Source organism: Castor canadensis, chromosome 13 (genome assembly GCF_047511655.1).
Source record: "Castor canadensis chromosome 13, mCasCan1.hap1v2, whole genome shotgun sequence".
Classification (NCBI taxonomy): domain Eukaryota; kingdom Metazoa; phylum Chordata; class Mammalia; order Rodentia; family Castoridae; genus Castor; species Castor canadensis.
Window position 1 is genome coordinate 113,909,021 of NC_133398.1, and position 72,089 is coordinate 113,981,109.

Consider the following 72,089-nt stretch of genomic DNA (forward strand, 5'->3'; position numbering starts at 1 on the left):
CTGCCTTCCAGGTCACATGCAAATTTCTCTTTTTGTCATTTACAATTCAAGACATATTTAGAAAGGGATTCTGTCTCTCATATTCTCCTCAGTTTTGCCAAGTTTACCAGTATTATATCATTTTATAGCTAAGTCTATTTGTGTGATTCTTATATTTTTTAATCATATTGAATTTACAAAGAAAATAGAAAAATCACTGCAGCTCACTAATATGAAGCACCTGTCAAAAGGCTCAGCTGTTACTCTATTTGTACAGGAGCACATTAAATGTAGTGTAACTAGTTATTTTGGTAATGTGTGATGTGGAGATGATTTTAATTATGCATATATTGTGAAAGTGGAACCAAGGGAATGGCTGAAGTTTTTAAAACTAAACAACAAAACAATACAGAGAGTGGTTATTATTTAAGATGGGTTGGAAAATAGAAATTCAATTGCAAGTATATTATAACTGGGATGAATATCACATGCTCATGTTGCCATGTGAAGTGTGTGAGTGAATTTGGCCCTGAAGTCGCTAGAGTTTAGATAGTCTTTCAAACAGATTTGATGGGCTTACTCAGAGAGTGACAGTAGAGAGAGAACAGAGCAAAATGATTTACACTACAGGACTTCAAATTTAATAGGTAGAGGACGTAAGCTGAAACTAACAAGAGATATGGTTAAAACTCTTGCAATGATATAAGAAAATAGAAGAGTAAAATAATATAGAACACAAATAAAAGGTTTTATTTTTTTTACAAAATACAAGGAATGAGCAACTTAGCAAATGCTGACATATCAATAAATATAGGATCAAAATCTTGGCCACTGTGTGTACCAGTGTGAGGATATTTAACCACTGCAAAAAAGCAACTGAGGTACAGGATGTGGCTGACACATCTAATGGACTGGGATTAATACAGAATGGAATTGGAGGAATCCTGGCTGAATATGTATACTGCCCTTTTCAAAGGTATTTCTATAGATGAACAGTGACACAGAAGGAAGAAGATGGATAACAGCACTGGGAGGTTGAGTGAAAATCAATCTTTTTGGAAGAAAGGCAGTCTGGGAGATTTCCCTGGGCTGGTGACTCAAGCCAGGGCACAAGTGGCCTTGCCAAGCCCAGAAAGGCTATAAGGATTACATTCCACATTCTTTGTATGGACCGGTTCTCAGTTTGATTTGATTAGTTCAATAAGCATAAAACCATTACCTCAAATGCAAACAGTGTCAGATACTTAGTAATTGCACAATAAATGTTTCTTAAAGAAAATAACAGAAATAAGATGCAGGGTTAGCACATCAACAGGGTGCTGGGAATGGGTGAGGACTCATATTCCTGGAAAATGTCTTTCCAGAACCTCTGTGTCATCAGGGAAGCAGGAACCCAGGAGCCACTGAACAGCAGAACTGTAGGAGGCATTGCAAAGTGTCAGGAGAGACAAGTTAGAAAAGTAAATACATATGTGTGTGTGTGTGTGTAGATAGATAGATAGTTAGATATATTTCCTCCATAAAATATTCACCATGTTCTATTGTCAAGCAGGAAAAAAATAAAACATATTGAATAAATTGACAATGAAAATTTCATTTTATTTAATTAAAGATAATTATTTTTGTTTATAAATAGAATACAGCTGTTGTTAGGGTTCTTAAAGTAGATACACTTTTTAAAAATTAACTATAACAATTATATATGATTTGAGTTTTGCCTTTAACATTCATGAAATTATAAATTACATTTTTTAAAATGTCAATATCTTTATAATACAAATAGCAAAATTCTAGTATATTGTAGATGTGGTCAACATTTTCACACTTCATCCTCAAAGTACTTTCTGTTCTGAAAATGGGCTCTGAGGCTTGAGGTGCTACAATAATTTTCTAATTATGGACTACTAAACAGAAAAATTTAAACCTAAGCATATCAGGGAACAGTAAACTTCCCGATAGTTGACTTTGAAAACAATATTAACATTCTTCAGTAACTGTAAATAAATTACGAAGTTCAAATATATGTTGAACTTATGTCATGTAATTGTATAACTAAATATAATTTGAAAAAGTATATTCAAAACTTAGGTATGGACCCCAGCATTTTTGTCTGCCAATACCAAAGCCCATCTCAGGAATTTAGCTGAGAAAATTTCCATTATTATGCTCAGTTTTCAGTTTATGTTTGTTTTATCTAACAATTGACACTAAATTGCAATATCTGATTAGGTATATTTTTCTGATGCATAGGATTTACAAGCTCAAAGTTAAAACTACACTATTGGGTGTAGGTTAGAGAAAGAAAAAAACAAAACATCAGATTAAGAGTTTAAAAGTATATTGCATGCATTATTCAGAAATACAAAATACTAAATATTCAATAATATTCAGAACATTTTCTCAACAACAAATTGTGAAATTTCACATTTTTTCACTAGATGATTAGATTGTCCACCTGTTATCATCAAAATTACATTCATGTATGTGTTTTAGGGTCCTGGCTTTCTTTCATTGTCTTGTATTTCTTAATTGTAAAGTACTTAGATATAGTAGACTTCTAAAGCAGTTGGGATTACCAATTACCATTATGAAGCATGCTATTTCATGCACTCATCAAAATTAATTGTGGTTTAGCTAAGATTCAGCTGGTCATTTAACATGTGCAAAGCCCTTTTCCAGTAATGTGGAATTCTTGAAAGCGAATATGTTTTATAATCAAAGAAATTATGAAAGTTTTTTTTAATGAGATTCAGGTACATTGTGGCATTTATTCTTACAATGTATCAAATATATCACAATTGAAATCACCCCCTCTACCATTCCCTTAATCCCCCTTCCCACCACTTCGAGGGAAGACACTGATAATAACTTCTCCAGAACCCTCAAAGAACAGGGACTGAAATAATGAAAAACCAGGCCCCACTTGAGTACTGTAACACACTTGTGACTGGTACTCTTTAATTACTTATACTTTTGATCCCTGCCCTGATTCTTTGTCTATTTATAACTAAAGCTCATGTCTTTATACCAGACATGATCAAAGACAGTCTGAAGTGTTGATTTTGCCTCTGCCCCTGGCATTTCCATTAACATTTTAATAAGCCTACTTTCTCTGTCCTTTACCACAGCTCTTTATTTGACACATAGGGGTGAGTGGCCAGATATGGCATGTGGAGTGCCAGGAGTTTGGGCCTGAGTCAAAAATTTCAGTTTTCTTCCTAGCCAAGGAGACCAGAACACCCTTCATGTTTTGATCTCCAAACTCCAAATGGCTCTCTTCAGCAGCTAAGTGAACAATGGCCCATAGAATCATTGTGGACTCAGGAAACTAGCTGCAGTACAGACTCAGATTCACAGATTCAGTTCTACTTAGGTGGGAATTGTGAGCTGCACCACAGAGTGTACATCAAGTGTTAGTCATCAGGGCAGCCAGTGAAAGGGGAGAGAGCAGACCTGTGTGAAATGAGAGAGGTTAGTGCTAGGACAGAGAAATATGAGGCCAAGGGGTACAGAATCAGTCATAGCCCTGTGCCTTGCCCATCAGTGCATTCTGCTTGGCTTGACAGCTTTGTGAACTCTCAGAGTATCAAAGAGACATTTCAGGAATTTCCCATGCTACCCCTCCAGGCAGAAGCAATTCATCCTGGGGATATTAGGAGCAGTTTGGAGTTGTGTCCTGCACTGTTATCATCAGTGAGCCTTTATGTGGCAAAATATAATGGGATTTCAGCTCAGAGAAAGCTAGAACAGAGCACAGTCTCCAAACAGCCCTTCTGATCTAAGCTTTTTGAAATTCAGAGACAAAAACAGCTGTTCCTCCCCCCATTCCAAGTGACAAGCCTGAGGACAAAAGTCAATTGCCTTCCTTAGCAAGGAAGAAATTTTGACCTGTTTGTTACTTTCTTTCAATTTTGTCTGTTTTATCTATCTCTGTACTTATTTTCTTAGTTTTTCCTCACTATTATGTCCTATAACTTCTTCCCATACACTTGTCTTCTATTGCTGTCCTGCTTCTTCTCTTTTTCCTTTCCCTCCACTATTTCATTAATTATTAATACCTTTAGCTTTAATAATTTTTTATCTCCTAGTTAATCCCAGAAGTATCAAAATTTCTTTCTTTCCCACTCTTAAGGCAGGTGTAGTTGATATTTCCCACTGTTTTTTTTTTTTGGTACATTTAAGTGTTAGTTTATTTTCAGTTTGCTTTTGTAACTGTTGACTGATTTCTCTTCTCTGAATAGTAATAGGATTCATATCTCTAAGATTATAACCTCAACAGAAGACTGCAAACTGAGAATACCCCATAAAATATAAATAAATAAATTTAAGGAAATATCCTTCACCTCAGATGTACAAATTACAATGTAGAAATACAGTAATCATGGAAAATCAAGGCAATTTGATTCCTTAAAAAAGCCATATACTGAATTGGTTGAAATGCCAAATAATTCAAAATCTAGGTTAAAAATGATCAATGATCTTGAAGAGAATTCAAACAAACAGATGAATAAGGTAAGAAGGTCAATCCTACTCCTGGAAGAGAAGTGAGCAATGGAGATGATAAATTGAGCCAGGAAACCAAGACCCTGAGAACATAAAAAATTGCAAACAAAACACTTCTCTCCAGGACTAAATGCCTTCACTGCTATCGAACTTGTATAGAGGTACTTATGCCAATTCTTCTCAAGTTGTTCAAAAAATTGAAATGAAGAAACATTTCCAAATTGATTATTGGAGGCCATTATTATCCTCATACCAAAAGCAGATAAGGACATAAGAACAACAAAGATAAGAAAACTATGATTCAATATTCTTGATAAACATGGATGTAAAAATTCTCAATGAAAGATTAGCAAATCAAATCAAATGACACATCATGAAGATTACCCACTATGGTCAAGTAGGATTTATCCCAGGGTGAAAGCATGATTCAAAATATACAAATAAGTAAATATAATATAACAACAGAATGAAGACTATTTTTCATATGATCATCTTAATGGATTCAGGAGAAGCATTTGGTAAAATTCAACATCGCTTTATCATGAAACCCTGAAAGAGAAATTAGCTAATAAAGATAATCCATGAAGATAATGAAGGCTTTATGTAAAATACCGCAGCACATATCATTCCAAATGAGGAAAAAATGAGGGCATTTTCTCTAAGATCTGGAGCAAGGCAAGATTGTCCACTCTCATCACTCTTATTCCATGTAGTACTGAAAGTTTTAGCCAAAGCTAATAGGCAAGGGAAAGCACTAAAGCATATTCAAATAAGTAAGGAGTAAATCAAATTTTCCCTGTTTACAAATGATATAATACTTTATATACAAAAGCCTACAGACTCCACCCAACACCTATATTAACTTAAAAATGAATTCAGCAATATTTCTGGCTACAAAACCAGCACACAAAAACCAGTACCATTTTTTATACAGCAATTATGAGTGACTACAAAAGAAATCATGCAAGCAGTTTAATTCACTAAAGCTACAAAAATCCATAGTGATAAATTTATCTAAGAAATTCACAAATTTACACAATGAAAATGGCAAAACACTGATGAAAGAAATTGAGAAAGACACAAAAATATTGGAAAGACCTCTTAGGTTCATGGATTGGAAGAATTAATATTGTGATAGTGTCCATACTACCTGAGGCAAATTATAGATTCAGTGCAGCCTCCATGTAAATATCATGACACAGTTTACAAACCTAGAAAAAATAATTCTGCAATTGATATAAAAGCAAAAAAGACCCCAAATAATCAGAGCAAACATAAAGAAAATAACAAACTTAGTGACATCACACTGACTGATTTCAAGACATACGTCAGAACCATCACAACAAAAATAAAGCACAGTGCCAGCAGAAAAAGACACACAAACCTGTGGAACAAAACAGAGTCCTGAGAAATAAACACCCATCTACATCCAACTGAGTTTCAACAAAGGCACTACAAGTACACGTTGGTGCAAAGACAGCCTCTTCAATAAACAGTGCTGGGAAAACCAGATGTCCACATTCAGAAGACTGAAATATGACATATATGTTTCTCACCATGTTCAGAAATCAACTCAAAATAGATTAAAGAGCTGATGTACAAGTTGATACTATGAAACTACTAGAAAACGTGAGAGAAATTTCAAGATACCAGTAAGGGCAATGAAATTTTGGATATGACCCCAAAAGTGCAAGAAACAAAAGAAAATAAAGAAAATGGATTACATCAAATTAGAAAGGCTTTTTATTGTTTTTTGGTGGTACTGGAGTTTGAACTTAAGACCTCGTGCTTGCTAGGCAAGCATTCTACCACTTGAGTCTCTCCAGCAGCCCCTAAAGTAGAAAATTTTTATGTCAAAGGAGACTATCAAGAAGAAACAGTCTACAGAATGGGAGAACATATTTTCTAGGTAATCATTTGAAAAAGGATTAATATTCACACTACAGATCGAACTCAAAACCCTTAGCATTAAAACAGTAAATCATCTGATTTAAAATGGGCACATGATCTGAAAAGGTATTCTTTTGAAATAACATTTACAAATGACAACTGATGATAGGTGAAACCATGTCCATATCATTAGATGTCAGAGAAATGCTACTTGCAACCACAATAAGATATAATATCCTACCACCCAAAATGGCTGATACCAGAAAGACAAAATCAACACATGCTGGCAAGGACATGAACCAAAAGGTATTCTCAGACACTTTTTATGTGAGTGTAAATTGCTAGTAGTCATATAGAAAAGTTTGGGTTTGTCATAGTGCTTCACTCCTGGAGCACAGGAGGACTATAATTCATGGTGAACACTGGCAAAACCTTAGCAAGTCCCCTTCTCAGTCAATAAGCCAATCCTAGATAAAGAAATAACAACAAAAATGAAATTAGTTGAGAGTCTACATCCTCAATATATGAAGTTCAGTGCACACACATTTTGGAAAGCCAGTATTTTCAGCTTGAAAATTGTTTTTCTAGGTGTTTTTCAGACCTTTAAGCATTAATTAGAAATTTTTCATTTCCTTTGTATAAAAACAGCAAAACATAAAGTAAATGTATATAGAATATTGTTTGAATCCAGGAACAGAATTTTTTTGATGGGATTGGGGTTTGAACTCAGGGATTCACATTTAAAAAGCACATGCAGTAACACTTGAGCCACGCCTCCAGGCCATTTTGCTCTGGTTAAGTTGTAGGTAGGGTTTCCTGAATTACTTGCACAGCCTGGCCTAGAACTGTGATCTTACCTGTCTCACCCTCCCAAGTATCTAGGATTATAGGCCTGAGCCACTGGCACCGTGCGAGGAACAGAATTTTGAAATAAACTCTACCATGAGCAACCTAAAGCATTGTCTGTTTTAAAAAGTTGTATGCTTTTTTGTACAATTATCTATCACAAATTACTGGTATAAAATAGATATATTTTAAATGGCTATATCTCTAGATTTCCCAATATCTATAAACAATGTAAACGTTCACTCTTTTGCAATTCACTTTAAAATTTAGAATGAGAATTACATAGTAACATTTCCCCTCCAAAGTGCATTAAACAATGATAGGTTTTTTGTTTTGCATAATAAAATATTTAAGCAGCCTCATAATCAATTCTCAGAACTACTCATTAGAAGAAAATATGAAAAATCCATGTTTCTAAATTGCTTCTTAAAAATGGTTGCAATTATTTTATTTACGGTATCAGTCTATCCTACTAACAGGAGTGTAGTAAAATAAACTGTCAGAAAATTATTTTCCACTCTTGTAAAATTAAGTATGAAATGTAATTCTGGTATCTGTAAATGCTTTGAAAGCCAGCCTAATAAATATAATATGTACAAAGGAAATATCAAAATAATTCTGTTAACATAGTTTGTTAAATATCTGACAAATGAAATAACATCTGAGGGAAGCAGTGGATGACAAGTTATAATTTATCACAGCAAATTTCAAAACAAAACTTAATTTTATTAAAGCATGAAATAATGCTTTACTAATGAAGTTTAAATATTAAAATAAAACTTTAAAAACAATCCTCTTCTGCCTAGGAAGCTGGTGCAATACAAATAATAAAACTTGATCTCTCACAATATTTATTCGTATTGAAACTTCAAGATGGTGTTCGAACTGAAAAATTGCAAATATTAAATCCATGAACATGCATTTTTCTACTTGTCTTCATTGAATAGTTTTCAGTGTGTGTTAAGTAGCCAAAGAGTTTCAGGTCCTGTTAATTTGAAAATTATTGACCATTTATGTTTTCAGTATGACTTCAACTCTTGGTGGATAAGCAAATATTCTGTCATTTGTCATTGCTTGGGCAACAAAATAATGAGAGAATAAGAAGATAAAAGGAGAAGGTGAAAAACCAAAAATAAAAGAAACTGTATAAACAGTATAATGTTTTATTAAAGGAAATTTGCAGATTAAAGAAGTTATTGTAAGAATCTTCATTAACTTTTTAAATTTTTGATCTGTTTCCTTTTTCTTTTTTAATTATTACAGGGAAGATAATAGCATTTAGTTTGATGAAGTGAAAATGACTGGAACTCTCAACTACAAAGAACATATTTTTCTTTTTTCTTGGTAACAAACATTTAAATGAGCACCAAATGATGCTCAAAGAATAGCCACTTTTTTTTTAACACAGCAAGTGAACTTTTCCTGGCATTTGCTTACTTATCATCAGTTCTCTTCAATCCCTACCTTTTTATTTTATTACTCATATGTGCATACAAGGCTTGGGTCATTTTTTCCCCCTGCCCCCACTCCCTCCCTTACCACCCACTCTTCCCCCTCCCTCTCCCCCCAACCCCCTCAATACCCAGCAGAAACCACTTTGCCCTTATCTTAACATTGTTTTAGAAAGAGTATAAGCAAAAATAGGAAGAGACAAGGGATTTTGCTGGTTGAGATAAGGATAGCTATACAAGGACTTGACTCACATTAATTTCCTGTGCATGTGTGTTACTTTCTAGGTTAATTCTTTTTGATCTAACCTTTTCTCTAGTTCCTGGTCCCCTTTTCCTATTGGCCTCAGTTGCTTTTAAGGTATCTGCTTTAGTTTCTCTGCGTTAAGGGCAACAAATGCTAGCTAATTTTTTAGGTGTCTTACCTATCCTCACCCCTCCCTTGTATACTCCCCTTTATATCATGAGCTCAAAGTCCAATCCCCTTGTTATGTTTGCACTTGATCTAATGTCCACATATGACAGAGAACATACGATTTTTGGTCTTTTAGGCCAGGCTAACCTCACTCAGAATGATGTTCTCCAATGCCATCTATTTACCAGTGAATGATAACATTTCGTTCTTCTTCATGGCTGCATAAAATTCCATTGTGTATAGATAACACATTTTCTTGATCCATTCATCAGTAGTAGTGGGGCATCTTGGCTGCTTCCATAACTTGGCTATTGTGAATAGTGCTGCAATAAACATGAGTGTGCAGGTGCCTTTGTAGTAACCTGTGTCACATTCTTTTGGGTATATCCCCAAGAGTAGTATTGCTGGAACAATGTTAGATCAATGTTTAGCTTTTTAAGTAGCCTCCATATTTTTTTCCAGAGTGGTTGTACTAGTTTACATTCCCACTAGCAGTGTAAGAGGGTTCCTTTTTCCCTGCACCCTCGCCAACACCTGTTGGTGGTGGTGTTGATAATGATGGCTATTCTAACAGGGGTGAGGTGGAATCTTACTGTGGTTTTAATTTGCATTTCCTTTATTGCTGGAGATGGTGAGCATTTTTTCATGTGTTTTGTGGCCATTTGAATTTCTTCTTTTGAGAAAGTTCTGTTTAGTTCACTTGCCCATTTCTTTATTGGTTCATTAGTTTTGGGAGAATTTAGTTTTTTAAGTTCTCTATATATTCTGGTTATCAGTCCTAGGTCTGATGTGTAGCTGGCAAATATTTTCTCCCACTTTGTGGGTGTTCTCTTCAGTTTAGAGACCACTTCTTTTGATGAACAGAAGGTTTTTAGCTTTATGAGGTCCCATTTTTCTATGCTATCTCTTAGTTGCTGTGCTGCTGAAGTTTCGTTGAGAAAGTTCTTACCTATACCTACTAACTGCAGAGTATTTTCTACTCTTTCCTGTACCAACTTTTAGAGTTTGGGGTCTGATATTAAGATCCTTGATCCATTTTGAGTTAATATTGGCATAGTGTGATATACACGGACCTAGTTTCAGTTTTTTGCAGACTGCTAACCAGTTTTCCCAGCAGTTTTTGTTGAAGAGGCTGCTATTTCTCCATTGTAAATTTTTAGCTCCTTTGTCAAAGACAAGTTGGTTATAGTTGTGTGGTTTCATATCCTGGTCCTCTATTCTGTTCCACTGGTCTTCCTGTCTGTTTTTGTGCCAGTACCATGCTGTTTTTATTGTTATTGCTTTGTAATATAGTTTGAAGTCAAGTGTCGTGATACCTCCAGCATTGTTCTTTTGACTGAGTATTGCCTTGTTTATTCGGACCTCTTGTGTTTCCATGTAAATTTCATGGTAGATTTTTCAAACTCTTTAGTGAATGTCATTGAAATTTTGATGGGAATTGCCTCAAACATGTAGATTACTTTTTGGAGTATAGACATTTTTATTATGTTGATTCTACCAATCCATGAGCATGGGAGATCTCTCCACTTTCTATAGTCCTCCTCAATCTCTTTCTTCAGAAGTGTATAGTTTTCCTTGTAGAGGTCTTTCACATCTTTTGTTAGGTTTACACATAGGTATTTGATTTTTTTTTGAGGCTATTGTAAATGGAATTGTTTTCATACATTCTTTTTCAATTTGCTCATTGTTGGTGTATAGAAATGCTAATGATTTTTCTATGCTGATTTTATATCCTGCTACCTTGCTATAGCTATTGATGATGTCTAGAAGCTTCTGAGTAGAGTTTTTTGGGTCTTTAAGGTATAGGATTATGTCACCTGCAAATAGGGATATTTTGACAGTTTCTTTACCTATTTTTATTCCTTTTATTCCTTCTTCTTGCCTAATTGCTCTGGCTAGGAATTCCAGTACTATGTTAAATAGGAGTGGAGATAGTGGGCATCTCTGTCTGGTTCCTGATTTTAGAGGGAATGGTTTCAGTTTTTCTCCTTTAAGTATAATGCTGGCTGTAGGTTTGTCATATATAGCTTTTATAATGTTGAAGTACTTTCCTACTAATCCTAGTTTTCTTAGAGCTTTTATCATGAAATGGTGTTGGATCTTATCAAAGGCTTTTTCTGCGTCTATTGAGATGATCAAGTGGTTTTTGTCTTTGCTTCTGTTAATGTGGTTTATTACGTTTATTGATTTTCGTATGTTGAACCACCCCTGCATCCCTTGGATGGAGCCTACTTGGTTGCAGTGAATAATGTTTTTGATGTGTTGTTGAATTCAGTTTGCCATTGTTTTGTTCAGGATTTTTGCATCAATGCTCATTAAGGAGATTGGCCTATAGTTCTCCTTTTTGGAGTGTCTTTGCTTGGTTTTGGGATAAGTGTAATACTGGTTTCAAAAAATGTGTTTGGCAGTTTTCCTTCCCTTTCTATTTCATGGAACAGTTTAAGGAGGGTTGGTATCAGTTCTTCTTTAAAAGTCTGATAGAATTCAGCAGAGAATCCATCAGGTCCTGGACTTTTCGTTTTGGGGAGACTCTGATTGTTGCTTGAATTTCAGTTTTTGTTATAGATCTATTCAGGTGATTAATTTCCTCTTGGTTTAGTATTGGATGATCCTATGTATCTAGAAATCTGTCCATTTCATTAAGATTTTCAAATTTATTTGAATATAGGTTCTCAAAGTAGTCTCTGATGATTTCCTGGACTTTCATGGTGTTTGTTGTTATCTCCTCTTTTGCATTCCTGATTCTACTAATTTGGGTTTTTTCTCTGCTCATTTTTGTCAGGTTTGCCAGGGATCTATCGATCTTGTTTATTTTTTCAAAGAACCAACTTTTTGTTTCATTAATTCTTTGTATGTTTTTTTTTTGGTTTCTATTTCATTGATTTCAGCTCTTATTTTTATTATTTCTCTCCTTCTATTTGTTTTGGGATTTGCTTGTTCTTGTTTTTCTAGAAGATTGAGATCTATCATTAGGTCATTGATTTGGGATCTTTCAGTCTTTTTAATATATGAATTCATGGCTATAAACTTTCCTATCAGCACTGCCTTAGCTGTGTCCCATAGGTTCCGGTAGGTTGTGTTTTCATTTCCATTGACTTCCAGGAACTTTTTAATTTCCTCTTTTATTTCATTGATGATCCATTGTTCATTAAGTAATGAGTTATTTAGTTTCCAGTTTGCATGTTTTTTTCTTTACTTTTATTGTTGAGTTCTACTTTTACTGCATTGTGATCAGATAGTATGAACGGTATAATTTCTATTTTCTTATATTTGCTGAGGCTTGCTTTGTGCCCTAGAATATGATCTATTTTGGAGAACGTTCCATGAGCTGCTGAGAAGAATGTATATTGTGTAGAAGTTGGTTGAAATGTTCTGTAGACATCAAGGAAGTCCATTTGAACTATTGTATATTTTAGATCTTGGATTTCTTTATTGATTTTTGTGTTTGGATGACCTATCTTTTGATGATAATTGGGTGATAAAGTCTGTCACAACTACTGTGTTGGCATTAATATATGCTTTTAGGTCTTTCAGGGTATGTTTGATGAAATTGGGTGTGTTGACATTGGGTGCATACAGGTTGATGATTATTATTTCCTTTTGGTGTATTTCCCCTTTTATTAGTATGGAATGTCCTTCTTTATCTCATTTGATCAATGTAGGTTTGATGTCTACTTTGTCAGAGATAAGTATTGCTACCCCTGCCTGTTTATCTTCTTCCAGTCTTTCAACCTAAGCCTATGCTTATTGATGTCAGTGAGATGGGTCTCCTGCAAGCCACAAATTGTTGGATCTTCCTTTTAAATCCATTTCATCAAATGGTGCCTTTTGATGGGTGAATTAAGTCCATTAACATTAAGTGTTAGTTCTGATAGGTATGTGATGATTCCTGTCATTTAGTTGTCTTAGTTTTTTGAGGGTTTGATTGTGTGTACCTAAGTTGAGGTTACTCTCTACTGTCTTGCTTTTTCTTTTCCTGTGGTTTGTTGCTGCCTGTCTTTTCATTGTTAAGTTGGGTTTCACTTTCCGTGTGCAGAATCCCTTGCAGAATCTTTTGTAGTTCTGGCTTTGTGGTCACATATTGTTTTAGTTTCTGCTTATCATGGAACGCTTTTATTGCTCCATCTATTTTGAATGATAGTATTTTGAATGATAGTTTTGCTGGGTAGAGTATCCTGGAGTTGAAGTTATTTTCATTCAGTGCCCGGAAGATCTCACCCCATGCTCTTCTTGCTTTTAATGTTTCTGTTGAGAAGTCTGCTGTGATTTTAATGCATTTACCTTTGTATGTTTCTTGTTTTTTCTTTCTTACAGCCTTCAATATTCTTTCCCTAGTTTCTGAACTTGTTGTTTTAATGATGATATGTAGTGGGGTAGTTCTATTTTGATCTGGTCTGTTTGGTGTCCTGGAGGCCTCTTGCATCTGTATGGGAATATCTTTCTCTAGAGTTGGGAAATTTTCTGTTGTTTTTTTTGAATATATTACGCATTCTTTGCTTACACCTCTTCCCCTTCTTCGATGCCCATGATTTTCATGTTTGCTTTTTTGATGGAGTCAGTGAGTTCTTGCATTTTCTTTTCACAGGTCTTGAGTTGTTTAATTAATAGTTCTTCAGTTTTTCCTTTAATTACCATTTTATCTTCAAGTTCTGAGATTCTGTCTTCTGTTTGTTCTATTCTGCTGGATTGGCCTTCCGTTTTGTTTTGCAATTCTGTTTCGGTCTTTTTTCTGATGTTTTCCATATCCTGGGTGGTTTCCTCTTTAATGTTATCTATTTTTGTCCTGAGTTCATTTATCTGTTTATTCATCGTGTTCTCTGTTTCACTTTGGTGTTTATACAGTGCTTCTATGGTTTCCTTTATTTCTTTTTTTGCTTTTTCAAATTCTCTATTTTTGTTTTCTTGGAATTTCTTGAGTGTCTCCTCTACATTTTGGTTTACCCTATCCAGTATCATCTCTATAAAATTCTCAAATGTAATAGAGTTTCAGTAAGTTTTTCAGCATGCAGGTGTAATTCAGTTTTTCTCTCATCAATGGTAGGGAGAAAAAGAAAAAAAAAGAGTCAGAAGACAGTTCTGTGAATGGTATCTGTGGCTGTGGCTTTCCTGCCCACTGCTGGCAGCTTGCTGTTGCTGGAGGTGTTACTTATGCAGATCTCTGGGGTGAGCTAGCACTCACCTGGCCCTGCAGGCTTTGTTTACTCAGAGTTTTCCTGTGTGCCTCTGCTACAATCTTTCCCCTTTCCAAGCACGCTGGGGAAGGTGACACTGCACCCCCTTTCTCTGGCCTGCATGTTTATTTACAGTTCATGTGGGAAGTGGGTCTTCCTTCCTCTCCTGTGCAGTTTTCCTCCCACTGCCACTTTTACAAGCTTTCCTACTCCTGATTTCTGGGCGGTGCTGCTGCTCCTGCCAGCTGCCATGTTTGTTGACAGCTCATGTGGGAAGTGGGTCTTCCCCTCTATCTTGTGGTGTTTTCTTCCCTCTGCCACTCTCACAAGCTTTCCCAATCCTGGTGGCTGGGCACACACCCCCGCTCCAGTCAGAGCCTCTCTAGCCTGCCCAGCTTGTTTATTTAGAGTTCCAGGAAGGATTCCCTTCCCTCAATCTCTTGGCACTCAGTGTGCCCCACCCTCTTTCCTGCGTGTCTTTATTGTTCTTATTGCTTATTAGTCAGTTTCTCTTTTTTCCCTGAGTGGAGGTCAGTCTGTCCAGGGGGCTATGCTGCTCTGGCCCAAGGTTGTCTGTGGGAGTACCGCGGTACTGCTAAGCTCACCTTGTCCGCATCTTCCCAAGGCATCTGGGCACAGGAGACTGGCAGCCTGGGGTCCCTCCTTGTTTCTCCGTTTAATGTGAAGTGGAGATTCTCTCTGCTGGCTGGAGGTGTGGAGGGGGTCAAAGCTTTGCCTCTTCTCAGTGGTTTTGCTTGCAAAGTGTGTCTCCAGCATCTCTCAAAGATTTCACTATAGGAGGCTTGCTTTCTGCTTCCTCCCTCTAGCTGCCATCTTAGAATCTTCTTATCCCTACCTTAATGGCTATATTTGAAATACTAAAGTGTTTTTAAAATCATCATTTATGTCCAAATCTCCCTGGCATAACAACTGACTCATAACTGCCAACCATGTTAAAGTTTAATCTTGTTGACTTAAAGTATGTGGAAACAGTGGTCATCTCCTGTTCCTGTCTATTTTACTAGTGGGGTCCTTCTGAAAACTAGATGAGTGCCAGTAAATAAAAGTGCTTCCTATAGCAATTCACAGGTCCTAAACCCACCTTACCTACTAGGCATCTTAAGGCTCTAAAGGGATGTCCTGACCTTTCTCATAAGACTCTCCACACATTCATTTGCTGACAGAAAATCTGCCAGCCTTGCAAAGCCAAATGAGCTCAAAGAAGGCAAAGGTGAAGCAGTAAACCCAGGCTGTGGTATCTGGTGCTGTGCCAATGTCACTGTGTAACATGTCAGAAATTAGAGCACTGAAGGCATCTATGGTAATGAAAACTAGAAAAAGAAAGAAAGAAGGAAAGAAAGAAACAAAGTGGAGACCAGGAAAAGTGGGGATACTGCAGCTCTGCTCCTGGGCTACAGCCAGGAGAGTCAGCAGTGCCTATTCAGCTCTGAACTCCATCTGGTCCACAACTTAGGTGAAGGCCCCTGACCACTCCAGGGTAGTGCACCGCACTTTTAGGCCAAGCCCACTCCAAGTTCACAGTCCCTGAAGGAAGAGGGAGTTCCCAGAGTGCAACAGAGCTTGCCTGCAGTCTGCACCTGCTGAGATGATCTTCCCCAGCTGCAAGTGCAGGACACCATACCTCAAGCAGCAGTCTCTAGTCCCAGTGCACGCCACAGCCCCTCTCAGTCCCAGCTCCACTGGGAGTAACAAATTAGCAACAATAGCAATTCACAATGGGATCAACTAAGCAAAGCAAACCTCTACATCTGAGACATAGAGACCAGCACCTGGTGAAGCTCTGTCAACCATATGGGAAAATTGTCCCCATAAAGGCAATTTTCAGTAAGACAACAAACAAATGTAAAAGTTATTCTGCAGAAACTTAGAAAGCTTTGTCATACCTGAAGGCCAGTGGAGTTCAACCTTAAATCGCAAACAACCATAACAAGATCCTATGAACCTATATATTTCTAATTTGGCACCATTCATGGATGAGCAAGAACTTGAAAATATGCTTAAAGCCTTTTGACAAGTTATTTCTACAAAGATACTGCATGATTCCAGTGAAACAATCATGGTGTTGGCTTTGCCAGTATGGAATGAACTGAAAAATTGGTAGCTGTAATTGGTCTTTTTAATGGAAAATTGGTTAAGACCAGCAGGAGTTTCTTCTCCTACAGAATCTTTATTGTGCATGTTTGCAGATGGAGGACAGAAGAGACAGAATCCAAGCACATATGCCCTAATGGAAGACCATGGTATAGAGGAGAGCCTGAATTGACATTTATGATACATTCTGCTGTACAGAACAGATTTTATCCTTATCATAAAGAATTGCTAAAAATCAAATGGTCACTCAAACCTCTCTTACATTCCATATTGCATCTCCTGTATCTGCCTATCATGTGCAAAGTCCTTCCTGGATGCAACATCAGCTGTATATCCTTCAGCACTCTGGTTCCCTGTTAATTCCTTCAGTGGAACACACCATGTCACTACAGCCTACATCTATAGTAGCCCCTTGGCCCAGCAGATGAGTCATCTTTCACTGGGCAGCAAGGGAACATACATGACTACACCAGTGACACAGGATGCCTACTTGCCACAGTACACACATGCAGACAACAGCAGTTCCTGTTGAGAAAGCAAGTGGTCAGCAGCAGGTGGTTATAAAAAAGTCTAATGACCATTCTCCATATACCTTTCAAACCAATAAGTAACTGTGAAGTGTACAGAAGGGTGTTTTTACATGAAGAAGGGTGTGAAGACTGAACAATCATGGATTGTGCTTTAGGAATTTATTGACAGTTTTGCACAGTCTCTTTAAAAGGTTATTTATAATGAAATCAACTAAAACTATTTTTGCTGTAAGTTCTATAAGGTTCATAAAACCTTTAATTCATCTAGTAGTTGTTCCTTTGAACAGGTTTATTTTAGTAAAAAAAATAAACAAAAACGACAAATATTTTCATCAAATGTTATAATGAAAAAAAGAAAAAAAAAGAAAATTTCAATTTTCTGGGTATGCACAAAGACCACAGAGACTTATCCAAGTGCATGACCAGATTTTTGTGGTGGTATTCATTTTGTGTTAAAAATGATTGGCTGCTAGCTCTCTCTCTCTCTCTCTCTCTCTCTCTCTCTCTCTCAAGTAAATTTGAAAAATAAAAATAACTCTGCAGTTTTAATGGTAACTTCATCAAAGACTGAAAAGCCAGTTACCAGTAGCTACACCTAGTCTCAGCAACTTATCTTCTGTGCCCTTTATTTTTGACAGATCAGTATGCAGTTAGGAGAATGTGCCTTTTTTGTAACTTTGCATTTAGGTTTTATTATTTTAATTGATGTATGGACACACACAGATAAACAAAAAGGCATGAAGGAAAATTTGGATCCAAGCAAGGCCACACTTTTACATCATCACTACAAGTGTTCAAGTTTAAAGAAAATCTGCTTTGAAATTATGAAATTTCTGATTCATAAATACAGTTATTTCTGCTTTAGTTGTTATGAGATAATTTGCTGTATGCAGAAAAAGACATAACTTGAGACAAAGAAACATAGACTTTAATTCAGTGGGATATGATTTAGCTTTTTATTCTGGGGCCTAAAATAATAAGCAACTAAAAGATTGGGATCTGAGATAAGTGATATGCAAAATGTTAACGTTGTGGTTGTGTGTCACTGCCCAAGAGAGAATATCTACTATGGGAGAAAAGCAAAGGGACTGAAAAGACAGAGAATTCTGGATGTCATGAAGTCTTGTTACTAGCCTATCTATTTTGACACAATCGGTGGATAAACAGAGCAGCAATGGTGGCAGGAAAGCGAGTAAGAGATTTTGGTCTGGCTTTCTGCTGTGATGAATGTCCATTATGTCAGCAACACAGACCATCAACACTTACTCCAATGCATATTTGTCCTTTGCATACACAAACTATGGACATGTTGACAAATTGAATATATTGAAATCTTTCCTTGCCATTGTGTACAAAGATTAATCCTATTTATTATCAGCATATGTCCCAAGAGTGGGTTTTCTTTTCCTATTTTTAGTAGCTCAGTTGCAACAACTATCTGAAGACATACAAAAGGCAGGATACACACCAGGAGGTGAGGAAGGGAGTTGCATTCCTGAAGAAGATGATTGACTTTCATCAGGGCTGGGGTCACAGGAGGCAGTAGAAAAATATTTTCAGGTGGTCTATTGGGCATTTTTAGTGCTGTTCTGCCTATGATTTTGAGTAGCCAGCAAGAACTACTGTGAATAGGGCTGCGGTATGGGTCTGTTAACCTTCCACTTGTATTTTTTTCCATAGCAGGGTCTGACCAATATGGCTGTAATGTTCCTTTCAACTTGTGTAAACTTTAGATAAAATACAAAAATGACTCATGTCAAACCTATTCCAAGAATGAGGGTAGGGAGGAGAAAAGAGAAAGGTAGAGGGGATGAATTTAGGTGTAATATATTTGACATACTTTAAGAACCTGTGTAAATGACACAATATACCCCATCCAGCACAACAAAAGAATGTTAAAAAATGTTTGCTGAGAAAATGCTGAAGGAAAAAATTATGTAAATAAATGCAGAATCATTATAAATTTCAAAGAAGGGAATATTGTCATATCCTTTTTAGAGTTTTAATTCATATAGAAGAAAATTATTTAATTGTCATTAAATTATTCCATTACATTGTCATCTCAAATGTTTTGTAAACTTGGGCTTTCAGAAATTTATCCCTGGATTAAGAGATATGTAAGATAGAAGAACAAATCAAACTTCTGAGACATCTTTTTCTAACAGTTCTCAAAACTTATTGCTACATGAAAGTAATCTGGATTATTTCAGCTACAGTGACTCTCACTTGGTCTTTTCACACAAACTCAAATAGAATTACCTGTCTGCACTATGTAGCTTTTTTGGATAATGCAATTCTTCCTTGTCTTTTTAATGTTGAGAGAATATTAAATACTTGTGAACATAATGTCTACTATAGGAAAGTAAACATTTGGAGTAGATTCTTTCACTCCTCTCACATATTCTTTTTTCATGGTTATTCTTTAACAGTTATTTTTCAATTATTCATGAAACCATAATATTTCTACTTGTTTTGAGATACATACAGTACAATTCCTTTTGGTGGTGATTGAATTCAAGCCATGCTATTATGTGTGCTAAGCTATTGTTCTACAATTGTGTTAAACACCATGTCAAAAATGTTTTGATATCTATTAAATTGGGGCAATAATATTCACTATATCATTTTCCTGGATCTTTTGAATGCACAATCAACTTGTTTAATCTTTTACATTACTTTTCTAAATTTCTTTAGTAAATGATTAGCTTTCAGGTCACAACCCAAAGTATGTTGAGCAATATTTAAGTAACAACTACTTTAAAAATATTCCTTTGTTATCATTTCTTGGAATAATGTATTCATTTAATGTACATTCTATTAAAGTTGATATTCATAATTTACTGCAATTCCAATCAGTAAATTAGGCTAAAGTCTCATTATATTGATTTTTTAAAAAAACTCTAGACCTTTTGCACATTATTTTTTACATTCAATTAAGAAGATTATTGCTATGCATTATTTCATGTTTCCTTTGCCCCTTGCTTATGATCTACTTTGTTTCTCTTTTAATAGCACATAATAAATGTACTAAGTGAGAGTGAAGTCATTGTGATATTTCCATACATACATATAATATATTTTGGTCAAATTCATGCATGCTATTAATTTTTTAGTAAACATCCTTCAAAAATTTTAATACACTTTATATTTTTAGACATATATAATATTTTCAATACCCACCAACAACCTATCCATTCTGAACTCTGTTTCCAACTTCTTCCCTCTCTCAAAACAATCCCTGTTTTACATTCTGCTGAAACTTTTGAGAGGGAAGGAAAAGTAAGTTTTCCATACCAACCTAAAAAATGTTAATATGATTAAAAAGACTGAATAATAAGAATAACATAAGCTAGATACAACTAAGGCTAAAGGAAGCTTACCTTGAGAAAAGAATCTTGAGAATTTGTGACCTAACAATGAAAAACAATCAAGATGGGCATGTTTCTAGTGCCAGAATGAGCCTAGTCAAGAATATAAAGATTAAGAGACTGATACAAATTTATAAAACATGACAAACCCACAAATACAAACAACATTTAAACATTAGGAAAAAAATACCTTGGAAAGGTTTAAAAATATATAATTCAGAGGAGCAATTTAAGAAGTGACATATGTATATATATATATATATATATATATATATATATATATATATGTATGACTGCTAATGGAATACCTACACATGTTCTAATGAACCATCTAAAATCATGCATACATGTAAAGATTTATACACATGATGGATATCAATTTAAAGATAATATTAAACAAAAGTCATTTAAAATTTAGTATAAAACATAAGGAAATTACTTGAAGATAAAGTAATGAAAAATTAACCAGGATACATGAAAGTGTACTGAAAAATAAACCATTAAAACTGTATTGATGAAAAGCAGAAGAAATTGCAGAGAAAGAAATGAAACCAAATCATATAACAAAATGAACAAAAATGAATGATGAAAATAAATAGATATAATATATTGAACCCTTCAAAATCGAGGAAAAATTAAAATCTAACAAAAATAGAGAGTAGAAAAATATGTATTACCTTAAAAAGGTGGGGAATAGTCACAAAAATCTAATTTGGTTCTTAAGCAGTGTGTAGAGGAAATCTTTCTGCAAAATATATAATTTTAAGGAAGATAACGGAGCTCACAGGGAAAAATCCAATTAATATAATCACATGTTCTTAGTGCTAACATGGACCAGACTGTGGTATTAAAGGACACAAGTTTGGATACATACACAAGAAGAAAAGACTATACAAATATTATAATCCAAAACATATTGTAATTAAAGAAATAAAAATGCTTTCAAAAGAGAATAGATAGAAAAGTATTAATGAGAAACTGATGGAAAAGCATCAATAAAATTAAAGTATTTAGAGAAAAATAACAGAACATATAAATTAAGTAAACATGATGGTGCATATCACTGTAATCATAAAATTGAAACAACACACAGGTATTAGTTAATATACATTCAAAAGTCAAGATTGAATTTAGAATCAGAGAAACATCTGAAACTCTATAAATAGCAATATTTGGAAAGGCTGAGTCAGGAGAGAGGCCTCCGCTAACTGTTATGTATTGTAATATACATGAATATGAATTGAAAAATGAGATTTTTGAGAGAGGTTCTAACCTGAAAATTAAAAATTGAACCAAGGTGGCAAACATATTTCCAGTTACAACTTTAGTCTTGTCTAAATAAAAGAGATTCACAGTTATCACATATCAATTGAAAGACAAGTTCATAGAAAAAATGACATTCAGATTTAAAGTTTCACTAAGAAACAAGAAATGAATTATGTGGAAAAAGAAATAATAGAAATCAAAGTGTGCATGGAAGAATGATGAACAAAACATGTATCTGATTAGAACATGAACTCAATTTTCAACGAGGTATCTATGACTTCTCCAAGTTGCTCAAATTCTATTATGTTCTATTCTCATGCACACTTCTCAATATACATTCTCTCCATCCTTATAACATTTTATATTCTCCTTAAATGCATGGGAATATATAACAGTATCTGAAAATATTTTTATTTCAGTCGTGTCTCGACATTTCTAATAGCACTTGGGTGAAATTCTCATGTTTTATTGTAGTCCTAATATCATGTTTGGAACATGTACTCAATTTCTTGTGAGATTTCAATTGGAGGGCTCCAAGTTACTCAAATTCTAATATTCTCTGGTCATTTTCATGTAAAATGGGCTAAGAAGCAAGTTTATGATGATATGACATTTCACCTTTTCCATTCTGTTTCTGTTTTAAAGATGCTCGTTGCATTTTACATAAATCTACCTGCTACAAAAATTTGATTATTATGTGTAAATATTGCTATCTTATTTAATAAATATCCAGACTGTGGGCTTTCCTTCTTTGTTGGTTTAGTCCTTCTGAATTTTTTCTTTCCTTTCTGGAATGCCATGGCAATGATCTGTTTTCTGACAGTCTATGATAAGTACTTTTCTACCTCTTATGTGTTTTTGAATTATTCATTCCTTACCATTCTTATGCCAATATATTTTCTTTCCCTGTTTTTAATGAATTTCTAATTCTGAATATCTTATATCCCAGGCTTGGCCTATTCTGTCATTTGTAACATTGACACTTTTCTAAACTTTTTTATTCTAAAATATGACCCTTCCTTTATATTCCAATATTCTAGATAGACTGTCTGGATACAGAGATGATTTCACACCTCCCTGGGAAAATACTATTTCACATTTAAGAATTTTTATAGGTTTAAATTATTTATGTTCCTTATGGAAATAACAGTATAGCTTATGTAGGTTGTGCTATTTTTGTGTTTTGTTGTTTTTGGTACATGTTGTATTAAGAAGTGTGAGTCTCCATGGAAGTGCAGGAAATCATCAGTGACTACTTCAAGAACCTATATCCTAATAAATATGAAAACCATGAAGAAATGGATAGATTTCTAGATATTTACAATCATCCAAAACTGAACTAAGAGGACACTAATCACCTGAATAGATCATTAACACAAAATGAAATTGTAGCAGCAATAAACAGTCTCACAAAAAAGAAAAGTCCAGGACCTGATGGATGCTCTGATGAATTCTATCAGACATTTAAAGAAGAACTAATACCAACCCTCCTTAAACTGTTCCATGAAATAAACAGGAAAGGAAAACTCTCTAATACATTTTATGAAGCCAGCATTACAATCATCACAAAACCAGGCAAAGACACCTCCAAAAAGGAGAACTAGTGGCCAATCTCCTTAATGAACATTTATGCAAAAATACTCAATAAAATAATGGCAAGTTATATTCAACAACATATCAAAAAGATCACTCACCACCACTAAGTTTGCTTCATCCCAGGAATGCAGGGGTGGTTAAACATATGAAAATCAATACATGTAATGCAGCACATTAACAGAAACAAAGACAAAAACACTTGATCATCTCAATATATGGAGAAAAAGCCTTTGATAAGATCCAACATTATTTCCTGAAAAAAGGTCTAAGAAAAGTAAGACTCGAAGGAATGTACCTCAACATTATAAAAGCTATATATGAAAAAATGATAGACAACATAATACTTAATGGGAAAAAACTGAAATGATTCCCTCTAAAATCAGGAAAGAGACAAGAATGACCACTATCCCCACTCCTATTCAACATAGTACTGGAATTCCTAGCCAGAGCAATAAGGCAAGAAGAAGAAATAAAAGGAATAGAAACAGGTAAAGAAACTGTCAAAATATCCCTATTTGCAGATGATATGATCCTATACTTTAAAGACCGAAAAACTCTACCCAAAAAGTCCTAGACACCATCAACAGCTATAGCAAGGTGGCAGGATATAAAATCAACTTACAAAAATCATTAGCTTTTCTATACAATAATAATGAGCAAAATGAGAAAGAACATATGGAAAGAATTCCATTTACAATAGCTTCAAAATAATCAAGTACCTAGGAATAAACTTAACAAAAGATGTAAATGACCTCTACAAGGAAAAGTATAAACCCCTGAACAATGACATTGAGTAAGACTATAGAATGTGGAGAGATCTCACAATTTCATAGATAGTTACAATCAACATAGTAAAAATGGCCATACTAACAAAACAATCTACATGTTGAATGCAATTCCCATCAAAATCCCAATGATATTCCTGAAAAAGATTGAAAAATATACCCTAAAATTCATTTGTAAACACAAGAGACCACAAATAGCCAAGGCAATACTCAGCAAAAAGAACAATGCTCTAGGTATCACAATATACAACTTCAAACAATGAAAACATCATGGTACTGATACAAAAACGGAAATGAAGACTAGGGGAACAGAATAGAGGACCCGGAAACAAATCCACACAACCACACCCAACTTAATTTTGACAAAGGTGCTAAAAATATATGATGAGGAAAAGAAAGCCTCTTCAACAAAAATTGTTGGGAAAACTGGTTAGCATTCTGCAAAAACTAAATTTTGATCTTTGTTCATCCTTCTGTACTAGTGTTAGTTTAAAATGGATGTTAGATGAGTGTTTAATATTAAGGTGGAAAATACATTGGTTAGATTGTGCTAAGAAATAACTAATTTTAAAAATGAGGTAATGAAAGAGAAAGTTATTTTTAGTGACTGTGGGTACAGATATTTTCACCTATGTTCTAGAAATAAGGAAAAAATTTAGTAGGATAAATTTTTTAAAACTCCATGGGCCTGTGTTAATATATTATAAAAAATGACCATAAAACTTAGATTTAATATTTTCAAATTTTCATGAATAAATCATATAATTAAAATAAAATCAGCATCTTCAAATGACAAAAGTCAGTGGAAAGGACAAATTATTAGGTTATCATAACCTGATTTCCTTTATAAGTATACATGAAAATGACCTGGATATGTTAAAATTGGAAGAATTCGAGGAACTCACAAGTTAATTGGCTCAAGAAGGTGATGACATTTTATGTGCATTGAGAAGAGCCAGTCTATATACATTAAATAATCATTTTAATGTTCATAGATGTAAACAGAAAAATCAATGAAACATACCTTCTAATAGAAAACAATAAATTATAATGTGATAAAAGAATTAAGGAAACAGTAATGTGGTGTTGAAAAATATACTCAGATATGTACATTAAAGAACTGAAAACTAAAATTTCATAGACTGAAAAATATCAGAAGACAAATGTTTACAAGCTACCCTTCATATACCTGGGTAATATTGAACAAAGTCCACACCTAAATTCAGGTGTAATGCCTGGGCATTTTAGGAAACCTGTATCATAAATGTCAAAATACACTATAAATTTTGACAGTAATTTATATGGATACAATGCTATTGTCATACAAATTTGTAAATAGAGCCTTCAATCTGCTCAAAATAATGGGTCAATTGTTACTTTCTGAATTCATACATGCATACTCTAATAAAACCAAGTTGCAGTAAGATATAAATTTCAAAGCAGAAACTAATGTGCACAATTAGTGGAAATTTTAGACAGAAGGAATTAAATCATTTAGTAAAGATTTTTATTTACTTTCAAATTTTTCAGTATTGGAAATCATCTATTTTACTTTGTCCAGATATAGCCAGAGACAAGAAAATTTTGGTTTTTCATGATGGGCTCTGGGAGTAAGAATAAAATATGTTCACAAGCAAAGACATATGTGCAAATATCTGATTCTTTTCAGATAATTTAAAACCTTTTAGTCTGACAATTAAAATAACTTGTATATATTCAAAATTTAAATGTATAGGAGGCATTTTTACTACTATATAAAGTAATTTTATGTCATTGAGAATAAAATTTCATATCAATTTATATAGCTGTTTATCTACACAAATACTCTTCTGTTTAGATATTTCTATACATTGTTTACAACTAAATGATGAATTTGGTATCACTGAGGTAATGTGCAGTATTTCAAAACATCCTAAAGTAAATCCGATATATTTTCTTTACTTTCTAGTATAATTTTTTTGACATCATGAAATGTTTAAATTATTATGTTTACATATTTGAATATCATTATCATTATATTTGATGAGCTTCTTTGATACATGGTAATCTTTAATCTTTCTATTCAATTTATTTGATTATGATTAAATTCACCATACCATACCCACGTTTTAAAATTTTTCAATTACATTTTCAAATTATATTTATTAGTTGAGTAGAATGAATCAAATCATGCTAACATATTGGTTGTATTTAAAATTTTATTACAAATGGTTGTTCAAAAGCATGGAAAAATTGACCTCACAGCTATCAAATTTGGAGAGCCAGGGAGTTTTTGATAGAATTTTATTTGGCTTTTCAATATTATGTAGAAACACAAGCAATTATTGGCCCTCATTCACTGTGGTGAGATAAATCCTTAGTACTCTGTTAAAATTTTAATCTATTGAAATGATTGATGAGAATTGAATAATTGTGTGAATGCATACTTTATGTACAGAGAGAAGGTCATGACATTAATTTAAAAGATTTAATATTACTATGATCCATAATTATATATGATATGTTAGGGGGTGACAGAGATTAGAAATGTGAACAATTTTGAGGGAAAATTTTATTTACCAGAAGAAAAATAATGACCAAAGAAAAATTCATCTGCCCCATATTGAAAAGCCATTGTGAAGCAAGACACATGTGGTGTTCTATGGGTAAATTGTGAGACTGGCCTGAGATGACTGTTATTTTGCCATAAAAGAAACACAGAAGTTTTCGGGCTTTGAAATAATGGAGAAAAAGGCAACTACACAGACCAGATGCTGACAGTACTAGGCTTGTCCTAGGCAAAGGCAGTCATATACATACAACAAATTAACATAAATTCTTAATAATACCCAACTTCAAAGTATATTACAAAGCAATAGCAATAAAAACAGCATGGTACTGGTACAAAAATAGATGTGAAGGCCACTGGAATAGAATAGAGGACCAAGATATTAATCCACACTGCTATAACGTCATTTTTGACAAAGGTGCCGAACATATATCATAGAAAAAGACAGCCACTTTAACAAATATTACTGGGAAAAATCATTATCCATCTGCAAGAAACTGAAACTAGGTCAATGTCTATCACCGTGTACTAGTATCAACTCAACATGGATAAAGGACCTTAATATCAGATCTGAAACTCTGAAATTAGTACAGGAAGGATCAGTAAACACTCTGGATCTAATAGGTATAGCAAAGACAGCCTCATAGAACCCCAGCGACTCAGTAACTAAGAAAAAGGATGGATAAATGGGACTTTTTAAAATTAAGAAATGTCTGCACAACAAAAGAAATGGTCTCTAAACTACTACCCACAGGGTGGGAGAAAATATTTGCCAGCTATACATCAGACAAAGGACTGATAACCAGAATATACAGGGAACTCAAAAACTAAACTCTTCCAAAATTAATAAACCAATAAAATATGGGCAACTGAACTAAACAGAAATTTCCCATAGAAGAAATTCAAATGGCCAAAAACACATGAAAACATGTTCACCATCTCTAGTCATAAAGGAAAGCAAATCAAAACCACACTAAGATTCCACCTCACCCTTGGTTAGAATAGCTATTATTAAAAACACCGCCACCAATATGTGTTGGCAAGGATGTGGGGAAAAAGGAACCCTTGTACACTGCTGAAGGGAATGCAAGGTGGTGCAGCAACTTTGGAAAAAAATGTGGAGGCTTCTTAAAAATCTAAACATAGACCTGCCATATGATCCAGCAATCCCACTCTTGGGGATATTCCTAAAGGAATGCAACACATGTTACTCCAGAGGCACTTGCACCCCCAAGTTTATTGCAGCACTATTCATGATTGCCAAGTTATGGGAACAACCAAGATGCCCCACTATTAATGATTGGATCAGGAAAATGTGGTATTTGTACACAGTGGAATTTCATTTAGTCATGAAGAAGAATGAAATCTTATCACTCTCAAATAAATGGATGGAACTGGAGAACATCATTCTGAGCAAAGTTAGTCTCAGAAGAGCAAAAATCATATGTTCTCCCCCATATGTGGACTTTAGATCTAGGGCATGTACAGCTATGTTGTTGGACTTGAGTCACAAGGCAAAGGGAGAGCACATAAGGGAGATATGAGAATAGGTAGAAAACCCAAAACATGAAAGCCTTTGATGTCCCCACTCCAGAGGAACTAATACAGAAACCTTAAAGCGAAAGAGGTAAACATGAGAAGGGTACCAGGAAACAATGTAAAGTTCAGTTAGAGATAAATTCACTTGAGTTGTAACACATTTGTACATGAAAGCAATGCTAGCAATCTCTTTGTATAGCCATCCTTAAGTGAACTAGCAAAAATGCTTTGTCTTCCTTATTATGCTTATGTCTTCTCTTCAACAAAATTAGAGATAAGGACCAAACAGGTTCTGCCTGGAAGCAATGGGTCTGGACAGGAGCATGGGGGAAATGGACAGCATGGAGAAATGACCCTAACAATACATACACATGTGAATAAATTATTATAACAAAAGAGGAAGAAATACATTATCATATAAAACAAATGAAGTCTGATTATAGAAACAAAATAAATAATTTACCTATAATAATAAGAAAATTGAAAAGTATATATGGTAATATATACTTAAACATTCATTGCCATTAGTATAAAAGAACAAAAACAATTTCAGAATTGAATATTTAAATTAAAATATGACATACACATATTATGAATAGATACAAACCATGGCTTGGAAATATCTGTTAAAGTTTTACAAAGTCACAGATAAAGTATATCCCCAAAGTCACAGGAAAGAAAATAGTATTCTAAGATGGTACCTCAACTCTGCACACAAAAAGTTTTCCAACACAACTGAAATTCTTAATGAAAGTCTCACTTCAGAAGGAGAAAGACAACCAAGGTGATTACATATTCCTACTCTCAGGTTAGGACTGAATTAGCGTAATAATGATGGACATTATAAAGAAAGGAATGAATAATCATATCTGTATAGAAAATATATTGTGATTAATGAGATAAGAAAATAATTTCATACAGTCAATGTGAAGTGATAAGTACATATAAGAGACTACTGAAAGTAGCTAACTAAATTACAATTTTAAAGAAAAGAATCTAGAAGACAAATCAAATAATTATTCCACCACAAGTAAATATGCCCAAATAATTATGAAAATAGGGTGCCAATACCTAGATATAATCTACTGGGACCAGTGAAAGTCAGGGATTCATTTAAAATCTATAAAACATAATCAAAGAGAGAAACATGTAATCTGGACAAGGTGCATTTTTAAACTGACCTAAACTCCTGTTTGACAATTTGACTCTTACCAGGACAAAACACAAGTTTGTGGAAGTTTCTACATGTGTAATAATAAAATGAATTAAGGTGGACATGTATTCTGCAAAAAGATTTGACTAGGATAAGAAATAAAAGATTTACAGAAGTTAACAACAGATATGAATAAATATATATATGTGTATATTTTTTCAGATATTAAAGTAAAATATATTGTGAATACAAAGTTAAACCATGATTAGTTGACAGGAACAATGAAAGGCTAACATAATACATGAGAGAAAGAGTGGTAAGCAGATAGTACCAGCAAACAATGATTAAGCAATCAACTCATCATATAACCAAATCATCATAAAGAAAATGCCAATCTAGAAAAAATATCTACTGCAACTTTCAAAGTTCAAGAAAAAGTTACTTTGTACCAGGAATCCAGGAAATGCTTTTTAAAAATAGGATACCTTTAAAGGGAAGCTATCATTCTTGCCCCAAGCTGGATCTTATTGAGCCTGCATGAAGTTTATCCTAACAACAGAATTGTGAGAGTTTCTCACAATGAAAGCAAAACAATATGGCCTCATAATCCCAGTGATGGAATGGGCGTAATCCAGGGTATAAAGTTAATTTTTTGGCATAATTTTAAGGCAAATAAATTTAAAGCACATAAAACATTGCATTTTGATATTAGAATATAAACATTCTGAGGAAAGGGTTGAGAAATAATTTAGATGATCAAATGTAGTCATAAGTATGTATGTGAGAATGCTGTAAAATGGATATAACACTTAAACTGAAAAGAGTCCAGAAGACAATAATGAAAAGCTTAGCTCACTGTGTATTAGGACACTAATGAAGGAACAAATAACAAATAGATATATTCTAATTAAACTTCCAAAAGTCATTTATAGGTCTAAATTTGCATAAATATTTAGAAATGATAGAAACTATCTTATCAGCAGAGCATTAATTACCAAACACCTTTAAGAATAATCCTAAGCAATGGATAGTTAGATTTCACCAGAACAATGTTAGAAAAGTGGACTGCAAATTTTTATCCCCAAATGAGAAAGCAAAACAACTAGGGCACATTTTCACAGTCCCTGGATAGGCCTAAATTAAGATATTAAAGATTTTCATTAATAATAGTTATAAATTTGAAGATAAATTCAAACAAAAAGAGATTTATATACTACAGAATGAAATATGTTAAGATTGAAAAACATTATTATGAAGAAGTAAAAAATACTAATAAGAAATATGAGAGATTGAGAAAAAGGAATCATTAAAATTGTATGAAAAATCAAAGAAATTCCAGAAGACAGATATCAATAACTTCATTCATCATATATGAGAATGATCAAAAATACATGATAAAATTAAGTAGTTATAATAAACCATATTTATCAAAATTCAGGGATAAATTTAAATTCAACAATAATAGAGAAAAAGCAAAATATATTACCTAGTCACACAGGCCTAATATGGTTTTTAATGCATGGGTAGATGAAAGCTAATAGGAAAATGTGTAATTTCAGTAAGATTTGAACATGCAGTGTGTAATTAAACAAAGATGTCTTCATGTACTCACCATCAGCATGAGCCTAGGATGTGATATAAAAGACTTACTAAAGATGTAAACCGCTGAAAGCAAGCAAAATAAGGTACACATATGTAACAGCACAAACTAATTTATAAAACATAAAAATGAATATTTTGAAAGAAATAATATACAATAAGGATTGTAGAAAAACTACTCAAAATAGATTATTAAAATGAAAATTTATAAAGGTGGGAAAATTCCAGATGACATAAATAATGTAATCAATCCAGTATTTATGACAATATTCATAAAATTAATAGAAACATGTAGGTGTTAGACAACATAACATTCCAAAGCCATGAAAGGACTTTTACTTTCTTTAATCTCACTTTATATAGTTAAATATTGGAAGGTATTCAAAAAAGAGTTGGCTCTGAAATTTATGTCTCCGTTTGATCAAGTGTTAGTTTGGTACATTGGTAATTCATGATAGATAACTTGTGACCAAATATCATATTTGGACCTTTTGTATTATTGTGGTACTGAGGTTACACTGTGAAATTTACCAAAGGTCTTACAATACAGTACAAGACATCATAGCTGAATTCACCCCCTCCATCATTCACCTTTATCTCACCTTCTTCCATTCATTGAACAGTTTTAACATTTCACATATGAGTGCATATTATTTCCACCATAATCACCCTCCTTCATCCTTTCCTTACATCTTCGCTGTCAAAGTGCAAAGACCCAGACAGCACCAGTTTTACCTTACTGTTCTATGTTTAGAAAAAAAAGACATTTTCACTTGTATAATGTAGCTACACAGGAAGCTTCATTGTGATATTTCCACATATATATGTGGAAATACTACTTCAGTCTCGTTCTTATGTTGATTTTAACAGGTTTAAATATTCTATATTCATTCTTACATAGAGAGTATATCAATTATACGCACCTTCCTAACATCTTTTTCCTTCCATCTCCCATTAGTGATTTCGCCTTGTTGTGACGTGTTTTTCTTAATATTGCTTATATTGGTATTGGGCCTATCTTCTGCATAGGAGAGAAACATGGGACCTTTGGTTTGTGAACCTTGTTAACTTCACATAAGATTAGGTTTTCCAGTTCCATCTATTTACCTACAAATGACAAAAGTTTATTTTTCTTATGGCTAAAAAAATTCCATTGTAAATGAATTCCACATTTTCTTAATCCCTTCATCAGTAGGTCATTTTGTCTGGATCCATAGCTTAGCTACTGTGAGTAAACAGCAATAATTATGGTTGTGCAGGTGTCTTTTTTGTAACCTGAGTTACATTCCTTCAGGTAGCTAATTGTCATTTGATGTGTGAAATGACAAAAACTCTATATTGCCTTGGTAACTTTCATGTACAAGCTTTTAGCAGCCAGGTGAAACAACAGCATTTTTATTGTCAAATAATATAATTTATTGTTACACTGTCTAGGAGTGATTCTAAACTCTTGAAAGTTTTAGGACTACACACTCATTTATACAGAGCTTTCCTCAGGATATTTATGAAGTGTAATTTTTGACTGTATCCTTTAGTATTTTTTCATGATTTTATCAATTTGTATTGTTATTATTTCAGCACTCTCAGAATTATTTCTCAATATGTTATTGCTTTTTTCAACTTACTGATTTTTAATTCTTTCAACACAGGACATTTTATATCAACATCTGAAAAAAATTCAATTGTCATTGGCTTGGCGAATGCTAGTGCTTTGGACATGTGCTTGGGTTCTTAAGAGATTTTCTTCTGAGATCTCTAACTCCTCCCAGGTGGACTTTTTGTGAACTGTGATTATAATTTAGCTTATGACACCCTGATAATTCACCTTACACACTCAAATGATTTGGTAATGCTACTTGGAATTTCATGATACACTTTTTTGTTGTTGTGCTGGGGGTACATTATGGCATTTACAAAGGTTCTTACAATATATTAAATATGCCATACTTGATTTCATCTCCTTCATCATTCTCTTTTATCCTCCCCTCACACATTCCTGGAACTTTTCCATTTACATAAATGTATATTTGGGTATTTTTCCTACATTCACCTTCCTTCATTCTTTCCCAATATCCTTCCCCTTCCCACTTATACTAATAAACCCCCCCAAAAGACAGGACCTGTTTCACCATTCTGTTCCCCAAGTATATAAAAGAAAAAAATATTATTTTTGTTTAAGATAGCTATACAGGGAGCTTCCTCAAGATATTTCTCGGTACTTATGCATTAAAAGTCAAATTGGTTCATCTCTTCTATTTTTCTTCTATCTCCTTCAGTCCTTGGTGATTTCAACAGGTTTAAAATTCTACATTCATTCTTATATAGACTGATGATAGTCAAGTCACCTTCTTGCCTTCCTTCTTTTACCATCCTTCTCTCACATGTAACCTCCTCTTAGTGTGATGTATTTATGATATATTCCATTTAGGTACAGTCATATTTTTAATAATTATTTTAGAGTGTGGAAGTGGAGTTTGTATTCATTCCATCTTACTGTTTTCCTTCTTTTCTAAAATGTAGAGCAAGAGAGTTGTCCTTTTTCTCTCAATGTACTAAATTTTACATTTCATTGTATTGTCTTTACAATTAGCCATTTTATCATATTAATACCAATGTATTTTGTTCCATGATATCTGAGTGCCTCATTTCTTTCTTTTTCATGAATTTCACTCTATCTCTATGGACATATTTTGTATGACATTCCTCACCATCATAACACATGGAAATGTGGACCTTCCTTTTGGACTTTTCACCATGAAGACTAAAGCTATCTTCATATTCTGTTTCCTTGATAATGTTTGTGTACAGAAACCAACTTAGTTTATTCTGTCCATTTATGATCTGAGAAAAAACATTTTCCTTTAGTCTATTGGCAGTGGGTTTAAGTTCTTTTCTATCTTATGACAGTTCCAGTAGAGTTTATGCATTCTAATATAATTATTTTTTCTGTATGTTTTGTTTTTAATTCATTTATATCAAGAATATTTTCATTTCTTCCATTAAAATGCAATGTTTAATTTTTCAATTATATATCACATATATATGTTGTTGTTTCTGCATCAGTAATTTTGTTATCTCCTCAATGTAATTTTTGTAACTAATTTGAAATGTAGTTTTAGGAATTTTCTTTTAAATTTATATCTTTGTGATAATCTTCTCTTAGACCCACAATTCCAGGCATTATTTTCCTGTTGCTAAATTGATTTTCTTTGTGTTTGTCATGTCAGGAATTTCCTCAAAATTCTATTTTGTCTTGGAAGCTTTCAACTACTCTATGCTTTGTAACCACTGAAAACACACTATTAATTTGCCATTTCCACATAACATAGTTTTGCTAAACTTTATAAATTTCTATGGCATTTAGATTTCATCTTCACAGCTTTTTAATATCTGTCTTTTTTTTCAATTTTTCGAATTGACTGCATAATGTTTACTTTTTCAACATTATCATGCAGTCTACTCAATATATAACTGCTCCATCCAAATTAATGATTACTTCTTTCATTATAATATAATTTCTAAGTTAGTACCTGAAAGTGCTTTTTACTTTTTTTCCATACATTTTAACCACTCTTTCACTGAAAATGACGTTGGCCAGCCCAATACAATATTTGAGTTATACCTCAAAATATTAGAAGTCTTTTAAATTCTCAAATTCATCAGATTTGAATAGGTTTTTGTCCTCTTCATATGCAAGGGGAGAAAAAGTCTTGCTTATTATTTCTTCCCACCAAGCTTTTACATTGGATATGTTGATTTTATTTTACAAAATGTTTCTCATGTGAAAATTTGTACATCACATTGAGGTATTAGCATCTCTCTGCAATAATTCCTAGCCATGTCAGTGAGTTTTATCTTTTACATTTCAGTTGTTTTCATTTTTTAAAAAATTAATTACTTCTTTAAGATAGAATTCAAACTAGACACCATTCTCGGATATTCTGTTGAAACTTCCTAAAGTAGAAGTATGAAAAGAAGAATTTTGACCTTCTCAAAGAATAACCATTGCATTGCAATTTTAACTTCATGTTAAGTGTGGATCATGTGTCCACAGTTTTGGTTGATAGAATGTTCAAATTGATTCCTTTTAAAGGCATTATTGACAATTATTCATTCTATTGTGTATACTTACATATTAACAATTTCTTAACATTTTCATATTTATGCATTTTTTACTCTAACATCCACATGTTTATTTTCCTTTTTTCTTTTTATGAATTTTAGTCTATTTATATGAACACTTTTTATGCTTGTCTAGGGTCCTTCTGGGAAATAGAACTGTTGATCTTGCTTGGTGTTGTCAACCTGAGGTTTGAAAACTCCACCACACTTTAAGTTTTCCAGGTAGCCATTATATTCTCAGGTCTGGTTTTGAACACTACCAAAGAAAGAATGATTTACCTTTTCAGGATTTGTGCTGGATTTATATTTGATCTTTTTTACTGAATGTTATAGTCGTCTACCTTTGGTATCCTTGTTTTGTTATATGTCTTAGGTATTAGTCAGTATTGATTAACATATGTAATTGAATTTTTTTCCTCAGAATGTGTTATTAGATTTTTCAAACAAAATTGTATCTCACATGTATAATAAATTTACACATTTGCCACTTTGAAATTTTTATTTTCTTCTCTTTAATACTCTCCATGAATAGTTGAATGTATTTTGAAAACTACTTTTTTCTATTTTTATATTTCCAATTGTGTACATATTAGCAAAAACTGATTTGCAATTCCTGGCATAAGTAACCTGTAGCTGATTTGATATTCTTTGTCATTGTGATGTTATAAATTTTCTTTAATTACTTTGTTACCATGGTAACCATAATACAATAGCATTTAAGAGTTAGTTGAGATCAGGCTAATAATTTATAATTGCCATGAAATTTTTTCTGTTGTTTCATTTTTTGGATTTGTATGCCCTTCCAGGCTTATTATAACTTAAAAATTTCCCAGGATCATGCAAGTAGACATAGATATAATCTTTCCCTTATGCTATGGGGAAAATAATTTCAGTATGTCTTCCATTATTTTATCTTATTTTCATACACAAAATTTAATAGTTATTTCAGTACTCCCATGAAGAATTGCAATTTTCTTATACCTCCAACAACATTACTATTTATTTTATACTTTTAACAAAGGAGAATTTATAACTTAGTGTGTAAAAGAATTGTTTTCCTTTTTATATGTACATTTCTATAAGTACAGAATTTTCACTTTCTTTAACTCTTCTGAAAAGATTTTTGAATCCACACTCCTGATTTTTACCTTTTTCACCAAAAAATAATTTCTTAGTGTCTGAATGAATTTTCCTTTGATATTTTGTACACATGTATCTGCACGTGGGTAGCAATTTAAAGTCCTAGGCTAGACCCATCCTGATGCTTGCAACAATTCTTCAACTTCTAAGAGGTTCCTTGGCAGTTCTGAAAATGCCTCAATTTTAAACATGTTCTTGTCATCTTCATGTATATTGTGAACAAAAGGCAGGATGCCAATCCTGAATACTTACTTGCCTTTGGAGACATCTATCAGATGTTACAAGCCTTATTCTCTTAAATATTTAAGTATATCAAGGCATTTGAACATTTCCTTAATCATCGATTCACAATGGTGTCAGTTAGATTTTTGTTGAGCTTTCTGAATTTCCTTATTCTTTTTTAGTATATAGTGATAATAGTCACTTGCCTCTTTAACCTAGTTACTGAAGTGAACTTTTCTTTCCATCATGAATAACTTGACATTCATCATGTCTTACCATTTACATGGCAATAAGATTTTTAGAATTAAAATTTAATATCCAAATAAAATTTTTTAGAGAGCCAAAATGAAAATTCAAAAATGCCATTCACTTGGGGACCATAGTAAATAAAATGATTTCTACTCTGGAAATCATTATATTTACAAGAACAAGTAGAAAATGTACATTTATATGTGTACATACTTTTATTAATAGTCTACTTAACCTCTACTTTATCATACTATTACATTTTCTGATTTCTCACACTTCACTTTTCTTTTTTCTTAATTTAAAATTTTGAAACTTTTTATTTTCTTCTGTAATATCTGAGAGTCTGTTTTCTTCATATATTTTTCAATACATTTCAATCTCTGTGTCTCTCTTTCTGTCTCTCTCTCTCTCTCTCGCTCTCTCTCTCTGTCTAGCTGAATGTGTTTCCTGTTTGGGCATTTCCTGTCACATTAAAATATGGCCCTCAATTTGTGGACTTTTTTTCTGAGGTCTGAAGCTACCTTCATAGTCTGAGTTTTGCTGGCAGTCTTTGAATACTCAGGGCTGGAAGACTGAAGAAAGCTTTTTCTCACTCCCTTGTTATTATGGAATTTAACTGTGCCTAACTGGAGGCAACAGGAGATGCAGAAAGGACACAGGGTAGACAGATAGAAAGTTGGGACCAGGTGTGGTGGGCACTCTGAAGCAGGTGCACTGCAGTCTCATTGCTTCTTTTTCCTATTATTCTCTTCATTTACTCTGCTTTTCCCTATCTTTATTCTTTAAGGCTTTACTCCTTTATGGTTCTTTAAAACCTTTCTTCTAAAGTCTTTTTTATTTCTATTCTTCTAAAGTCTTCTTTTCTGTCTTTAAAGGCTCTTTCCTTATACTTGCACTGCCCTAAGTTTTTTCTTAGCTTTTCTTTAGAATAACCACTCTTAAAGTCTTTGCCCCCAGACTTGCACTGTCCCATGCTTTCTCTTTAGCTTTTTTAAAGTCTAAGCCCTCAGACTTGTTAGCAATTCACCTTTAGCAATTCTTTTCCCTTCAGTAGTCCTCCATTCTGCAATTCATTTCCCCTGCAGCAATCTCCCAACAGCTATTTCCCTTCAGCCAAACCCTCCCCATCAAAAATCTCCCTTTATCCAAAAATCCTCCCACATCCAAAAACCTCACATCTTACAGATTATTTGACATAAACATCTTAGTAAAAGAAGCTGCTGTGCATCTTACTCTAGACTTATTCTGTGGCTGGGACTGTACCAAACTCAGCATACAGAACATTGAGTAAAACTGTGCTAATATCCTCATAGGCTTCTGCTACTCCACTCCCCACACAAGCTAACTTTTGTGTGATCAGGCAAACTGTCTTTCCACTCTTCTATTGGTAAGGGGTTTAAATTTTCCTGTCTGATGAGACTTGCAGTGGAGTCTCTGTAGGTTGTTATACCCTTACTATATTTTTATTGGTATTCAGTATTTGTGGTTTATATTAATGATGTTTACTATTGCATAATTTATGTGACTGAATATTTTTCCTTTTATCTCAAAAAATTAATGGCTTTGATTTTCGATTTTTGTTACTTATACAGTGAATATTATATTTTTGACAACCCACAAGTTTTTTGTTTTCTCATTACACTGAATATGTTTTCCAAAAACAATGGATACGTTTTAAGAAAGATTTTCCTTCCATACTTACTTTTTCCACTGAGTATATATTTGCTAAGGGTTGTTTGTGAGTCATCACACAAGAAACCTATTGTCACCTTCATATTCTGTGTCATTGGGTTTGAGAAACTTAAATTCTGTATTGACCTCATAATCTCCATGTAATTAGTGTTTATCAGCAAGATGAAAGATGAAGCCAATTGTTGAATTAGCTGTTTCCTAGCAATATTTTTTTACACTTTCTAGTTTTCTAATAAATTTTATTTTGTCATAGACTGTTGAAATTTCAGAGCTATGTTGGGCCCAGTGAAAGCCACAAGAGTAGGTGAACATTTTACAGAGTGTCCTGTACCCACTCCATCCTTTGATCTATTGCTTTGTGTGTTATAAAATATATCCTGGATAACACTTTGCAGACAGAGAAAGAGCCCAGCAGACAAGAGGAGAGAAGAAAAATATTGCTGAAGACGATCTGCAACAAAATATAATCCTTGGTATCCTATCTAGAGAAAACTGTAGGAGTGGAAAAGTTACTACATAACTGTAAATAGTAACTCTGAAAATTATTTGGCTTGGTTCTCCAGTCAACAGACATGTAGTGACTGAATGACATTTCTTTTTAAAAAATGACCCTATTATTTGTTGCCCAAATGCACTTTAGTGGCAGTGCCAAACATAAGCTTACATATAGAGGATTGAAAATAATGTTCTAAGCATGTGATGGTGAAAAGCAAGCAAGAGGACCTATAGTCATATCTGAAAAAGGAGATTAATATGTATAAATTAAAGTTAATTTATTATTATGAAAATTAGTCAGTTTACCTAAAGGTAATTTTATATTGATAAAAAAAACACATCAAGAAGAGATAACAACTGTGAACAGATGCAGATTGAATGTTGATACACTGAATTTAATAAAAGATACTGAACCAAAAGTCACCGAAAAACTTAACACAAATTAATCTGTGTTATTTTTGACATCATTATTTTGTTATTTTTGTATGTTGAATATTGATTCATTTATGTGACCAGATTTTATCCTCTTTTTCAGCTTAAATATGCAATAGTCAGTTCTTTAATTTCATTTTTCATATTAGTTAATGCTACTTGAAAATACCTTTTAAATAAATCTCAATGTACTTTTCCTCAACAGTGCAAAGTATTTAAGGAGTTTCTTCTTCGACTGCATTTCCTTTGACATAAATATTTACTTAAATAGATTTGTCATTCCTGGCCAAAGAAATCTGGCACCAACTTGATTTTCTTTGATATCATGATGGCTTAAACCATTAGAACTATATTCTAGAAAAGTTGGAGAAAATTAGTACTGCCAAAGAAAATGACATCACTATATTTTCTGAATAAGTATGAAAGCATGATGCAAGTACCTGGATATACTCAAATTTTCAGAAGAAATGAATCTGGATGATGTTAAATCATCATCTTTTCTTCAGAATGGAGAAGCTATACATGAACGCCCTTTTTTGAAAAAATATTGGAAGATGTTAAATTAAGTTGACAAATAGGTCCATACATTATTTACAATATCTTTGAATTATTGTTTGAGTAGATTAGTCCTTTAGTTTTACTTACTTATTGTTGAGCTGGGTGTGGGTACATTGTGGTGTTTACCAAAGTTCTTACAATATATCAAATACATCATACTTGAATTTACCCTCTACACCATTGTTTGTCCTTTTCCCCTGATCCTGGAATAGTGTCAACAGTTTTCCATTTACTTACATGTGTACACAGTATTTGCATGATATATACCCTCCCACACACTTTCGACATCTACTTTTCTTAAGAATTAAGATGGTATAACATAGTCTATTGTAATTTTTATAAGCTAGAAAAAATTAAATCCAGTAACAATCCATCATTGAAAACAGTGTAAGATCACACTAAACTAAATTGTTCTTCATTCTTTTGTACTCAAACAGTATTAGGAAAAAGTAGAATGTGCAAGAATATTACACAATATGGTATCATATTTCCACATTCCACAAGAGCCTATTCTTAGCTAAATCCATGTTAATAGAAATTACATAGTGAAACAGCGATATAACATGAGTACTTAATATTAAGGTAGAAAATACACTGGTTAGATTGTGCTAAGAAATAACTAATTTTAAAAATGAGGCAACAAAATGGAAAGTAATTTTTAGTTACTGTATGTACAGATATTTTCATCTATATTCTAGAAATAATGAAAAAATTTAGTAGGATAAATATTTTAAAACCCATGCCCTGATAGTAATATATTATAAAAAAAGACCACAAAACTTAGATTTAATATTTTCAAATTTTCATGAATAAATAATATAGTTAAAATCAAATCAACATCTTCAAATGACAAAAGTTAGTGGAAAGGACAAATTATTAGTTTATCATAACCTCATTTCCATTATAAGTACACATGAAAATGACCTGGATATGTTATAACTGGAAGAATTCAAGGAATTCACAAGTTAATTGGTTCAAGAAGGTGACGACATTTTATGTGCATTGAGAAGAGCCAGACTTTATACATTAAATAATCATTTTTATGTTCATAGATGTAAACAGAAAAATCAATGAAACATGCCTTCTAATAGAAAACAGTAAATTACACTGTGAAAAAAGAATTATGGAAACAGTAATTTGGTGTTGAAAAAAATATTCAGTGATGTACATTAAAGAACTGAAATCGAAAACATCACCTTATCAATTCCACAGACAGAAAAATATCAGAAGACAAATGTTTACAATCTACCCTTCATATACCTGGGTAATATTGAACAAAGTCCTTACCTAAATTCAGATGTAATCCCTGGGAATTTTAAGAAATGTGTATCACCTTAAGTCATCTTAAGGTCCGAGAAAAACAATAACACAGTATGCACTATACAGAAATGGTAACCTATTAGTGTGGTTTCACCTGCATACTAAGAACTAAATAAATGAAGGTTATCTCAACACAGAAATTTTAGAAAATTTCCATCTACACAATGATGAATATAATTAATATAGTTGTTATCTTTCCTTATTAGAAACTTAGAATTCTGAATACAGTAGTCTCATCAAATGAACTGAAATGAACAGACATTGGCATATTGTTTATTTATGTGGGTTTTTTAGATTAAAAAAAAAACCTCTCTTCCAAATAGAGTTCATAATAAATAACCATTAGATAATAAGACTTCTCCATACCTTACCATTGCAAGAAAAATATAAAATATTGCCATTAATCTGCCAGAAATAAATAGGTCTATTTTTATTAACAGAACACATAGGTATTCTCATAAAATCAAATTTACAGTATTATAAGCAGAAAGTAACATAAACAATTAGTGAAATTTGTAGGCAAAAAGAAATTGTTATTAAATAGTTTTACTTTCTTAACCTTTAACACTTAAAAGGATATTTTCCTCTTATAAGAACACCTTAAGAAATAACACTGCATTTTCCTTTAAATATGGACTTTCACACTATTAATAAAGAACATATATTGATATGAAATAAGTTAATAAAATAGAAATTCATAGAAAAATATAGGTAATGAACACTCAAGACATATCAAGAGAATTTGATATAACATGTCAATAGTAAGAGTGACACATTTCAAGGAAGACATTATGGTAAGAAAGTAATTATCAGGAACTGGGTAATATTGACTATATGGACTAGATTTTAGAAAGGAAGTGATACATGTTAGAATGCATAAACGGAAACCTCAGTGTCAGATATCTGAATGATTATTAAGAAATATGCCATAATTAGATGTAATATACTCATTTACCCACAAAAAAATGAGATAATTAAAATCCAGTCAACAGTTTATAGCAAAACATAAGTAGAGACAGTAAAATTTCAACAATCAAAACCATGCTTGCTAATATGAAAATAACCAAGAAATAGTAATATTTCAGGAAAGTGGGGAACTCATAAGGAAATCTCTAAAGTTGAGGACATTTTGCAGGCTTTGATATAACCACAATTTTCACCTAAGCTATGATAGCAAACTACAGGCAAAATGAAAAAAAATGCCTTCAGATATTAAGTTATAACATTTGTAAAATAATTAGTAATTTGCATGCAGAAATATGCGTGAGAGTGGTGAGGTAATAACCATTAAAGATAGATTGCCAATAGAGATAACCTTTCAGAAGATGCATATTCAAATTAACATCCACAAATGAGCATAAACATGACTGAAAAGTATATCAAAATTTATGTGTGCCCCATGTATTTTAATTGTTCAGAATTAAGTCTGAATGCCATAGAAGTATAAAATGAGTGATGAATAATATAGTACATTGGAATGAAAGTTGTTGGAGTGGATTTTCTTGGTTGTTAAAGAATCTGTACATGAAGATTCCCAAAAGAACATTGAACTATGTAAAATTTTATGATATCCCAATGAGAAAAAATTTCAAAGTGCTCACAGATTGCCTACAACAGAAATGATAAACTTAGCTAAGTAAGGATTTTCATAAAAGGACACACAAATTTGAAACTTCTCATGCTATACTCCAATATTTAGGAAAAATATGTAGATAACAAAAATGAAATTAAAAAATAAATACATACTATTACAATATATGTTATATATGTGGCACATAAATATGCATAAAGTACACATGAGATAAAAGGGAAAACTTCATCATTGCATTTTTAGGAAGAAAGAAAATAATCTAATCATAAAAGTTAATAAGTACTACAACAAAATCACAATAATTTTAAAAACTATGAGAAAACACAAATTTAAAAATCACCCTCTACATGACAGAATAACCATGAATAAAGGTATATAAATACAGATATATGCTACTTAATATTTCAAAAGTCCAGGATAATCACAAAATTCCACAGAAATTTTGAAAAGGAATCCAAAAATTATTTGGGGAAAAACTGTTGAAGTTGTTTGGGCTGGCTCTTAAGAACTGTGTACCTGATAGGTAAACAGGACAAAAGAGAACTCAGAAATTTTCTGGTATCACAATGACAACTTTTTAAAATTGATAGCAACTAGGTTAAAGTGACAAAGAGAAATATTGAACCTAACATAAAAGACAAAAATATTTATGTAGAAAGCAATAATACTATTTGGAAATAATCTATTGGAATTTCTAAGTTGTAAATAAGGTAAATTCTAAAAAAATCATGAAACATGGAAAAAAGTAAGGTAAAGGTGAAAGTAAGCCTAATCTGTCAGTGAAACTTACACACATGAAACCGAGTAAAATCTTAAAAATTTAAGGGATATTCTTACATCACAAGGAGAAAGAAACCCAAGGTAGCCAATTACCACAATGAGCCCAGACTAGGATATTAATTATTAATACAAATCATAAAGTTATGCATACTCATATCTGGATATAGAATATACTGTGATAAAAAAGACTAAAACTAATTTGGAAGGATCATTTTTAGGGTGACATATACTTATGACAAACTGCTGTTAAATAAATAAACTTTGATTTCACAAAACAAGGAAGAATACTAAAGGACACTACACAAATATTCCAGCAAACACCAGAATGAGTATAAAAGAAAAATGCCAAATCCCTTATAATCTCTCAATCTATACCTGCTAAATTAACATAAATTCCATAAATATGAAGTAAATGGAAACTATCTTAGCTAGAATTTAAAGAATTAAAAAATCTGCCTATTCAACATTGTCCTTAAGAGGATTAACAGGAAAATGCAGAATTTTGTTGAAGTTTACCGCCACAATGAAAACTGCAAAGATGGATACATATTTCCCAGACCAGATTAGCCTAGAAAAATAATAAAAATGTCCACATATTAGAGATATGAAGTTGGAGATATTTATATGTATATACATATGTATATAGGTTATACAATAATGAAATATATGTATATGTATACAGACATATACTGAAATGTATAATGAAATACATAATGAAATACATAGAGAGAAATATATTTTTATAATGAAAAATATATTTTGGAACACAGAAATAAACAATGAATAATTTGGAAAGAATAATAGAATGTCTTGTATACATGAATAACTTCTAAAAATAGAATTACCATTGAAATGAAAAATAAAGGAAATAATTCAAACAAATATGAATTGAATAGCTATCTCACTACATCACAGAAAATGTGTAAGGAAAATTGTAATTTCTAGATATAGTCTACTGGAATTAGTCAAAGTCACAGAAAAATGTTTCCACAAAAACAATGTAGAAAAAGTTAAGAAATATATTACCTGGAAATTCTGAATTATAAGATACATTGGCTTGGTCTTACTGTTTCTGCATGAAGGTTGCCCTGACAACAGAATTGTGCAACTTTCTGACCTCACAATGTCAAACGCAGGCATATGTCCCCATACCAACATGGGGCTTGTCAGAGATATAAAGATGAAGGGACTGATGTAAATTTAAAAAAGAAAAAGCATACCTACAAAATTAAATTAGACTTAGAAAAGGGTTTAGAAATAAATACTGTACAAGATGAAATAGTTTCAGGAGGGGCATAGACCAGGATAGTATAGACTTTCACAAGTGATGGATATAAACTGAAAGATAAAATAAAAAGACATTTAGATATTACACTTTTATTTAAAAATGAATAATTTTGAGTAGCAATAAAAGTTAACCAGGAACTGGAAACATTGGTTTTCATAGGAACCCCAGTCAAGATAATTGCTTCTCTGGATAGATGTTTCTCTTCATCTGTCATGACCAGTGTAAGCACATTCAAGATGTGGGTCACCTCAAGAAGTATAGTTCATCTCTGGTTCAGAAAAAATACTTCTATATAGAACTGAACACAGGGCATAGCACAAAATGCCAGAAGACAGTGGTATTGAAGGGTGGTAATATTGCTTCTTTGGCTTCAGTAGAATGTCAATGAAAGTGTTTTCCAATTTCAGAAGTCAGTTACATTTAGTTGAACATTGTAACCATTGGTTTACAGGTGTTTACTTAGATTCCTTTATGTATTAACCTTTGAGTATTTCTGGGTCATAACATAACTACTTTTGTAACATTTTGATGATTACTAAAATGCTTCTCTATCAGCCTCATCATTTACATTTCCATAAACTATGTACACATATATTTGATCCACATTCCTACCACCCTTGTTAATTTAGGGTGTGATAGATATTTTGAATACCAAAATGTGTCATCTCAATGTGTTTAAGAATTAAATTTCCCTGATAGTCAATGTTTTTTTGAATTTTTATGAGCTCATGTGATATTAATATTTTCATTAGGGAAAATACCTACTCACTCCTTGTCTTATTTTTTAATTGGACCAGGCTTTGAATACCTAGGTGTATTAAACTGCTATGATATATGTGAGAGCTCTGTTCCTTTTGGGTTGGTTTGCTACTTTCTCTCTTGATATTATTATGAAATGAAGTATATGAGCTGGAGGCGTGGCTCAAGTCGCAGAGCGCCTGCTTAGCAATCTCAAAGACCTGAGTTCAAACCCCAGTTCTACCAAAAAAAAAAAAAAAAAAAAAAGAAATGAAGTATTTAGTGTTAATAAAGTCAAAATGTCCAGTTTTCATGCGTATCCATGCTTTTGGTGTCATATTTATGTAATCATTGAAAATTGTAAATAATGAAAATTTATCAGGGCTTTCTTACAAGAGTGTATGAATTCAGTTATTAAACATCAGTTTTATATCCATTTTGATTAATTTATATATGTATATATATATATATATATATATATATATATATATACATGATATTGTTGTCCAGCTTCATTTTTTTTGTATCTTAATATCCAGTATTGTGGACACCATTTCTTAAAACTCTTCTTTCACTATTTTATTGTTCCACTTGTACAATTTTATGCTAAAACCAGGCAGTATTTGTTATTCTGACTCCATAGTGTAATGTGAAGTCAAGAATTGTGACATTTTTAGCTTTTCTCTTTTTGCTAAGACAGATTTGGGTATTCTTTGTATTTTGTGTTTCCATATAATTGGAATGTTTTTTCCTCTATTTGTGTGCAGAAAGTCATAGGATGTTTGATGTGGTTTCGAATCAACCTGTAGGTTTCCTTTGTTAGTGCAGCCATTCTCACATTAAAGGTGATGATCCATGAACATTGGAATGTTCTTATCATCTAGTTTCTTTTTCAATTTCTTCCTTCAATTTATTGCATTTTTATTGTAGAGGTCTTTGACCTAGATGGTTAGGTTTTTTCCTAGGTATTTTATTTTATAGTAGGTTACAGTGTTTGGGAGGCTTTTCTGAGACTCTTCTCAGCATGTTCAGTATTAATGTATAAATAACTACTCATTTTATATTAATTTTACGCTGCTGCTACTTTACTTTGTATATGAAGGTTGGTAAAATAATCTGCAATTTTAAGGAAGCTTTTGCTATTAAAATTAAAAACATGATCAATAAGTCCACAGATTCACTGTGCTAGTTTAGTGAAGATTTACACAATTGATAGGTATTAAGTTCAGGAATAACAGCTTCCAACACACTTTATGCTAGTAAGAAAACATGATTTTTGAAAAAATATACAAGAAACTAAAATTCTGGAAATTGTGATAAGACAATATAGTACTTCTTATGTGACATAGCGCTGGTTAAAAAGATAAGAAAGAAGACAATGTGGCAGACAAAACACACTGGCCATATTCCAGTGTCTCCAAGTACCTCAAATTAACCCTCAGTTTGTAGCTAAATAGAAGATGGAAAAATTTGAAAGGCATAGGATGACAACACTAAAATTTAAGTCAAGTGATAAACCTGGTAAATAAATGAATAATAAAAGAAACAAAGGGAAATATCCTTGACTGAGAAGGAGACTATGATTGTCCTAGAAACAGAACAAACCAGACACCATGGAGTGAGAAAACTATGTTGAGCAGTCCCTAACAGGCTTCATCCCTGCACAAATCATGTATTTGGTGTGGGGAGGATGGGAGAGCCTCCAAAAATAACATTAAGTGTATTTATGAGATAAAAATTTTAAATTCATCATGATATTTCTAGGGAAAAATCATTCTCACATCAATAAAACAATAACTCAACCACTCAAAAATACACAAAATAATCATGTCTCAGACAACATTCATTGCTTTGGAATTTTTATAAAATGAGAAAACTTTTAAACCCAGTACAAAAACCGCAAATAAAAAATTATTGTCCCTTTATTGGTCAAATATTCAAATCTAAATCTCAACATAGTACATGTGTATTTTGACATTCTCCAGGATTTTTTAAAAACTCAATTTCTGTATTGGCAATTCAGAAAACTCAAAATCATGAAGTTTCAGAACTCATGACGAAATGTCCAAAATGAGAGAACCACATTTCTAATATCCAGGATGTCTAGTTGGAGACATAGAACAAATTCATTGTTATGAATAAAAAATAAAACAGAAGAACAAAGAAATACACCATGGATTTTATTCAAAGAAAAAGAAGAATGAAATTTTGTTATTCACAAGTAAATGGATAGAAGTGGTAAATATAATCTTAATGAAGTTAGCCAGGCTCCGGAGGCCAAAAATTGCATGTTCTCCCTCACATGGGGATTACAGACCTAAAACAATTGCACCAGTATTATTGGACAGAGGTCACAAACTAAGGGAGAGAACACACACACAGGAGGAATAGGGAAGTAGAAACAAATCTAAATCTTGAATATAGTTGAAGTGCTCATTGTAGAGGAGTGAATGCAGTAATCTTAGATTGTCAGAGGTTACTATGGGAAGGCGACAAGGAAGTAATAAGGAGGTAGGGTAGAGATAAACCAGTGTGGGTTGCAATACACACGTGCATGGAAGCGATGCTAGGAATCTCTCTGTATAGCTATCTTTATCTCAAACTAGCAGAAACACGGTCGTTCTCATCATCTCTTTTGTTTTCTCTCCATCAAAATTGGAGAACAAGAGGGCAGAACTCTGGAAGCGGGGTTGGTGGGTGGTGGAGAGGTGGCCCAAACAATGTATACGCAAGTGAGTAAATGTAGAAGTGATAAAATTACATGAAAAATACAGAGTAGAAGTTGAAGTTAATAAAAGTTTTGAGAGCTAAAATAATAATGATACAATTGATATAACAGTGAATAATCGAACATTGTGTTTTTCAGGAAAATTAGACTCACAGTTTTTTTCAATTTCCTTTATTCATATGTGCATACAATGATTTGGACATTACTCCCCCTTTCCCCCCACCCCCTTCCTTTCCCCACACCTCTTCCCTTTCACCCCCACCCGCTTGCATCCAAGCAGAAAGTGATTTGCCATCATCTCTAATTTTATTGAAGAGAGAGTATAAATATTAATGAGGAGGACCAGGGGTTTTTTCTAGGTGAGTTGAGGATAACTATGTAGAGAGAATCCTAGTATTGCTTCCATGTACATATGTGTTACTTTCTAAATTGATTCCTCTTGAACTAACATTTTCTCTACTTCCTAGTCCCCTTCTCCTATTGTCTTCTGTTGCTTTAAAGTTTCTGCATTATTTCCTTTGCATTGAAAACAACAAATCCTACCTTTTTTGGGGGGGTTACCTACCTATGCTCATACCTCCCTTGTGTGCACATGCCTTTTCATGTGATCAAAGTCCTATCACCTTGTTGTGTTTGCCTTTGATCTAAAGGCCACATATGAGTGAGGACATACGTGTTTTGTTCTTCTGGGCCTGGCTAACCTCGCTCAGGATGATGTTCTCCAGTTCAATCCACTTGTTTGCGAATGATAAGATTTCATTCCTCTTCATGCTTGTGAAAATTCCATTGTGTCTAAATACCAAATTATCTTAATCCATTCATCAGTAGTGGGGCATCTTGGCTGTTTCCATAACTTGGCTATTATGAATAGTGGTGCAATAAACATGGGTGTATATGTTCCTCTGGAGTAATCTGTGTCCTCTTCCTTTGGGTATATCCCCAAGAGTGCTATTGCTGGATCAAATGGCATGTCTAGGTTTATGTTTTTAAGAAACCACCAAATTTTTTCCAGAATGGTTGTATTAGTTTACATTCCCCCTAGCAGCGCATAAGGGTCGCTTTTTCTCCACATCCTCACCAAAACGTGTTGTTGGTGGTGTTACTAATGATGGTTATTCTCATAGGTGTAAGGTAGAATCTTAGTGTAGTTTTGATTTGCATTTCCTTTATGACTAGAGATGGTGAACATTTTTTCATGTGTTTTTTGGTCATTTGAATTTCTTCTTTTGAGAAAGTTCTGTATAGTTCAGTTGCCCATTTCTTTATTGGTTCATTAATTTTGTGAGAGTTTAGTTTTTTGAGTTCCCAGTATGCTCTGTTTATCAATCCTTTGTCTGATGTGTAACAGAAAAATATTTTCTCCCATCCTGTGGGTGGTCTCTTCAGTTTAGAAACCATTTCTTTTGTTGTGCAGAAGCTTTTTAGTTTTATAATGTCCCATTTGTCTGTGCTTTCTCTTAGTTGCTGAGCTGCTGGGGTGCCATTGAGGAAATCCTTGCCTATACCTATTACTTCCAAAGTATCTCCTACACTTGCGTGTATCAACTTCAGAGTTTGGGGTCTGATATTAAGGTCCTTGATCCATCTTGAATTAATTTTAGCATAGGATGATAAACTTAGATCTAATTTAAGCTTTTTGCAGACTGCTAAGCAGTTTTCCCAACAATTTTTGTTGAAGAGGCTGTCTTTTCTTCACCATATATTTTTAGCACCTTTGCCAAAATTAAGTTGGGTGTAGTTGTATGGATTCATATCCGGGTCCTCTATTCTGTTCCACTGGTCTTCATTTCTGTTTTTGTGTCAGTACTATGTTGTTTGATTGCTATTGCTTTATAAAATAGTTTGCAGTTGGAAATTGTGATACCTCCAGCATTGTTCTTCTTGCTGAGTATTGCTCTGGCTATTTGTGGTCTCTTGTGTTTCTAAATGAATTTTAGGGTAGATTTTTCAATCTCTTTGATGAATATCATTGGGATTTTGATGGGAATTGCATTAAACATGTAGATTACTTTTTTAGTAAAGCCATTTTTACTATGTTGATTTTACCTATCAATGAACATGGGAAATCTGTCCACTTTCTGTAGTCTTCCTCAATGTCATTGTTCAGGGGTTTATATTTTTCCTTGTAGAGGTCATTTACATCTTTTGTTAAGTTTATTCCTAGGTACTTGATTATTTTGATGCTATTGTAAATGGAATTCTTTCCATATATTCTTTCTCATTTTGCTCATTATTATTGTATAGAAAAGCTAATGATTTTTGTAGTTAATTTTGTATCTTGCCACCTTGCTAGAGCTGTTGATGGTGTCTTCTGATGTTCTTCCTTATTTTGTTAAATCAAATTGTATTTATTTAACAGCAGTTTGTCATAAGTATGTGACAAAATGATCCTTCCAAATTAGTTTTGGTCTTTTTTATCACAGTATATTCTATATCCAGATATGAGTATGCATAACTTTATGATTTGTATTAATGATTAATATCCTACTCTGGGCTCATTGTGGTAATTGGCTATCTTGGGTGTCTTTCACTTTGTGATGTAAGAATATCCCTTAAATTTTTAAGATTTTACTCAGTTTCATGTGTGCAAAATTCACTGACAGATTAGGCTTATTTTTAAGCCTTACCTTTTTTTTACCTTACTTTTTTCCATATTTCATGATTTTTTTAGAATTTACCTGATTTACAACATGGAAATTCCAATAGATTATTTCCAAATAGTATTATTGCTTTCTACATGAATATTTTTGTCTTTTATGTTAGGTTCAATATTTCTCTTTGTCACTATAACCTAGTTGCTATCAATTTTAAAAAGTTGTCATTGTGATACCAGAAAATTTCTGAGTTCTCTTTTGTCCTGTTTACCTATCAGGTACACAGTTCTTAAGATCCAACCAAAACAACGTCAATAATTTTTCCCAAAATAATTTTTGGTTTCCATTTCAAAATTTCTGTGGAATTTTGTGATTATCCTGGACTTTTGAAATATTAAGTAGCATATATCTGTATTTATATACCTTTATTCATGATTATTCTGTCATGTAGAGGGTGACTTTTAAATTTGTGTTTTCTCATTGTTTTTTCAAATTTTTGTGATTTTGTTGTAGTATTTATTAACTTATATGATTAGATTATTTTCTTTCTTCCTAAAAATGCAATGATGAAGTTTTCCCTTTTATCTCATATATACATTTATGCATATTTATGTCACATAAATTAACATATATTTTAATAGTATGCATTTATTTTTTAATTTCATTTTCATTATCTACATATTTTTCCTAAATATTGGAGTGTAGCCTGAGAAGTTTCAAATTTATATATCCTTTTATGAAAGTTTTTACTTAGCTAAAATTATCATTTCTGTTGTAGGCAATCTGTGAGCACTTTGAAATTCTTTCTCATTGTGACAGCATAAAATTTTTCATAGTTCAATGTTCTTTTGGGAATCTTCATATACAGAATCTTTAACAGCCAAGAAAACCTACTCCAACAACTTATCATTCCAATGTAATATATTATTCATCACTCATTTTATACTTCTATGGCATTTGGACTTAATTCTGAGCAATTAAAATATATGGGGCACACATAAATTTTGATATACTTTTCAGTCATGTTTACGCTCAGTTGTGGATGATAATTTGAATATGAATCTTCTGAAAGATTATCTGTATTGGCAATCTATCTTTGATCGTTACTACCTCACCACTCTCATGCATATTTCTCCATGCAAATTACTAATTATATTACAAATTTTATAACTTAATATCTGAAGGCATTTTTTTTCATTTTGCCTGTACTTTTCTATCACAGCTTAAGTGAAAATTGAGATTATATCAAAGCCTGCAAAATGTGCTGAACTTAGAGATTTCCTTATGAGTTTCCCAATTTCCTGAAATATTATTATTTCTTGGTTATTTTCATATTAGCAAGCATGGCTATGACTGCTGAAATTTTATTGTCTCTACTTATGTTTTGCTGTAAAATGTTCATTGGATTTTTATTACCTCATTTTCTTGTGGATTAATGAGTATATTACACCTAGTTATGGCATTTTCTTAATAATCATTCAGATATGTGACACTGAGGTTTTTGTTTATGCATTCTAACATTTAAATGAGTCATTCTTACTATTGTCCTGTAATATCAAATTCTCTGGATATGTCTTGAATGTTCATCACCTATATTTTTCTATGAATTTCTATTCTATTAACTTAGTTCATTTCAACATATATTCTTTATTAATAGTGTGAAGTCCATAGTTAGAACCAAAATGCAGTTTTATTTCTTAAGGTATTCTTACAAGAGTAAAATATCCTTATAAATGTTAAAGGTTAAGAAAGTAAAACTATTTAATAACAATTTCCTTTTGCCTACAAATTCCAATTGTTCATGTTACTTTCTGCTTGAAAGTTTATATAATACTGTAACTTTTGATTTAATGAGAGTACCTATGAGTTCTGTTAATAAAAATTGACCAATTTATTTCTGGCAGATTTATGGCAATCTTTTATATTTTTCTGGTAGTGGTAAGGTATGGAGATGTCTTATTATCTAATGGTTATTTATTATGAACTCTATGTGGAAGAGAGGCTTTTTTTACATCTAAGAAACCCACATAAATAAACAACATGCCAATGTCTGTTCATTTCAGTTCATTTGAAGTGAATTCAGAATTCAGAATTCTAAGTTGCTAATAAGGAAAGGGTAACAGCTTGTTTTTAGCTTGTCAATTCTTATGAAGGCAAATTAGGACTTTTATGAAATTCACAACTTAATTCATTTTGGAAAGTTGTAACTTAAGTTTGTGCTTTTGGAAGTTAACCACTAAACTATATGTAAAGGGGAGATACTGGCAGTTTGTAGTTTCTGAAGCCCAGGATCAATTAAAAATGCTGTGGGAACATTAAAAGTGAAAAAATACATATTGTATATATCAAACACTGAGTGACTACTATATGTTAAATGTATTAAATATAGATAATTTAAATTACTGGATTATTTTCAAGTAGCTGCTGAATGCAGTGGTTATACACATCACCTGGAAAGTATAGAATTTCAAGGACACTTCAGTTATTACAAAGGCAGAGACAATCAAGGTGGCCGCAGTTTTCTATGCCAATATGGCCAGTACTTCTAAAGTTTATTCAAAGGTATTATAAAACTACAAGGAAACTCCATCTCAAAATACATTTCACAACAGGAAATATGTTAGTATTAAACACAGAAGAATATTATTTTCAACATAAATGTAGTTAAACTCAGGACCTTATACTTCCTAAGTAGGTGCCCTTGAGTCACACTTCCTGCCACTTTTTGCTGTTTATGTTTGATATAGGGTCTTGTTGTATGCCAGGGCTGGCATGCACAATGATATTATTTTTGCTTACCAGTGTCACTGCAATGATATGCACACACCACCACACCCAGCCAGTGCTTTTGATGACATCTTGCACATTATTTGCCTGTACTGATCTGTAACCATTATCCCCCTAATCTGTAATCTGTCTTTCTGAATAACTAGAATTGTAAATTTAAGACACTCTACCTAGCTCTGAAAATTATATTATCAAATTAAAAAAGATAACTTTACATCTATGTAAGATTAAATTAAAAAAAGACAATAGCATTTTTAAGGAAAAAAGAAAACAGTGAAATCATAGAAATTAATCAATACCACAACTTATGCAATTAAATTATAAAATAAAAATGTCACAAATTACAAAGACTAAGATTTAACTTCTAGGATATATAGTAAATTTAACACCACAACCAATCTAGGAAACAAAAAATTCCCTGAAAGTGTTCCTAACCCTACTTAACTAAACTTGCTTTCAACACTGCATACATAAATTGACAGAAAAATATAACATATATATGAACGTTTAGATCTCAGTAGGATTCCAAACAAGGTGGGATACATTTCCAAATACTAGGGTGAGTCAAGATGGGGATGTAAGGCATTTTCATGTTAATAGGTGAATTTATCAAAACAGAACTACAATATTGCAGTATAAAATACTATGACATGAAGCTAGCAAGAAGTTAACTTGAAAGAAAACTAAATGATAACAAAACATATTAACATTGACAGGGAAAATTAAACCATTATCAGTAAATTCTTCAAAAAAGGAAGGAATTTGAAATTTCTTAACAAAAGTCTCATTGTCATATGTGTGCATATTATTAATAAAAAAAACTATTACTTACAAATAATATATTCAAATTTTCACATTCAAAGAATCTGAGTAAAATCCAATCAGCATATCCAAAAACAAAAATTAAATGAATAGGAGTAATGATGCCATAATCTGGTTTGTAATCACAGTACAAAGAAGGTGCAGATTAGATTTTGAAGATATCAGTGTATGCAAAGGGGAATCTCAAGAGAAGTAGAGTATGTGATCCAAGACTCATTATGTACATGACCTGACACATTGTTTTACCCCAAGTGCTGATTTTAATGTGAAGATAAACTCTAAGTAGAATTTATTCTACTCAGATATTAAGTTTTACATTATTATGTGACAAAAGATGGAAAATCATTAATTTGGATGGAGTATGTATAAAAGTGATGAAAATATTCATTACAAATTGATTCTAAATCCCCCCAAATACCAGACAACCAAATTTAATAATAAATTTAATAATAATCCCATAAAAGGATAATAATTAATCATAAAAGGTTGAATATATCTAAACATGATATATATTCTTGGCATAGTTAATGCAAAGGATGTAGAAAAGTAATAAAAAGTGTAATTAAACATACTGTGTTTTTATGTTATTTTCGTTCATATACAATATACTTTGATCATATTCACCCCATAGGAAATCTTCCTTTTCATCTCCCAGTGTTCCTCACATAAACCATTTATTGTTTTGCACTATTATTATTATTTTTATTAACTATTATCATGCTAGGTATACATTTAACTTATAAATAAAATATGCAATAATTGTCTTTTTGAACTTTTAGTATCTTGACCAACACATGATTTTCCATTCCATCCATGTGCAACAATTTTTCTATCCATTCATTGGTTTTTGTTAAATCTAGATGCATTGAGTACATCAGTTATTGTGACTGGTGTTACTATTAATATGAATGTGGTGCAAACTGTATTGAATGTTGACTTTCACTACTGCATATGCATACATAAGTTTGATATAACAAGGTCACATTTTCAACTTTTACATTTGTTGAGGAAACTCTGTAAAGAGTTCTTTACAGAAAAAGAAATTGGCTTCATTAAATTCCATTCCTAACACTGTTTACGAATTCTTTATTGCCCTTCTCCCTTTATTGCCATCATCAGTTGTTATACATTTGCTTCATAGCTATTCTGACTGTGATAAGATGGAATTGCCGTGACATTTTCATTTGCATTTCCTCAATGGCTAAGCATATTGAATACCTGCAGGGGTAAGTTCACCATCTGTGCTTCTTCTTTTCAGAATAGTCTGTTCAATAACTTTGTCCATTTATTAATTGGATTATTTGCTCTTTTTCATTTTACGAACTCTCTATATTATGTGTATTAATCCTTTCATGAAATTTTGTAAAGGTTTTCCCTCATTCTGTGTATGTTTTCTTCCTCTGGTTAGTCTTTTCTTTGATATGTACATGCATTTTTATTAGATGCACTCCCATTTGTGAAATTCCTCAGTCTATTGGACTTGTACTCAGAAAGTTTTTTTCTATGCCAGTCAATTGAAGTATTTTCCCTATGCTTTCTTCATATGATTTCAAAATATTAGGCTTTACATTAAAATTTTTGGTCCACTTTGAATTGATGTTTATACAGATTGTGGGAAATAGGTACAAGTTTTAGTCTTCTATATGTGATATTTAACTTTCCCAACACCATTTATTGAAGAGTTTGTCTTTGCTCCTGAATATGTTTTTGGAACTTTTGTTCAAAAACAAAGGTTCATATCAAATGACTGTAACAGTTTGCGTTCATTTCTGTGTCTTCAATTCCATTTGCCTACATGTCTATTTTTGCTCCAGTATCATGTTATCTTTGTTATGATCCCATATAAATTTTAATATTTGTTTTTCTGTTTCTTGAAATGACACTAGAGGAATTGGGCATGACAAGAACAGAAAAAAAGAATACAAAATGACAGTAAAATTTTAATGAAAATCTCAATGAACATTTAGATTGGCTTTGGTAGTTTAGTCATTATCAAAATATTAATTCTAAATATGTATGAACAGTAGAAGATTTTCAAAACTGTGTCTTCCTCAGTTTTTTCTTCAATATTTTATAGATTTAACTTCATTACTTAAATTTGTTTTTACTTAATTTTTTGCAGTACTGGTGTTTGATCATAGAGCTTCACACTTGGTAGGCAAGTGCTTTAGGAATTGAGCCAAAACTTTTCCCTTGACTTGAAAATGTTCGGTTATTATCTTAGCACATTTCTAAAATGGTTTTTAGATCTAAAATTATTGGGAGATATTTTAAGTACTTTTGAGAATAAGATCACCTCAAATAGTGGGAATTTGTCTTCATACTATCCTGAATGTATTCTTTTATTTATTTATTGAGACTTGTTGGTCTGTATAGGATTTCAAACAGTATGCTGAATAATATTGGGGACAGCATTCACCATTGTGTTTTCCATGGATTTAGAGGAAATGAATTCAGACTTTTTTCCATTTAGAGCAATTTTGGCTTTACTCTTGTTATAATTAGTATTCAATATACTGAGGTATATTCCTTCAATTCCAAGTTTCCTCTGTGATATTATGATGAAGGGAAGGTGGAGTATTTCAGACTTATTCTTCTGCATCCATTAAGAAAATCATTTGATATTTGTCTTTCAGTGTGTTTTTGTGCTGTAATATATTTATTGATTTGTGTAGGTTGGACTATTCACAGATACTCAGGATAAAAACCGTAATCTTCTTAATATATTCTTGAATTTGGTTTGCAAGTATTTTACCACAAAATTTGTGCATATAGTCATCAAAGAAATTGGGCTCTAATTTTTTGTTTATGCTATGTTATTATCAGGTTTTGTATAAGTGTAATACAGACTTCATAGAATGAGTTTGGTAGCATTCTTTCTCTTTCTATTTTATGGAATAGTTTTAGGACCAGTAGTTCTTCCTTAAAGGTCTCAGAGGAGTCTCAAGTAATGCATCCATTTCTCAGCATTTCTTTGTTGAAACACTCCTCATTACTATTTTATTCTGATTAATTGTTAGAGACCTGTTTTGGTGGTTTATGTCATAGGTCAATTTATATATCTAATATACAAGTAGAAATTTGTACATTTTATGGTGTATTTGAATACAAATTATCAAAATATTCCCATATTTTCTATGGAACATTATTGTTATTTTTAATATTTCCTTTTTCAATCTCTGATTTCATTATTTTGGGTCTTCTTTTTCATTTGATTAGTTTTGCTATGTGTTTTATCAATATTTTAGTACTTTCAAAGAAACTACTGTTTGTTTCACTGATTCTTTGCATTGTTTGATATTGTTAGTCTCCAGTTCATTAATGTCTGTCCTGATCTCTTTATTATTTTCCTCCCATCTGCTGTTTATGGATTTGGTTTGCTTTTGTGATCTTAGGAATCTGAGTTGCATCATGAGGGTATTAGTTTGTGATCTCTCAGATTGTTTTAATGTACTGCTAGAAACAAAGTACTGCTAGAAACAAAGTATCTTAGTATTGTCATTGTGCCAGAAAGAATCTAGGAAGCTGTTATAATTTTCATTTGTTTCTGGAAATTTTTTAATTCTTTCCCCCTTACTTGTTAAATGATCTACTGATCATTTAGAGAGTCATTTTCCATCTATATAGTTTTGAATGTTTTCTGTAGTTTCTTTTACTCTTGATTTCTTGTTTGAATAAGTTATGATGTTTGAAAATACACAATTATTTCAATTTTCTTCTGATGGTGTCACTTACTTCTGAACTTTCTTTGTTAATTTTGTGTCTGGATGAAGTATCCAATGTCAAGTGTGGTATTTTGAAAATTGGTAGTTACTGGCACAAGCAAACAGTAGATGTCTAAATATTTTTGACATTGCAACATCATAATCATCCCAATAATTCTGTGTTGTTCTGGTAAAATTCATGTGCAATGGTTAGTAGCCATTTGAAACCAATTCAGTGATTTATTGTTTCATTTTAATGTATTTTGTGTTACATTTTCTAGAATTATTTAACATTTTCAGTTGATCCTGAACTCGAATATTTTCAGAGCACAAATCTGGATGTAGAAAAAAGTTTTCTTCCTGATTATTATACGTGAAGTGGAATTTATAAATATCAAAACTTTGGTATATTTTATTTCTTTTGGAATTAATTTGGTAATTTTTATATCATACTCATGCACACTTCTCTTAACACATTATTTCTATATGCAAATTATGTATTTTACAACTTTTGCTGCAAAATAATATATAGGTTAATATTTAAAATGATTTTAGTCTTTGTATTCATTTTTAAATGAATTTAGCACTTGTGTGAGTATTTAATTTGCTAGGACCACCTCATCCTGTTGATTCAAACACCCTCTGAGCTTTTGTGGGTTTATATAGGGGTTCTCTGTGTTTCTATGATATAAATATATATTGGTCACTTTCACTTTACTGTGATTTAAAGTCAGGTTATAACAAACTGATGGTGGACTTCTACACTTAATTTATGTCTTCAGAGATGGTGATTGGTTTTTAACAAGATCATTTTACTGCAAAAATTTTAGCATTTTATATCTAGGATTACATTTATTTCTTCACTGATTTTTCAGGCACATGTCTTAGAGTTTTTTAATTTATTCATTTAAGTATTTTCTTTATCTTGTAGATGTTGTGATAATGATCCCTATACCTTTGTCACAGGCAAGTACTTTTTCATTATGTTTTCTCTGCAAGTAGTCATTTTATCACATTCTAACACCAATGTAATTTCTACTGTACTATCTGAGGGATTTTTCCATGTTTTTCTATTAATTTCTATGTACTTCTATGAACAAGGTTTAATACCATTTCCTTTCCCACCCTGATACGTAGGATTGTGGACTCATTTTTTCTGTATTTTCACCACAATGTAAGTGACACTGATAGCATTTATTTAAACAGGCCTGAAAATCAATATAGTTCAATCTGATTTCATATCACTCAGGAAAATATTTTATTCTTCCCCAGATTGATACCAAATATAATTATTTTGCCTTTTCTATAAAAGTTACAATAAACACTCTGTTGTTAATTTCATCTTTATTCTTTGATCTTTTTTTGTTTTTTTCTGATACTGAGTTACATAATTAATGTGAGTACTTTACTTTATTTCCATTAAAATGCAATATTCATTTCTTTAAATTTTATATCACATATACCCATACCTGTTTGCCATTTCAAAATTTTTATTGTCTTTTCTGTTTAATCTAACTATGTATTTCAAAAACATTGGATTGTATTTAGATGCATGTCCTTTTAAATGTACTTTTTCTATGCTAAATCTTTTCTTTTATTTGATATTCATGGCACAAATATCCTTTTGTTATCTTGATTATATTTGTCATCAAATCAGAAACTTCCTGAAAATTGTACATTGGTTGGCAACCTTCATGTTCACCTGGTTAAGCAGACAGAAGAAACCACTCCAATGCTTTACCATTTCCACACATTTTTGTTAAAAGTCTTCAGGTTTTACAGTTTATCCTATATTATCTAAGTTATCCATATTTTTTTCTTTCCTTTACATTGAAAGTTACAATTGGCCCTATTTAAGTAGTGTCATCATTGTTTGTGATTTTTTGGTTTATATTGCAGTATTCCCTCATTCACGTGAATCAAATTGTTTTTGTATTATTTCCATGAAAATGCAATGGCATTTTTTTACATTTCATATCTTCTATACTTATTGTATATATGTGAAAGTTGACTAATTATAGTCTCATCTTGCACCCTCTCAAGGAAATATTGTTTTTCTTTTACTGGGTTTGTACAGGATTTAAATTTTTCCTTTCTTATAGGCAAAATATAGTCTATTTTGTTTGTGGCATCTTTTTTGTTTTGCTTATCTTTTTGTTTATATTGAAACCTGAATTAGATTATATGACTGTCTTTTATTTTATATCTCTAAAATGCAGTGAAGAATTTTATATTTTATCTCACATTTATATTTAATATTGCAATTTGGCGATTTCAAAACGTTTATTTTCTTCTCTGTTGACTATCATATATATGTTTTCTAAGTGCTTAAATATATTTTGAAGAGTCAGTTTAAATTCATATCTTCATTTATGCAAATTTTACTTATTTTGTCCATTCTCTGCATGGTTCATTTGAGGCAATATTAATTGTATTCATCATTGTGAAGATGGAAATTTTCTAAAATTTCTGTGTTGTGATAACATTCATTTATTCAGTTCTTAGTATGAAGGTGAAACCACACTAATAGTTTACCATTTCGTTGTAGTGCATACTGTGTTATTGTTTTTCTAGGACCTTAAGTTGACTTAAGGTGATACAGGTTTCTTAAAATTCCCAGTGATAACATCTGAATTTGGGTGTGGACTTTGTTCAATATTACCCAGGTATATGAAGGGTAACTTGCAAACATTTGCCTTCAGATATTTTTCTGTCTGTGGAATTGATAGAGTGATGTTTTAGTTTTCAGTTCTTTAATGTACATCTCTGAATATATTTTTTAACACTAAATTACTGTTTTCTTAATACTTTTATCACATTATAATTTACTGCTTTCTACTAGAAGGCATGTTTCATTGATTTTTCTGTTTACATCTACAAACATTAAAATGATTATTTAATGTATAAAGACTGGCTCTTAATGCACATAAAATTTGATCAACTTCTTGAGCCAATTAACTTGTGAGTTCCTTGAATTCTTCCAATTCTAACATATCCAGGTCATTTTCCTGTGTACTTATAATGGAAATCAGGTTATGATAACGTGATAATTTTTCCTTTCCACTGAGTTTTGTAATTTGAAGATGTTGATCTGATTTTGACTATATGATTTATTCATGAACATTTGAATATATTAAATCTAAGTTTTGTGGTCATTTTTAATAATACATTAATACAGGGGCATGGAGTTTTTAAGAATGTATCCTACTAAATTTTTTCCTTATTTCTAGAATATTAATGGAAGTATCTGTTCCCACAGTCACTAAAAATTACTTTCCCTTTTGTTACCTCATTTTTAAAATTAGTTATTTCTTAGAACAATCTGAGCAATGTATTTTCTACCTTAATATTAAACACTCATCTAACATCCATTTTGAATTAATACTACTACCCGGTGATAAACTTAGATCTAATTTCAGCTTTTTGCAGACTGCTAACCAGTTTTCCCAACAATTTTTGTTGAAGAGGCTGTCTTTCCTTCATCATATATTTTTAGCACCTTTGCGAAAAATAAGGTGGGTGTAGTTGTATGGATTCATATTCGGGTTCTCTATTCTGATCCATTGGTTTTCATTTCTGTTTTTTTGTCAGTACTATGCTGTTTTCATTGTTTGAAGTTGGATATTGTGATACCTAGAACATTGTTCTTTTTGCTGAGTACTGCCTTGGGTATTTGTGGTCTCTTGTGTTTCCAAATGAATTTTAGGGTAGTTTTTTCAATCTCTTTGATGAATATCGTTTATATTTTGATGGAAATTGCATTGAACATGCAGATTGCTTTAGTAGTTTAGCCATTTTTACTATGTTGATTCTACCTATTCATGAACATGGGAGATCTCTGCACCTTCTATAGTATTCCTCAATGTCATTGTTCAGGGGTATATAGTTTTCCTCGTAGAGGTCATTTATATCTTTTGTTAAGTTTTATGCTTAGGTACTTGATTATTTTGAAGCTACTGTAAATGGAATTGTTTCCATATATTCTTTCTCATTTTGTTCATTATTATTGTATAGAAAAACTAATGATTTTTGTAAGTTGATTTTGTATCCTCCACCTTGCTATAGTTCTTGATGGTGTCTAGGAATTTTTTGGATAGCATTTTTGGGTCTTTAAGGTATAGGATCATATCATCTGCATATAGGGATATTTTCACAGTTTCTTTACCTGTTTCTATTCCTTTTATTTCTTCTTCTTGCCTTATTGCTCTGGCTAGGAATTCTAGTACTATTTTGAATAGGAGCAGGGATAGTGGGCATCCTTGTCCCTTTCCTGATTTTGGAGGGAATCATTTCAGTTTTTTCCCATTAACTATAATACTGTCTATAGTTTTGTGATACATAGCTTTTATAATGTTAGGTACATTCCTTCTAGTCTTACTTTTCTTAGACCTTTTATCATTAAATGGTGTTGGATCTTATCAAAGGCTTTTTGTGCATGTATTGAGATGATCAAGTGTTTTTGTCTTTGCTTCTGTTAATGTGCTGTACTACATTTATTTATTTTCATATGTTTAACCACCCCTGCATTCCTTGGATACCTTGTTTGCAGAGGTCGCTGGATTACACATCCAACTGTCAAACTAAGATGAGACTCTCTTAGGAGTCCAGAGAAGATAATGTTAAAATTCTAACTAGTAAAAACTCTAAAGTGAAAACACCTTTAAAAGTGATTTTTTAAACTCTTTAAACTGACAATGGGCACAAAATTGAGTGGAAACCAACTATTTTCAACCCTATTTCCAGATAAATTGGACTGCGTAGTCTACCCATCATAATAAGAACAAAATTAAAGGTTCTGCTAAGCTCTGGTTTTTGTAATAACAAGAATACTAATGGTAGTAGCACAAGCTCTCAATATCTGTGAGGCACTCTTTTTTTCTTTTTTCAGTCAGTGCTGGAATGGAAAACAGGGCCTTATGCACACTAGGATAGTGTTCAATGCTCTAACACTGAGTACATCCTTAAGTCTTTGTTGTTTCTGTTTTTGGATTTATTTTTTGGGGGGCAGCATTGGGGTTTGAGCTGAGGGCCTTACACTAGCTAAGCAGGTGCTCTTACTGCTTGATCCACTGTCTGCTCTTTTATGTGATGAATTTATTCAAGATAGGGTCTCTTGAGCTGTGTGCCTGGCTGGCTTTGAATCATGATTCTCCTAATCTCTGCCTCCTGAGTAGCTAAGATTACATGCATGAGACACCGGTGCCCAGTGCTCTTCATTTTTTTTTTGAGATAGGGTCTTGCTACATAGCCCCAAGTTAACCCTGAACTCATAATCCTCCTGTCTCAGCCTCCAGAGTGCTGGGATTACAGGTGTGTACCACCATGCAATCTTTATACATATGTTTTATTTACATGGACAACTTGCTGTTCATTGAAGCTGACTCTCAGAGCAAAAGCAGATTGCTGGCTGATGGCTGAACCATTCTAGGAATGGGGAGACTTGTTCCTAAATATAATCACTTGTAAAGGTGACAAGAGGTTAGGCCACTTGATGATCTTTTTGATATGTTGTTGAATTTGGCTTGCCAATATTTTATTGAGTATTTTTGCATAAATGTTAACTAAGGAGATTGACCTCTAGTTCTCCTTTTTGGAGGTGTCTTTGCCTGGTTTTGTGATGATTGTAATTCTGGCTTCATAAAATGTATTAGAGAGTTTTCCTTTCCTGTCTATTTCATGGAACAGTTTAAGGAGGGTTAGTATTAGTTCTTCTTTAAATGTCTGATAAAATTCAGCAGAGCATCCATCAGGTCGTGGATTTTTCTTTTTTGTGATACTGTTTATTGCTGCTTCAATTTCATTTTGTGTTAATGATCTATTCAGGTGATTAATGTCCTCTTGGTTCAGTTTTGGATGATTGTAAATATCTATAAATCTATCCATTTCTTCAAGGTTTTCATATTTATTAGGATATAGGTTCTTAGAGTAGTCACTGATGATTTCCTGCACTTCCATGGAGACTCACACTTCTTAATACAACATGTACCAAAAACAACACAGCACAAAAATAGCACAACCTACATAAGCTGTACTGTTATTTCCATAAGGAACAAAAATAATTTAAACATATAAAAATTCTTAAATGTGAAATAATATTTTCCCAAGGAAGAGTGAAATCATCTCTGCATGCAGACTGTCTATCTAGAACGTTTCAATACACAGGAAGGGTCATATTTCAGAATAAAATGTTTGGAAAAGTATCAATGTTACAAATGAGAGAATAGCCCAAGACTGGGATATAAAATATTCAAAATTAGGAATTCATTAAAAGCAGGGGAAGAAAATGTATAGGTATAAGAATGGTAAGGAATCAATAATTAAAAAACACATAAGAGATAGAAAAGTACTTATCATAGACTGTCAGAAAGCAGACCATTGCCATGGCATTCTAGAAAGGAATGAAAAAATTCAAAAGGCCTAAACCAACAAAGAAGGAAAGCCCACAGTCTGGGTTTATTAAATAAGATAGCAATATTTACACATAATCATCAAATTTTTATAGCAGATAGATTTGGGTAAAATGCAGTGAGCATCTTTAAAACAGAAACAGGATGGAAAAGATGAAGAATCATATCATCATAAGCTTGCTTCTAAGCCCATTTCACCTGAAGATGACCAGAGAATATTAGAATTTGAGTAACTTGGAGCCCTCCAATTGAAATCTCACAAGAAATTGAGTACATGTTCCAAACATGATATTAGGCCTAGAATAAAACATGAGAATTTCACCCAGGTGCTATTAGAAATGTCGAGACAAAACTAAAATAAAAATATTTTTAGATACTGTTATATATTACTATGCATTTAAAGAGGATACAAAATGTTATAAGGATGGAGAGAAAGTATATTGAGAAGTGTGCATGAGAACAGAACATAATAGAATTTGAGCAACTTGGAGAAGTCATAGATACCTCGTTGAAAATTGAGTTCATGTTCTAATCAGATACATGTTTGGTTATCATTCTTCCATGCACACTTTGATTTCTATTATTGCTTTTTCCACATAATTCATTTCTTTTTTGTTAGTGAAACTTTAAATCTGAATGTCATTTTTTCTATGAATTGGTCTTTCAATTGACATGTGATAACTGTGAATCTCTTTTATTTAGACAAGGCTAAAGTTGTAACTGGAAATATGTTGCCACCTTGGTTCAATTTTTTATTTCCAGCTTAGAACTTCTCTCAAAAATCTCATTTTTCAATTCATATTCATGTATACTACAATATTTAAGAGTTAGGGTAGGCCTGTCTCATGACTCAGCCTTTCCAAATATTGCTACTTGCAGAGTTTTTGGATGTTTCTCTGATTCTAAATTCAGTCTTGACTGTTGAATGTATATTAATTAATACCTGTGTGTTTTTTCAATTTTATGATTACAATAATATGCACCACCATGGTTACTTAATTCATATGTTCTGTTATTTTTTTCTTAATACTTGAATTTTAATGATACTTTTCTATCAGTTTCTCATTAATACTTTTCTTTCTATTGTCTTTTGAATGTATTTTTACTTCTTTAATTAGAATATGTTTTGGATTATAATATCTGTATAGTCCTTTTTTCTTGTGTATGTATCCAAACTTAAGTTCTTTAGTATCACAATCAGGTTCATGTCAGCATTAAGAACATGTGGTTATATTAATTGGATTTTTCACTGTGAACTCAGTTATCTTCCTTAAAATTATATGTTTTGCAGAAAGATTTCCTCTACACACTGTTTCAGACCCAAATTAGACTTTTGTGACTATTCCCCATCTTTTTAAGGTAATACATATTTTCTTACTCTCTTTTTTTCTAGGATTTTAATTTTTCCTTGATTTAAAAGGGTGCAATATATTATATCGATTTATTTGCATCATTAGTTTTTGCTCATTCTGTTATATGATTTGGTTTCATTTCTTTCTCTGCAATTTCTTATGCTTTTCATTCAATATAGTTTTAATGGTTTATTTTTCAGTGCACTTTCATGTATCCCAGTTAATTTTTCATTGCTTCTTCAAGTAATTTCTTATTACTATATTATATTAGTATATATTATATGCTACTATTACTATATTATATTAGTATATATTATATTAGTAAATATTTTATACTAAATTTTTAACTGACTTCTGTTAATTTTATCTTTGAATTAATATCCATAATGTGTATAAATCTATACAGGTATGCATGATTTTAGATGGTTCATTAGATCATGTGTAGGTATTCCATTAGCAGTCTCATATATATATTTGTCACTTCATAAATTGCTCCTCTGAATTATATATTTCTAAACCTTCTCAAGGTATTTTTTCCTAATGTCTAAATGTCATTTCTATTTGTGGGTTTGTCATGTTTTATAAATTTCTATCAGTCTCTTAATCTGAAGTAAGGTGTGACCTTTTTCAATATTACCCAGGTATATGAAGGGTAACTTGTATACATTTGTCTTCTGATATTTTTCTGTCTGTGGAATTGATAGAGTGATGTTTTAGTTTTCAATTCTTTAATGTACATGTCTGAATATATTTTTCAACACCAAATTATTGTTTCCTTAATTCTTTTACCACATTATAAGTTATTGTTTTCTATTAGAAGGCATGTTTCATTGATTTTTCTGTTTACATCTATGAACATTAAAATGATTATTAAATGCATAAAGACTGGCTCTTCTCAATGCATATAAAATATCTTCTCCTTCTTAAGCCAATTAACTTGTGAGTTCCTTGAATTCTTCCAATTCTAACATATCCAGGTCATTTTCCTGTGTACTTATAATGGAAATCAGGTTATAGTAACCTGATAATTTTTCCTTTCCACTGACTTTGTCATTTGAGGACACTGATTTGATTTTACTATATGATTTATTCATGAACATTTAACTATATTAAATCTAAGTTTTGTAGTCACTTTTTTATAATATATTAATACAACGTCATAGAGTTTTAAAAATTTATCCTACTAAATTTTTTCCTTATTTCTAGAATGTAGATGGAAATATCTGTTCCCACAGTCACTAAAATTACTTTCCCTTTTGTTATCTCATTTTTAAAATTAGTTATTTCCTAGCACAATCTAAACAATGTATTTTCTACCTTAATATTAAATACTCATTATATATCTATGTTTCAGGTGTAATTTCTATTAACATGGTTTACAGCTAAGAATAGGCTCTTGTGGAATGTGGTAATATGATTTTCTGCCTTAATATTTATACTTTTTCCTAATACTGTTTGAGTATAAAAGAATGAAGAACAATTTAGTTTGGTGTGATCTTACCCTGTATTTTATAATGGATTGTTACTGGATTTAGTTTTTCCTAGCTTATAAAAATTACAATAAAGCCTATGTATGTTATACCATCTTAATTCTTAAGAAAAGGAGATGGAGACAGTTTGTGGGAGGGTATAAATGATGCAAATACTGTGTACACATGTAAGTAAATGGAAAACTGTTGACACTATTCCAGCATTCAGGGGAAAAGGGCAAACAATGTAGAGGGTGAATTCAAGCATGAAATATTTGACATATTGTAAGAACTTTGGTAAGCACCACAATGTGCCCACACCCAGCTCAACAATAAATAAGTAAAACTAAAAGTTTAATCTACTCAAAAATAATTCAAAGATATTTTAAATAATGTGTGGACCTATTTGTCAACTTAATTTAACATCTTCCAATATTTTTTCAAAAAAGGGCGTTCATGTATAACTTCAAATCTGAAGAAAAGATGATGATTTAACATTATTCAAATACATTCCTCCTGAAAATTTGAGTATATACAGGTATTTGCATCATGCTTTCATACTTATTCAGAAAAAATAGTGATGTGATTTTCTTTGGCAGTCTTAACTTTCTCCAACTTTTCTAGAATATAGTTCTAATGGTTTAAGTCATCATGATATCAAAGAAAATCAAGTTGGTGCCAGATTACTTTGACCAGGAATGACAAATCTATTTAAGTAAATATTTATGTCAAAGGAAATGCAGTTGAAGGAGAAACTCCTTAAATACTTTGCATTGTTGAGGAAAAGTATATGGAGATTTATTAAAAAGATTTTTTCAAGTAGCATTAACTAATATGTAAAATGAAATTAAAGAACTGACTATTGCATACTTAAGATAAATGAGAAAAAAATCTGGTAACATAAATGGATCAATATTTAACATACCAAAATAACAAAATAATGATGTCACAAATAACAGATTAATTTGTGTTAGGTTTATTGGTGCCTTTTGGTGCAGTATCTTTTATAAAATTGAGTGTATCAACATTCAATCTGCATCTGTTCAAAATTGTTATCGCTTCTTGATGTGTTCCTTTATCAATGTATTTAATGTAAACTGACTAATTTTCATAATAAATTAACTTTAATTTATAGTTTTTAATCTGTTTTTTCAGATATGAGTATAGGTCCTCTTGCTTGATTTTCAGCATCATATGCTTAGAACATTATTTTCCATCCTTTAACTTTAAGCTTATGTTTGTCACTGCCACTAAACTGCATTTGGGCAACAAATAATAGGGTCATTTTTTTAAAAAAAGTCATTCAGTCACTACATGTCTGTTGACTGGAGAACCAAGCCAAATAATTTTCAGAGTTATTATTTACAGTTATGTAGTAACATTCCCACTCCTACAGTTTTCTGTGGACAGGATACCAGGTTTACATTTTGTTCCAGATAATCTTCAGCAATATTTTTCTTCTCTCCTCTAGTCTCCTGGACTCTTTCTCTGTCTGCAAAGTGTTATCCAGGATACATTTTATAACACACAAAGCAATAGATCAAAGGATGGAGTGGGTCCAGTACACTATGTAAAATGTTCACCTACTCTTGTGGCTTTCACTGGGCCCAACAAAGCTCTGAAATTTCAACAGCCTATGAAAAAATAAAATTTGTTAGAAAATTAGAAAGTGTAAGAAAAAATATTGCTAGGAAACAGCTAATTCAACAATTGTCCTCTTCTTACTGACAAACACTAATTACATGTAGATTATGAGGTTAATACAGAATTTAAGTTTCTCACACCCAATGACAAAGAATATGAAGATGACAATTGGTTACTTGTGTGGTGACTCACAAATAACCCTTAGCAAATATATAGTCAGTGGAAAAAATAAATATGGAAGGAAAATCTTTCTTAAAACATATCCACTGTTTTTGGAAAACATATTCAGATTAATGAGAAAACAAAAACTTGTGGGTTGTCAAAAACATAATATTCACTGAATAGGTAACAAAAATTGAAAATCAAAGCCATTAATTTTTTGAGATAAAAAGAAAAATATCCAGTTGCATAAATTATGGAGTAGTAAATATCACTAAAATAAACCACAAATACTGACAGTATGGGAAGACACGGAGCAGGTGAGCTTCATGATACCGTGGTACTCCCACAGACAAGCCTGGCCCAGAGCAGCATAGTCCCCTGGACAGACTGACCTCCACCCAGGGAAAAAAGAGAAATTGAGTAATAAGGAATAAGAGCAATAAAGACATGCTGGAAAGAGGGTGGGGCACCCTGAGAGCTGAAGATTGGGGGAAGGGAACCCTTCCCAGAACTGTAAATAAACTGTAAATAAACAAGCCGGGCAGGCCAGAGAGGCTCTGGTGGGAGCGGGGGCAGGGCGCACACCCAGCAACCAGGAGCAGGGAAGCTTGTGAGAGTGGTGGAGAGAGGAAAACTCCACAGAAGAGGAGGGAAGACCCACTTCCTATGTGAACTGTAAACAAACATGGCAGCTTGCAGGAGCAGCAGCACCGCCCAGTAAGCAGGAGCAGGAAAGCTTGTGAAATGGCAGTGGAAGGAAAACTTCACAGGAGAGGGGGGGAAGACCCACCTCCCACATGAACTGTAAATAAACAGGCAGTCCTGACAATGCAGGTGCAGTGTCCCAGTGCTTGGAAAGGGGAAAGCCTGTAGCAGAGGCTCCCTCACAGGAGAACTCTGAACAAACAAAGCCTGCGGTGCCAGGTGAGTGCTAAGCTCACCCAAGAGATCTGCATAAACAATGCCTCCAGCAACAGCAGGCTGACAGCAGCAGGCAAGCAAGCCACAGCTGCAGATACCATTCTCAGAACTGTCTCCACACTCTTTTTTTTCTTTCTCCCTACCTTTGATGAGAGAACAACTGAATTACAACTGCAAGCAGAAAAACTTACTGAAACTGTATTGCATTTGAACTTGGGACTCTAGGTGGGGTTTGTGTGTGTGTGTGTGTGTGTGTGTGTGTGTGTAGTTTTGTTCTACTTTATGCGACCCCTTTGATGAGACAACTACAGAACAACATCTGAGGCACCATCTCCAGGATTGGAGACTGAGATGGACACAAAAATTATTAAGATGGAAACTTCATTGCATTTGAACTTGGAGGATTTTTTGGTTTAATTTTTTTAATTTTCTATTTTACATTTTATTTTAATTCATTTTTAATATATAGATATTTCTTTCATTTACTTATTTTTTATTTTTATTCATATCTTAGTTTCTATTATTTTAGATTTTCAATCCTATCTCTGTCCCTCTAATGTCTGTTCAGCTTACTGTCAATTAGTACAATAACACTCCCTGTTTATACCTTTGAAACTTTCTTGTCTGAAACCTTGTTCTGCTTTCTCCCTCTTGTCTGTGTATTTGTTTTCCCCTTTTCTTTAACTTCTTGCTTTCCATCTCAGCTCACCCTTCCATTCTAAATATTACCATTGTGATTATTACAAGCTAGAAAATACTTAATTGCACACAGTACAGGGACAGTAACAACCAAAGACAATGATGGGAAGACAGAAAAAACAGGGAAACCAGTTTCCCCAGAGCAAAAAATTAGTACAGGAACCAGAGGGGAATGAAGAAAACAAGAACTCAGATCCAGACTCCAACAAAATGAGGATAAACTATGCTGAAGGACCCAATGAAGCCCACAAGAATAATTTAAAAGAAGACATAATACAAGTACTCAATGCAATTTTATAGAGATGATACTGGATAGGGTCAATCAAAATGTACAGGAAACACTCAAGAAATTCCAAGACAACAAAAATAGAGAATTTGAAAAAGCAAAAGAAGAAATAAAGGAAATCACTGTATAAACACCAAAGTGAAAGAGAGAACACAATGAATAAATGGATAAATGAGCTCAGGACAAAAATAGACAACATTAAAGAGGAAACCACCAAGGATATGGAAAACCTCAGAAAAAAGAACGAAACAGAAATGCAAAACAAAATGGAAGGCCAATCCAGCAGAACAGAACAAACAGAAGACAGAATCTCAGAACTTGAAGATGAAATGGTAATTACAGGAAAAACCGAAGAACTATTAATTAATCAACTCAAGACCTGTGAAAAGAAAATGCAAGAACTCACTGACTCCATCAAAAGACCAACCATGAGAATCATGGGCATCAAAGAAGGAGAAGAGGTGCAAGCGAAGGGAATGCTTAATCTATTCAACAAAATAATAACAGAAAATTTCCCAAATCTAAAGGAAGATATTCCCATACAGATGCAAGAGGCCTCCAGGACACCAAAAAGACCAGATCAAAATAGAACTAACCCACAACATATAATCATTAAAACAACAAGTTCAGAAAGTAAAGAAAGAATATTGAAGGCTGTAAGAGAGAAAAAACAAGTAACATACAAAGGTAAACCCATCAAAATCACAACAGAGTTCTCAACAGAAACATTAAAAGCAAGAAGAGCGTGGGGTGAGATCTTCCGGGCACTGAATGAAAATAACTTTAACCCCAGGATACTCTACCCAGCAAAACTATCATTCAAAACAGATGGAGCAATAAAAGTCTTCCATGATAAGCAGAAACTAAAACAATATGTGACCACAAAGCCAGAACTACAAAAGATTCTGCAAGGGATTCTGCACACAGAAAGTGAAACCCAACTTAACCATGAAAAGACAAGCAGCACCAAACCACAGGAAAAGAAAAAGCAAGACAGTAGAGAGTAACCTCAACTTAGGTCCACACTATCAAACCTTCAAACAACTAAGACAACTAAATGACAGGAATCATCACATACCTATCAGTACTAATGCTAAATGTTAACGGACTTAATTCACCCATCAAAAGGCACCGCTTGA

General features: G+C 32.5%; 1 pseudogene; it reads left to right on the forward strand.

Moving 5' to 3' along the window:
- Nucleotides 1-16,349: 16,349 nt before the first annotated feature.
- On the forward strand, nucleotides 16,350-16,975 carry LOC141415714 (RNA-binding motif, single-stranded-interacting protein 1 pseudogene; annotated as a pseudogene).
- Nucleotides 16,976-72,089: the final 55,114 nt, after the last annotated feature.